Source organism: Silene latifolia, chromosome 7 (genome assembly GCF_048544455.1).
Source record: "Silene latifolia isolate original U9 population chromosome 7, ASM4854445v1, whole genome shotgun sequence".
Taxonomy (NCBI): domain Eukaryota; kingdom Viridiplantae; phylum Streptophyta; class Magnoliopsida; order Caryophyllales; family Caryophyllaceae; genus Silene; species Silene latifolia.
In genome coordinates, this window is record NC_133532.1 from 121,034,102 (window position 1) to 121,106,190 (window position 72,089).

The 72,089-nt window shown below is 34.8% G+C and overlaps 5 protein-coding genes and 1 long non-coding RNA gene across 25 annotated transcripts in view; 4 read left to right on the forward strand and 2 right to left on the reverse strand.

Moving 5' to 3' along the window:
- The first annotated feature begins 4,357 nt into the window (after positions 1-4,357).
- On the forward strand, positions 4,358-24,209 carry LOC141592822 (GDSL esterase/lipase At1g29660-like). The gene is made up of 5 exons (XM_074413665.1): positions 4,358-4,618; positions 5,350-5,474; positions 5,571-5,810; positions 6,338-6,578; positions 23,872-24,209. Exons 1-5 carry the CDS (start codon positions 4,369-4,371, stop codon positions 24,069-24,071), a joined length of 1,056 nt encoding a protein of 351 aa, XP_074269766.1. The 5' UTR covers positions 4,358-4,368; the 3' UTR covers positions 24,072-24,209.
- Positions 24,210-25,990: 1,781 nt separating this feature from the next.
- LOC141592824 (uncharacterized) lies at positions 25,991-27,564 on the forward strand. The gene is made up of 2 exons (XM_074413667.1): positions 25,991-27,168; positions 27,259-27,564. The coding sequence occupies exons 1-2, from the start codon at positions 26,904-26,906 to the stop codon at positions 27,465-27,467; spliced, it is 474 nt and encodes a 157-aa protein (XP_074269768.1). The 5' UTR covers positions 25,991-26,903; the 3' UTR covers positions 27,468-27,564.
- A 3,244-nt stretch (positions 27,565-30,808) lies between these two features.
- LOC141592827 (uncharacterized) lies at positions 30,809-31,710 on the forward strand. Its single transcript, XR_012521224.1, has 3 exons — positions 30,809-30,930; positions 31,162-31,401; positions 31,480-31,710. It is a non-coding gene; the product is annotated as an uncharacterized LOC141592827 (long non-coding RNA).
- A 19,474-nt stretch (positions 31,711-51,184) lies between these two features.
- LOC141592826 (GDSL esterase/lipase At5g45670-like) lies at positions 51,185-56,635 on the forward strand. Of its 2 annotated transcripts, XM_074413668.1 has the most exons (5): positions 51,185-51,580; positions 52,491-52,615; positions 53,196-53,438; positions 54,387-54,627; positions 56,323-56,635. In XM_074413668.1, the coding sequence occupies exons 1-5, from the start codon at positions 51,346-51,348 to the stop codon at positions 56,532-56,534; spliced, it is 1,056 nt and encodes a 351-aa protein (XP_074269769.1). In that variant the 5' UTR covers positions 51,185-51,345; the 3' UTR covers positions 56,535-56,635. The 2 variants fall into 2 exon arrangements, with proteins under 2 accessions (XP_074269769.1, XP_074269770.1); XM_074413669.1 differs by lacking the exon at positions 54,387-54,627.
- A 4,002-nt stretch (positions 56,636-60,637) lies between these two features.
- LOC141590654 (uncharacterized) lies at positions 60,638-61,429 on the reverse strand. The gene has a single exon (XM_074411225.1). It carries the CDS (start codon positions 61,427-61,429, stop codon positions 60,638-60,640), a length of 792 nt encoding a protein of 263 aa, XP_074267326.1.
- An 8,799-nt stretch (positions 61,430-70,228) lies between these two features.
- The window catches only part of LOC141592828 (floral homeotic protein AGAMOUS), an 8,825-nt gene continuing 6,964 nt past the window's right edge, over positions 70,229-72,089 (reverse strand). For 6 of the 19 annotated variants that reach the window (XM_074413681.1, XM_074413676.1, XM_074413674.1 and 3 more), the window contains exons 5-9: positions 71,920-72,031; positions 71,760-71,801; positions 71,104-71,145; positions 70,809-70,989; positions 70,229-70,450 (exon numbers count right to left, since the gene is read on the reverse strand). In XM_074413681.1, the coding sequence (XP_074269782.1) occupies positions 70,810-70,989; positions 71,104-71,145; positions 71,760-71,801; positions 71,920-72,031 (376 nt within the window). In that variant the 3' untranslated portion in view covers positions 70,229-70,450; position 70,809. Of the gene's footprint in view, positions 70,451-70,808; positions 70,993-71,103; positions 71,146-71,759; positions 71,802-71,919; positions 72,032-72,089 lie in introns of all 19 variants that reach the window. The other 13 variants (XM_074413673.1, XM_074413670.1, XM_074413677.1 and 10 more) reach the window with 3 other exon arrangements.

A 72,089-nucleotide genomic window follows, 5' to 3' on the forward strand; every position in this document is an offset into this window, starting at 1 on the left:
CTTAATATTCGTGTTTATTTATATATATGAAAAAATCGATATGAGTTTAATACTGTAATTATCTAAACATCATATTTTAAATATTATATCAATAACTTAATAATAGTTTCAAGTCTTTGTAATTAATGCAAGTGACTTAATTTTGTTTATTACAAACTACTCTCGAGAATGCAAATGAATTCCATAGAAATTCTATCATTCTAAAAAAAATGTTAAATGACCTGATTGATTCCTATGACAAGCTGAAATTGATCATTATACGATCCATCATTGTGTATTTTATGATTATGAGAGCAAGCATCCCATTTTATTTCATCATAATAATTTCTCGACCCTCGCTGAAATTTTCTATAATTGCGTATTTGCCTATATCATTCCAACATCTAGATGTGCACAAATTTCTTGAGATGTCCAACCTCTACTAACCGCGTAGTAATATACTCTATATTACACAACAATTTTTCTAAGGAAGTTTGCTTCAAAGGTACACGATAACTTAGCTTAGAAAAAAAAAGTTTGACATTTCTCACATCCCATCATTTCTTTATCCTTTTAATTTCTATGAAGAATATATTAATCAAATGTAAAAAAAAATGATTGGGACGGAGATAGACCTGGCAAACGGGCTAATCGGGTTAATTAGGTTCGGCTCGAGACAATTCAGGTTTTCAAGAATTTGGTTCGAAATGGATTGAGTTGGGTATTTGGTGGAGTTAGGGGGCTAGCAGGGGCGAGGGCGGTCGGGAATTTCATTGTTTTAGTTAAAATTTTCCAACTTTTTTCGAGTTTACCTTAAACCATTACCCGTTCGCCCTCTACTGAGATTTTTCGCCCCCGCTGGGGTTAATATCGTGCTCCGCCACTGGGTCAAGTAGTTTCAGGTTCAAGTCATTTTCGGATAGGTAGGTTATTATCACACTATTTATGGATAGCAGTTAGTTCCAACAATAAACATTATAACCCCGTTTTTTCCTCATATTAGTCACCATGTTTATATTGACCTAATAATAAAAATTAAGTTATTTTACTAAATATTTTATTACTAAATGATTAATATGTAGATAAAAAAACATTTGAAAGAAAGAGTGCACGCACATAAAAAAATTATTTGGCAAAAGATCGGTGTCGCTAATGGAAATAGAATGATTTTCAACTCTAAAATCAAATTCACACAAAGATAACATAGCGATACGTAATATATATAATAGAAAACATAATCAATCAAAAAAATTCAGTTAAACCAATATTATTTATTAGTAAGATTTGCACAAATAGTTACACAATACAAGTAAAGTACTATGTATCTTATCGGTAGTATAGTTTAGGAAAATAATATCATAGGCCATATATATCATATATCTCATATTAGTTCATCTTCGACTCTTCTACGTAATAAAGACATGAAACAAAGAAAAAATAACGTAAATAGATACAGAATATAATGCTTTTGATGGGATCTCTCAAAATAATCATATAGTATGAAAAAGAATAAATAAAAGTAAGACAAATATAGGTTAATAATCATCTTTATGATCTTTATTACCCTAAAAAAACCAAATGAGGTCTTTACCTTTAGTTGTTGCCTTTTTATTATTGTGAATTGATTTCTTCTGATTTGACAAAATTTCATTAGGCTTCGATTCAAATTGGGCCTTCATGACCACTTGGGCGGATTTTTCTCTCCCCGTTAGTGGATAAATGTTTTCTTAATTACGTTTCTTTATATGTTGACATGTGTTTATGTGTTCAAACTGTAAAGCCAATTGGATTTTTTTTCTCGGTTTGATCGGATAGAAAAACATCTTAAAAATATTATCAAACGACATTTTAATGGAAATTTTAACATAAATAATTTCAAATTTACATTACCTTTTCATAAATATTCCAAGTTTTAACAACCCACGCGATTGCACGGGGGATAAGGTCAACTTGAATGACAAGTAATACACTTAAAAGGGGCATCTAAATGAACTCGGGCAATCCAATCAATACACACCAAAAGAGCAGACGGCTACATTCATTTTGTGCCATGGGGAATCAGGGGGGCGTAATAGAATGGGTTAACAAGTGTTTGAGGTCAGGTTTTAAGAGTGTTGGCAATAGACCAAGAAGAGCAAAAAAAACGAATAGAACAAAGTCACTGCAGGTGCAAGGGGTTTAACACTGAGTTAACCAAAAACCACCGAAAGATTAAGAAGAAAAGATCAGAGTAAATTAAAACGAGTTGAATTGATTAAGGTTTTAAAAGAGTCTAACATGAAGGTCAAATTAAAGGAGTAGAAGGTAAGCGGGAGCTGGCAAAACGAGGGACAGACCCACACAATGTGAATGATGCTCTTAAAATGATGGTGACACATGCTAAAGAAGGCGAAACAGGCAAACCTCGAGAGGAGAGACTAACGTTATGTGGGAGTATACCCCCCACCAAGCAAGCTACAAGAAAAGAAAATTACGATGCTTGGTACATGTGGAATATAATCATTTAAGGTTGGCCATGAAAAGAAGGGTAAGATGAGGGTTAAAAAGAAATTGAGTAACAAGAATATTTTGATGATGAAAAAAGAGCACATTAAACTCATTGTCATAAATGTTTCAAGAGACATTGACAATAATAAAGATATGAACACATGGTTGAGGTAAGGGAGGATAGGTCCAAAAATAAGGGATCTAAGAGGTTTAAGGGTATAATGGATGACTGCATCTATATTAGTTGTTTATCATACTTTAAATTCAAAGATCAAAAGATAGGAGGCGTGTACATGCATGTTGTATGTAACACATGCAACGTTAAACGAATTAAAGTACAAATGAATTGTCATCTTTTGTTTTGTTTTACCAATTAAACCTCTCCAAACTACTATCTAAGGGAAAAAATGTGTTATTCAATAAGTGTCAATTAGTTTAGCATTAACTACTATCTAAGCAATATTCATTGTTAATCAAATATGTTAGTATTAAAGTTGATTTATAGTCCCATTTACACAATAAAGGCTAAAACATCCTTATGTATTTTACATTTATTTAGACAATTATTTTAGAATCCGTGCAACGCACGGGCATCACACTAGTTATTTAATATTATAGAATAAAGGGGTAAAAAATGGAAAATAAGTCCTTTCAGGTACCTGATTTCTCAAATGCTACCTGAGGTAGCATTTCATTTCAGGTACCTTATTTGACCAAATAAGCTACTTACCAAACAATTGCAAAAAAATCAGGTAGCTGAAATTTTGGTCAAATAAACTACTTTGGTCAAATAAGCTACCTGAAGTGTCGTGCCAAACGGAGCCTAACGGAACCTGCAATCTGATCTCTACTTATAGGTCTAGACCGAAACGTACTAACTATAGACGTTGTTTATTTCTTAGCCAGCCTGGTGGGCATTCAAGGATTAATTTTACCGTTTAGCACCGCATCTGGTTTAGAGTTACAGAAAGGCGTTAATTATGCATCCGGTGGTGCTGGAATTCTCTCCGAATCAGGGTTCCACTTGGTAATGTTCGAACGTCTAAAATCCTGGCTCCGCCACTGCATGAAACTCATTATATTCATCGAATACAACTCTCTTACAACAAATTAATTGTTCGATAATGAAAATTACGGTTATAGCTTTTGTATTACTCATTTCAGATAGTATATTATTTGACCCGACTTAACTTTTAGATGGAGATCATATCCATGAGGATTTACCTAAAAATTGCCTACTAACAGAAGAGACGTTCTTATAGAGTCAGTGCATGTTGTTTAACCAAATGCTTTAGGTATATATCAGCACTCGCTGAACTGGCAAAAGACACGAGAGTTGGCCTCATGATTAATTTGTCACTGCAGTTTACACCTAACAAACTAAATGGTCCAAATGAAATCTCCCACATTTGACCAGACAAATTCCCTTGTAATAGTCAATAAGGTGATTGGGTGTTAATAATCCATTAATCCGTCACAAGAGAGACTTACAGATTCATAAAGAGATGTTTTATATATGAGTGTCCAATGTCAACGAATTATGCGAGAATTGACCAATTTAATTATAAACCAAAGAGCTACTTCTCCCATCTGATTAATGGGTTAACAAAAAATGAAGAAAATTTATCGATTGATCGAGAAAAAATGAGAAAGACAAGGAATCAAGTTCCTCCGTAACAATAAAATGTGTCAGTTAAGCTAACTGACATCTGCATATGTAAACGTAATTACGATGACATATTTGCATATAGGCAAGTAGTTAGAGAGCATGCATGCATGCCCATGAAACATTGCAAGATGGTAAGATAATGTAGTTAAGCAAATAGACGTGGAACGAACAAAGTGCTATAGTATATAAATAGCTACTAATAATTAAATAATTGTTTTAAGTGTTGTAAAATTATGAGAAAACATATACAAGAAATGTGGAAATTCATATGCGTTTATGTTCTACTAATAACATGTAGTTTTGTTAATTGTGATCCAAATGTACCATGTTATTTCATCTTCGGAGACTCGTTGTCGGATGCAGGCAATAACAATGACCTAGTTACAAATGCTAAAGCAAATTATGCTCCTTATGGAGTTGATTTCCCTGGCGGTCTTGCAACCGGAAGATTTACCAATGGCCTTACCTCGGTTGATATACTTAGTAAGTATTCTGTAATACTTTTGTTACCATTTTTAGATGAAAAATCGCTTCATTTGATCTTAATTCAATTTAAATCAAATCATGTTACAGAAGTGGCGTTAATGAGACGAGACAGCTCGCGAGCTACTCGAGTTTGGCTCGGTCAAAGCTTGGCTCGTGCGAGCTCGGCTCGGGCTCGGGAACGACTCAAGAGCTTAACGAGTCAAGCCGAGCAAAGCCCAACTCGACTCGAAAAGCTCGCAAACGGCTCGAATTTGTGTGATTACAAAAGATATTACTCATATTTTATAAAAATATTTTATCATGATTATATTTTTTATCACACATATCAAATGTGTTGCTGATTTGACAAATATTTTTTAAAAAAACCTTCGAACCCTGTTATCGAAATATCGAAAGAAAAAAAATTAAAAAACAAACAGTTTTATATAGGATGGATTTGGGCTCAACCTCATGTTAAAGCTCGCAACCTTTATAACGAGCACATTTTTTTCGAGATCGGGTAAGCTTGAGATCGACTCGAACTCGAGTTTTGGTTCTTGAGCACAAGCCGAGCAAGGCCAAGCTCGGGCTCGGCTCGGCTCGGCTCATTAACACTCCTACGGAACCTACAATCCGGTCTCGACTTATAGGTCTAGACCGAAATGTACGAGCTATATAGGATCGATGCCTACTTTGTTACGATCAAAAGTCGTTTATTGATAACTAAGTTCGGTTTGTTTATATCTTAGCCGGCCTGGTGGGCATTCAGGGATTAATTTCACCGTTTAGCACGGCATATGGATCAGAGATACGGAAAGGCGTCAATTATGCATCTGGTAGTGTTGGAATACTCTCCAAAACTGGGTTTCACTTGGTAATGTTCGAACGTCTATCATCAGTATCATACATTTAATATAGAATCGTCTTATACAAGAATGCGTGATATTAAAGTCGGCTTTTCATATTGTAGGGTGATCGGATATGGTTGTCTAGGCAAGTGAAAAATCATGGAATAACAATTTCGAAGCTCCAATCCATGGTTGACGGACCGGTTAACAAGTACTTGAACAAGTGCTTGTACACAATCAATATCGGCAACAACGATTATATCAATAATTACTTCATGCCGAAATTATATTCATCAAAGAACGATTTCAATCCTGATCAATTTGCCACGCTTCTTGTTACCGAATATGAACAATTACTTCAGGTAAACACCCGCGACTTAAATAAAATGGGACCGTCTCATTCCCTATATACTCCAAAGTTTTTATTTCAAAACGCATCAAGCTAAATAAGGAAACAAAAATACTTTTTTATTTAAATTATTATCATTACGTCAAAATATAATCTTTTAATCAAATAATAATATTTTTTTTAAAATCTAAGTTATAATATTTCAATTAAAATAAGATAAATTCATTATAATTTTTTAAACTAAATTTCTGATTAGAGAATGACCTGACACATTTTGTATTAAAGAAAACATTAAACTGATATTATTAGATTCGTCAAAAAAAAAAATTCTTACCATACTTTGAGAAAAGTTATTATTTGTAATTATTAGTTTTACGTTAAAAAAAATAATTACATATTTTATAACTTTACTAAATTCTCTTGATTAGTTCATATACACTTCGTAGTTCATTTTTTTTTCTCATATCTAAATACAATGAGGTATATGACAAATTAATGACGTATCAAATAACTATCAATTTGGGTTTGTTGTTTTGGTAGACATTATACGAGTTTGGAGCAAGAAGGACAGCAATATTTGGGCTAGGGTTGATAGGATGCATTCCTGCCCAAATGCGGATGAACAATGTAACTTTTTGTGTTAAAGAGATCAATGATGCCGTCGATATCATGAATCAAAAGCTTGTGAAGCTTGTTGATTCTTTGAATGTAAAACTTGTCGGCGCAAAGTTTACGTTCATAGACATCACGGCCGTGCAGAAGGCATCCCCTCTTTCTTTTGGTTAGTTAACTCTATTCAAGTACCCTCCTATGCCTCTTAGGTTAATCTATTTTATTTGGGTGTTTTCCTTGCATAATGCCCAATAAAAAGTTTATTCCCTCCATATAGCTACATTAGAAATAATTCCCTTCATATAGTTTGATTAGGTTTGGATTCTACATACCTCAAATTAGTTAAAACCTAACCAAGAAAAATATATAGCCTTTAGAATTACGTATTGCAAAGTAGTAAAATTAGTGGGTAATGATTTTTATAAAATGCATAAGCCATCATTTTATGCTCATTTAGTGAATGTCAACTTATATTTTGACAAATTATGAGTATTGGAGCCTGAATCATCGAAGGTCTTTATCCTTAAGGCATGATACATGGAGATGTGAGTGAAATTGGCTTATATGCATGTACTTTTGTTAGAACTTACTGTCAAATCTCAACTATACTGCTATAAAATTACGTGTGAGCTTGGTATACGAAGTAACAATCAATAACACACCGCACTGTGTATGTCACTTAAATTAATAAACTAAATGTGTCTGTAAACAAATTTCATAGTTCTTCCAAATGTTAAACCAAATGTTAAACCATAACAAAATCATGCTTTAAAAATAAAAATAACAATATCAGCTTCTCTTGACATGTCATAGTTCTTCCAAATAAATCGTCGAACGTCAAGGCAGACGAGTCCCAGAAGTATTGCTTGTGTCACTATGCCTGGATGTAAAAAAAAAATGAATTAAACAAAGAACAAATTATGTTATGAATTATCATAAAATTGTACAAGTAATAAATATCATCAAGCTATCAAAATATGGCAAAGTAATTTTTGAAACAATTACCTGACTGTGGTTGTATCATTTCTAGATGAACATGTTTTCTTATTATGGCCTTTTTTTGCGACAAATGCTACAAGGATTCTTACCACGAGCACCATCATCCATCTCGTTACGCAATCTGGTAGAACGTGGACGCCCTTTACCTCGTTTCAAGCTCTCATTAGCAATGCTTTTGTGCCAGTTGTAAGGTGGCCAATAAGCTACATCCTTGATCGGCCTGAAGCTCTTGATATAAGACAATCTATACTCCATCGAAGTAAAGAATGGATCAATAAATTTTGCATATGATAATCCTCAGAAATGACAAACGGCAAGTATGTGTGAGCATGGTAACTTATAGATTTTTGTCTTCTCACAAGTGCAAGTCTTCCTGTGAACATTTATTGTGTGAACTTTTCCTCCCTTCCCTGGTAGTCTAGTGCCTCGACCTGTTTTTACCTGGTATAAACCCCTCTCATAATCAAACGTGATCACTTCATGGTAAGCTGCCTTTTGCATGTTTGTATCAATCACTATGCAAGCTTTTTCACTATAGTCATGCCCTTCTTCAACCATTTTCTTACCCCAGCCTCGCCTTTGAACAAAGTAAGAATTTGTTCGATAAAATGTCATTTGTACAAGAGCAGTGATAGGTAAACAACAGGCACCTTTCATTACACTGTTAAAAGCTTCGGCCATGTTAGTAGTTTTGATCTCATACCTAAATCCTCCATCATGGTGTAAAGACCATTGCCATAAAGGAATTTCACCAAGATATCGACGAGCTTGTACATTTAACTCTCCAATTTTATTGAAGTAGCCATCAAACTTTTTCTTCTGGTGTTGATCAGCTGCTCTACCAAATAAATTTTTCAAGTGTGTATTTTTGAAACGAGTATTGAGATTGGAAGCTAGATGCCGCAAACAAAATCTATGGTGTGATAATGGCTCCTCCCATCCGCTTCCAATTTCATTCATGGCTTTCAAGATACCTGCATGCCGATCGAAAATAACACAAATGTCGGGCCTTTGAGTAACAGATTGTCTTATGCAAGCAAGAAACCAAGGCCAACTATCTCCATTCTCACTTTCAACAATAGCAAACGCAAGAGGAAATAATTGGCTATTCGCATCAATTCCCATGGCAATAAGTAATGTCCCCTTATATTTACCATATAGATGAGTGCCGTCAATACTTATAACTGGACGACAGTGATTAAAACCTTCAGTAGAAGGCCGAAATGCCCAAAAAACTCTCTGAAATATATGCACAGAAGGGTCCGAAGTTGGAATTAAGCACCAGTGAACCACACTTCCGGGATTAGATTCCTTGAGAGCTTGCATGAATTTTGGGAGTTCTTCGTATGAATTTTCCCATCCGCCAAAAATATTGGCAATCGCCTTTTGCTTTGCAAACCATGCTCTCTTGTATGTAATGGTGTAGTGAAATTTATCTTTCATAAGTTCAATAATAGAAAGCACTTTAAAAGCAGGATCTACTCTTATCAATTGTTGAATGTTGGTGCTCACAAAATCAGAACTAAGGAGAGGATGATCATGTGAACTTATGTCAACAACACAATTTCTTGAATGTGGACTATTATATTTGACAATTCGGAAAACGGGAAGATCATTCATCCTCGTAGCTCGCAGTCTCCAGAAGCAATTGCATTCTTGTTTTTTCACGCATTCAACCACATACTTTGATGAGTCAACCTCTTTAACACGGAATGACTTATTTCTGGTTATGGAATACAACTTGACAACATTTTTCAATTGATGTTGTGTATCAAATTCTTGACCAATGCAAAATTCGGCATCCACCACGAATGAACTATTCCTCGACCAACTTCTCCATGAATTAAAAAGGTCATTATCAAGTTCCGTCACTTTATTAAATTCTGGACATGGAGCACTTTGTCTTAAGATGTTATCATTAACCTCTCTAGTTGTTTCATCTTCATCCTCGTCACTATCATTACCGATGTTCTCATAGCCAAAAGCATCAGCATTATTATTGTCTAGAGAGTTGTATATCTCACAACCATAGGCACCATCATTACTATGATATGGAATTTCAAAGGCGCTAATAAATGTCGGAGAAACAAAATCCGAACTATGATCTTCTATATATTGATCGTCAGTCAACATTCTTGTAAACGAGCCCATTGAGAAAACCTTGTGAATACCATATTATAAAAATAAAGTTTCAAATACAAACAAATGTGTACTGACATAACTCTTAGTACCAAACTAATGAAGCACAATATAAACAATAGCATATTCACCATCAAAACTCATTGTACATTTAAACTTAAATATCAGAATTGCCAACAAATTTGAATTTTACTAACTTTAACCCTACCCCAAAGGCTTAAGTTTCTTCTATTACTGGGTTTAGCATATATAAAGCAAACATAATTCATCAATTAATGCTAATATAGGAACTCATATAGTAGTGGTTTCCATTATAAGACGTCTTTAACTAATGTCAAAGTGTATGTATTAAATTAACATATACAAAATAGCATTACAAATTAAAGAGCTTTACAAGACCAATTTGTGAATGGAGATTAAATACATGCTAATAGTGGAGATAGTGGAGATTACCTTGCAATGGAATTATACTCCTGAAGGGCTGATCAATAAAAATATGAAATATGCTATCGCTTATCAGTCATCAGAGAAGACGGTTTTCTTTTCTTGGGGTTTAGACTAGGATGAGAATTTTGTTTTACGTTGATGGTGTTTTTTTTTGCTTAGTGTTTCCCTAGTCTTAGATATGTGTTATCCAAACCCATATCAACTATATTGTGGGAATAATTTTTAATATAGCTATATGGTGGGAATATTTTTTTATGTTAACATTATGGGAGGAAAACACCCATTTTATTTTAAAGTAAACAGTCCGTCTTGCTTCAAACCGTAAGTTCCGTCTGAAACAATAAGACTTCTCACAAGTGTAAAGCACATGGGTGGTGGGACACCCCCATGTGCTTTCCCACTCACTCTCCAAATGAGTTTTTTGTGAGAGGAAATGGTATCCGTCTTACATTTCAGACGGATCTTGCGGTCTGAAATAAGATTTTGTGTAAAGCAAAATATTACTCCATAAATGTTATATATCAATTATATTATTTTCCCTTTAATTATAATAACAAGTATAAAAACAGATCGCGCGAAGCACGAGATATTACCTAGTATATTATATTTCTGCGTTACGGTACGGTTTACATTAAATGTTGTTTCAAATTGAGGAATAATAATCTTACTAGTTTTAAACCCGTGAAATTCACGGGCTGTTTTATACTCTGTAGTTAGATGATTACCTTGAAGCTAATACTCCATATATTGTTAATAAACTTAAAGTCATACGAAAGTCGATATTACACAAATGTAGAATACAGTAAATTAGAGTTGGTTATCTGTACAATTCGTAACCATATTATTATTTTAACTAAATGATAAGTTATGAGTTTAAGATATGAGTAAGATATAAGCCTGTCAAATTTCGACCCAACCCGACCTCATCCATTTTTACAAGGGTTAAAACCCGAAAATCTCGAGCAGTAACCCGTTCGATATGAAACCCGAAATGACCCGTTAATTTAAATGAAACCCGACACGAACACGTCGATCTGTTGAGTCAAAGATAAACTAAAATAATTTTTATAAAAATATTAATATTTACTGTATTTTATAATATATTTGAAAAAATAATTAAAAAACTAAACATTGAATATGATTAAAATATTAATATTAAATATACTAAAGTTTTTAAAAAATATTTTTCCGATCTATAAAAGGCGTTAGATATTAATTGTTGACCCGCACTTTGCCCCTAATAACCTGACCCATAACCCGTATTTGAACCCACCGTACCCGACCTGTATGTTCCAAGTCTTCCAACCCGCCCAATCCGTTTGAGATATATAGACAACATAAAGGATATTTAACCCCACTTAAATGGTGTAAAAAATTATCGGGAAAATAATATCAAATGAAGCCCGCCCTTCTACCCTCGTATACACATTAAAAAGTCATCGAAAAAAAATAATAATAATGCTTGTAAAATGTATTCATAAATTATAGGTTAAGACAACCCCAACTATGAAACAATCTTTTTATTTAATGAGTTAAAAATTATAAAATAAGAGGGTCTCATACCATGAGACGGTCTATGTTTATAAAAAAAATTCATTTAATGCTAACAAATAAATTGTCTTTCCACATTATAGAACAGTCTCACAGTATAAGACAGTCTTAATTTAATAATTAATGACAACCACAATAGCTGATGGAGTATTTTTTTTTGCCATTACTGTAGTTTGTAGATTTAACATGGTGGTTAGAAGTATGTTTGTTTTTGGGAAGAGTACCATCAATATAGAAAATTAAAATATATTCCTTAATTTCGGTTATAAATTAGTTTTAGAATCATATATTCCGTAATTTTGCTTATATAAATATATTTCGTAATTTTGCTTGAAAGAATATCATATAGCTATAGACCTATAGTAAATTAATTTATAATCTTTTTTTGCTTAGATATTATATTTATATTTATTATTTACTTTTTATGTTTTTATAATACGCAAAGATTATATGGTTTTTAAGATATATTGTGTAAGAATTTATATGTTTTTTAATTTTTAATTTTAAAGATATATTGTGTAAGGAGAGAATTTCAAAATATATATGAAATATACACCAAAATATATATAGAAATTATTTTATATGTTTTTTAAAGATATTTTATATGTTTTTTTAAAGATATATTGTGTAAGAATGAGAGAGATATTCAAAATATATATATAATTTATGAATATAGGAAATATACACCGAAATATATATAAGAAATATACTATCATATTCTTACCATATTTGTCTATATCATATTTGCCAGGGTATCATATGTTAGTTTTACCATAAGCTGACACGTCATCTTTGCTAAATTATTATGCTGCCATGTCAGAAACTTAGAGGATCTTATCTTTATAAATACAGAAACATTTAGTGCAATTCTATGCGTCCACCTCATTTACATTCTGTTTTTTTTAAATCATTAAATGCGGAACCCACTGAAAAGATTAAGGATTTAATTAACGAATAACCGTCGATATTTATGTTTTCTACGTAAACTATTACGTTTATGATTTTTACGCAAATATTAAAAATTTAACGATGGTTTGTACGTAACTATTTATATACGTAATAAAAACCACCATCCTTCAAATTATTTTAATTAATAAATTTTCTAGAAATTTTCGCATCTTTGTTTTTCTAATAAAAAAAAGGCCAGATTAAATAAAAAATTAGAACATTTTCTCAATCAATATTATTCTGGACAGATCTGCCGCATAAAATTTAAAAAAGTGATAACCGTAAATTTTTAATTTGTTAAAAATAGTACATAAATATTAAATCATATACCTAAGTATTTATTCATGGAATAAGCTGTATAATTAATAACAAAATTTATACCAGAATATTTTTAACACATGTAAGAGACAGATCTTACTATAATTGATGATAGAAACTGTAACACCCCCATACTCCAAGTGCCTTACCAGGACCACTCAGGTATAAGGATACTACTATCTCGGTTACCCGAGGCAATGATAATCACAAGACAATAACGAAACAACATTTAAATAGAAATACTTTAGCGAAAGGTTACAATCTCAAAACCAAATACCAAAATACGAATACATGTTCTCAAAACCAACTGTATACTGAGCTAACTGAAATGTTTAACAAACTACTAAAGCTACAGCGGAAGACTTCTATCATCAGACGGTGGCACATCCCAGCTATCCCAGTAACTCAACTCATACCTGCTCAATATCTGCTCACCATCCCCGAATGGATCACCGCAGGTTTTAAAACATTAAACCGGGGTCAGTACTAATCACACAATTTATATAACCAACAGTACAGTAATCAACACAGCTCAAGCAGTCACGCACAAACACACCCACTCCAATCAATCTCCGTCACCGACTGTCCACTGGACCAGCCCTGCCAGTGGGGGACCGCAACCGTTCCCACCTAAGCCCCGCTCATCATACCGAGCGATAACCCTGTCCCATTAATGTGCACATCCCCTTCCGTGGCGGGTTCTACGAAGGGCGAAACTAGGGCGTGAAGCCACTCCCGCAAGTGACTCCACTCAGCCGAGAACGCATCTCGAGAACCAGAGACAAACAATCATAATCAACAACCGTCACATTACAATTACGATATTATTCAACAATCACAACACATCAACATCTCATTATGGGACTATTACTGAGTAGGGAAACCCTACCTGGAAAGCACAACACAATCAGACGGTCTCACAGCTGATATCAAAATGCCTCTTCTACAAATCCTCCTCCTAACACACAAAGATATAATCACTACCAACACAAAATACAACAAAACCCTCAAATCCCAATATTAGGGTTTAACCAACTTTAAAGAAATACTATAAAAACGGTATATAGGTCTTACCCTCGACGCAAGGATCACAACGGTATAAAGAAAGATGAAATCCGACCTTCCAAACTCCGGGATTTGTCAACAATGCGATTAAAGCAAAGAACGTACTTTGTTTTCTCTCTTGACAGTAATTAGGTTTTAAAAAGTGTTTAAAGAACAATGACGGAAGTAATATATACTTTAATCGCATTATTAACAAAACCCGAGAAATCAACCCCCGTAAACCGGCTACTCGATCGAGTAGCTAAGGTACTCGATCGAGTGCCCCCTTACTCGATCGAGTACCTACGTTACTCGATCGAGTACCCAACAGGTCAGAAACTATTATAAACTGCAACTCACCCTTACTCGACAGAGTAAGGCCTACTCGATAGAGTACCCAGAGACTCATAAAACCGTAGTATTACAGTCTTCCTTCCTTAAAAAGAACTTCGTCCCCGAAGTTCAAACCACAACAAAAAAAAGACTCACATTACAACACTCCCGACTCAACAACCAAAAACAAACTCAACATAAAGCATGTTACTAACCCAAACTCAACCCGACAAACATACCGACACAACATATAAAAGGGTATAAAACTCTTAAAACTCTTTGCGATCATCTCCTACCCCCCTAAAAGAAACAAGGTTACGTCCCCGTAACCATACATACCTGATCAAAAAGGAAAGGGTAACGCTCTCTCATGGCCTCCTCTGCCTCCCATGTAGCTTCCTCAGTCTCGTGGTTAGACCAAAGGATCTTAAGCAAAACTGTCTCACCGTTCCTAGTCTTCCTAACTTTTCGGTCAAGAATCTGCTTAGGTACCTCAAGATATAATAAGGACTCATCTAGCTCTAAACTCTATGCCTCTAACACATGTGACGGGTCACTCACATACTTCCGCAGCTGAGATACATGAAACACATTATGCACTCTCTCTAACGCAGCTGGTAAAGCCAGACGATATGCAACCTCACCAACCCGCTCTAAGATCTCATAAGGCCCGATGAACTTCTGACTCAGCTTGCCTTTCTTCCCAAATCTCATAACCCCACGCATAGGAGACACTTTCAGAAGAACCTTATCCCCAACCTGAAACTCTATATCCCGGCGATGTAAATCTGCATAACTCTTTTGCCTATCCTGAGCTGCTCTCATCCGTTCCCTGATCATCTTAATCTGTTCAACCATCTCATGTACCATCTCTGGTCCTAGAACCACTACCTCAGCACTATCATCCCAACAAATCGGACTTCTACATCTCCTCCCATATAAAGCCTCAAACGGTGCCATACCAATACTAGTGTGATAGCTGTTGTTGTAAGAAAACTCTATCAAATCCAACCTCTGTTCCCAGCTACCACCAAAGTCCATCACACAAGCTCGTAACATATCCTCAAGAGTCTTGATCGTCCTCTCAGTCTGACCGTCTGTCGCAGGATGAAATGCTGTACTCATTTTCAAAGTTGTTCCCAAAGATTCCTGCAACTCTTTCCAAAACCTTGATATAAATCTCGCATATCTGTCAGACACTATGTCTTTAGGGACTCCATGTAACTTAAGCACATTCTTTCGATAAGCCCTAGCTAATTGTGCTTTAGTCCATGTATCTTTCATTGGCACAAAGTGAGCTGACTTGGTCAGTCGATCCACTATTACTCATATCATGTTGTTACCCTGTTGACTCTTTGGCAAACCCACGATAAAATCCATAGAAATGGATTCCCACTTCCACTCAGGTACCTCTAAAGACTGAATCTTACCTTGTGGTCGTCGCTGTTCCCCTTTAACTCTATGGCATGTCAAACAACGGGCCACAAACTCAGTTGTTTCTTTCTTCATCCCAGACCACCAAAACGTGTTCTTTAAATCCTTGTACAACTAGTCACCACCTGGATGCACTGAATACGGTGTACTATGTGCCTCTGTCATGATAGTCTTTTTTAGCTCCTCATCATTCGGGACACACCACCTACCGTCAAACCTCAAACTACCATATGTATGAATAGAGAATCGAGACACTGTCCCTTTCTCTACTCCAGCTCTCCACTCAAATATCTTGGGATCCAACTCCTGTTTACCTCGAATATCATCATAAAGATCAGGCTGCACTGTCAAATCTCCCATGGCATCCCCCTTCTGCATCATATGTATCCCAAACCTCGCTACCTCATCTCTCAACCTCATCAAAGATAGAGCTGTACACAAAGAATGTACACTCTTCCTACTCAAAGCATCTGCAACAACATTGGCTTTCCATTCATGGTAGATAATTTCCATGTCATAATCGCCAATCAGCTCCATCCCTCTCCTCTGTCTCATGTTCAACTCCTTTTGAGTGAAGATGTACTTGAGACTCTTGTGATCCGAAAATACCTTAAAGATTGCTCCATAAAGGTAATGTCTCCATATCTTGAGAGCAAACACCACTGCACCCAACTCCAGATCATGTGTAGGGTAGTTCTCCTCATACGGCTTCAATTGCCTAGAAGCATAGGCAATCACCTTACCGTTCTGCATTAACACACATCCCAACCCATTCTTTGAAGCATCTGTATAAACCTCAAAGTTTTCGATCCCTTCAGGCAATGCTAAGATAGGAGCTGTGTTCAAACGCTCCTTTAATGTTTGGAACGTCGTCTCACAACTCTCATCCCAACGAAACCTGTTCTCTTTCCTCATCAAAGCTGTCATAGGTCTAGCTATCTTGGAGAAATCTTTAACGAACCGTCTGTAGTATCCAGCTAAACCCAAGAAACTCTTAATCTCAGCAACATTCTTTGGTGCTTCCCACTTTGTCACTGCCTCAATCTTTGCCGGATCCACAGCTACTCCCTCCTTAGAGATCACATGCCCCAGAAAAGCAACTTTCTCTAACCAGAACTCACACTTGGACATCTTAGCATATAACTCATGCTCCCTCAAAGTCTGCAACACCATCCTCAGATGCTCCTCATGCTCCTCCTTAGTCTTGGAGTAGACTAAGATGTCATCGATAAACACCACCAGAAACTTGTCCAAAAACTGTCTGAAGATTATGTTCATCAAATCCATAAACACGACCGGTGCATTAGATAACCCAAACGGCATCACCACATACTCATAATGGCCATACCTCGACGTGAAAGCTGTCTTTGGTATGTCCACCTCTCTAATCTTCACCTGATGGTACCCCGACCTCAAATTAATCTTCGGAAAGACTGATGCACCACTCAACTGATCAAACAGGTCATCTATCCTTGGCAAAGGATACTTGTTCTTCACCGTCACTCGGTTCCACTCTCTGTAGTCTATGCACAACCTCAAACTCCCATCTTTATTCTTTACAAAAAGAACTGGTGCTCCCCACGGCGATACACTAGGTCTAATGTATCCCTTATCTATCAGATCATCTAACTGTTTCCTGAGCTCCTCCATCTCTTTAGGACCCATCCGGTACGGTGCCTTAGAGATTGGCCTCGTCCCCGGTTTCAACTCAACTGTGAAATCTATCTCCCTCCTCGGTGGCAACCCCGGAATCTCCTCTGGAAAAACAACTGCAAACTCTCCCACCACTGGTATCTGATCAACTGTCGGACTCTCTATCCGGTCATCTCTCACATGGCACAAGATCAAAGGACATCCCTTCCTCAGGTAAGACTTCAAAGTAACCGCTGCAATCAACTTAACTTTGGGTTTGACCAGAAACCCACGATAAGATACACTAACTGTTGGAATATGTGTCCTCCGACAATAATGCGATCACGACTGTTGATCATGATGATCACATGTTTAAGTCTCATTAAAATGAATACAATTGGGAAGTAATATTGTTACTGTCAACTGGTCAACATATATCGGTAATGATTGGCTGACTAGAGTTTGACATTACTGTCGTATGACGGTGGTGATCAGTTGACCCCCTAGGTCATACCTAAAGGGCGACACTCTTAATTGATTATTTAATTAATCGTATAACGTTGCGAGTTAATTAAATTACTTGAAAATTGACGGACGATTTTGGAAATATAATTTACGTATCAAATTGAAATGTGATTAAATGAGATACGGTCTGAGTAATCAAATTGTATAATTACTCGGATGAAATAAATTGTTTAATGTAACAATTAAATTTGAATGAATTATTATAAATACAATCCGTTGTGATTTATAAATGGTAAAATATTTTGGCACAAGTAATTATGAAATTACTAAGTCGATTTTGTATGTGACGTATTTTAATTAATACGTTGATTTTTAATATGTTAAAAATACATAACAAATTTATGTCACATATGACATGTGACATATTGACAATTGACAAAAATAATATGGATTCCATATTATCATTTGTACCGAAATTATGGGGTATTAGGTTAATATTGTGTTGATTAATTTATTAAGTAAACATAATCATTGCCTAATTGTCTAGCCATGCATACCTATGAACTTTGTTAAGAGCAACAACTTCATGCATTGGCTCCCCAAAAACCCCTCCTCTTACCCGGTTTTGAGAAGGCAAAAGCCATCATGGTTTTTGTTTTATTTTTACCTAATAATATACATAATGTTGATTATTATTATTCATTCTTATCCATCATCAAAAATAGAGTTTTCTAGTGAGATAAAAAAGCTCTCTTCTCCTCCCTCACTAAACCGAAAATATTCAAAGTGTTAACAATATTTTTGGTTCAATTTTCTACCTTGATTAATATTATACTAGTATTTGTAATATTAATTAAATTAAGAGAAGCCTTGGGTATAAAGCTTAGGGAGAGATCTTATACTTAGATCTTTGTTCTTCCATAAGGAAAAGCTCAAGAACAAGAGAGAAAGGTGATCTCTCTTGTGCCCTCTAAACCGAAATCATCAAAGTAAGGACATGATTTCTCCTCTATATTATTATTGTTTGCATGCATAAAATCCGTAATTAATTTTTATGACAAATTATTTCGACATATAAGAGTATGTTAGTATGTATATGAATCTACATTTCCTTCACTAACACCCTTAGGCCCTCTCAAAGACACTTTCTTTTGATGACAGTCTATCTTAGCTTTATTTATACTTTCCCAACCAATCCATCCCGACTATCATCTCAAAACCGTTAAAAGGAAACTCTAGCAAGTCTACAGGTAGATCAACTTGTCCAACTATCATAGGTACATCCCTATACAACCTCCCACAAGATACAGACTCACCCTAAGGTATAAAAACTTTATCGCTTACAGACTCATATACCCTCAAACCCAACCTTTTAACATGACTCGAAGATACAAACGACTGTGACGCCCCCGAATCAAACAAAACAAAGGTATGAATACCGTTAACAAGAAAAGTACTAGTGATAACATGTGCATCATCCTCAGCTGCTTTCTTGTCCATCATGAATAGCTTTCCACTGGTCTTCTGTCCACCTCCCTGGACAGTACTAGCTGATGTGGTCGGCTTAGCACCCGACCCCTGATTGTTGTTGTTGTTCGTAGCCGGTTTCTGATAAGAATTACCGCCATTGCGGTTACCTCCACCCTGATAGCTCTGACTTCCCCGGTTAGACCACGACCCAGACGGTCTATTGTTCGCATAACTCTGTGTAGGTCCCTGAGAATAGCTCCCCCGAGCCGATCCCTGAAAAGCTCCTGGTGCACTTGTGCACTCATGTCTCTTGTGGCCTACACCGCCACAGCCAAAGCAAGTCATTCCCCAACTACCAGTGCTACTCCCATGGCCACGCCCAAAGGAAGCCCCAGCACTGAACCCTGACCCAGAAGAAAACCCTCTAGCCTGAGTCTGGTTGCATTTCTGATGACTAGATTGGCCACCACCCTCACTCTCAGCCTTTCTTTTCTCAACACCCACTCTCTCCTGAGCCATCTCCACCAACCTCTCAGCTCTCCCGGCCCTCTCATAAGCTTCCTTAACGTCAGTAAGGACTCCCACGGGTAGCTTATCCATGATCTTAGGGGTCAACCCCCTCTCAAATCTCAGCGCCAGGTTCTCCTTACTCAAACCCATATCCTCAGCATACCTAGACTTCTCATTAAACTGCTTGTAGTACTCGGCCACAGACATGTCAGATGTCATCTTAAACCCATCAAACTCCTCTCTCAGCTTACTCCTCACATGCTCCGGTACAAACTCTTTCCTCAAAGCCCTACGAAACTCTTCCCAAGGTATAGCAGGTAAGCCCTGGTTAGCATACAACTCTCTAGCACTCACCTTCACCTTATCCCACCACTCACCAGCTGCTTCCCTCAGGTAGAACGCTGCTTGTTCTACTCTCATCTCATTAGGACAGTGAACCAGGTCTAGTATATTCTCCATCTCACGATGCCAGTTGTCAATAAGGTTTGGTTCCCCGGTTCCCATGTACTCTTTTGGGTTAAACCTCGCTATATAAAGGCTGATCTTAGAGTGGTCAACCTCCTTATCCTTTCCCACTTTCTTTAAGGCCTCGGTAAGAGCATCCTGGTGCTCCAACATCTTAACGATATCATCTATGTTTATGCTCTCAGCTCTCGCATACAAAGCGTTTCTCTTGGGCGGCATCTTGAAACTATATAAGAAAGGGCAGATATAAACATACGCACTAAAACCTCAAAACACGAAAACAGGCTGCCCAGAACATACTCGGTCGAGTGCCTAAACCTACTCGATCGAGTAGCGGCTACTCGATCGAGTAGCGGCTACTCGATCGAGTGCCCACCATACTCGATCGAGTGCCCCGACATCAGACCCCAAACAGACCTTCTGATCTCTAACATACTCGACCGAGTAGCCCAGCTACTCGATCGAGTGACCCCCTACTCGATCGAGTGCCCAAGGTACTCGATCGAGTGCCCAAAAACACGATTCTGGTTGCAAAATCGTCATATACCCACTCGATCGAGTCAGACCCACTCGATCGAGTCATGCTAACTCGAATATGTTACCCGCATGCTATATCATATCCCAACATACTATACAACTTTATAATCCCAACATTATACTATAGTTAAGCATGCAATTCTACCAAGCTTTTCATACGATCAACAAAACGATTATATCATGTTATCAAACGCCACATAGTAAACATCCAACATGCTTCTTATTCAAACAACAGTTCTATATACTTCACCAACCTTTCATTCACAATCTCAACCTTCTACTCCCAAACATCCAACAATTACAACATACTTCATCACATCTACACACAAGCTAACAAACAACACATACTTGACATACACCCCCATGTGACCGGTTCAAAATTGTAGGGCGAGTTCGCGACTTTAGGACGTCTCCCAAGCCTTTGAATTAGCTTCTACAACCTTTACCTCAGGTTCATTTTAATTGACTCCCTATGTTCATTAGATTCATTGGTTACAGGTTTCAGGATCGTCGCTCTGATACCATTTGTAACACCCCCATACTCCAAGTGCCTTACCAGGACCACTCAGGTATAAGGATACTACCATCTCGGTTACCCGAGGCAATGATAATCACAAGACAATAACGAAACAACATTTAAATAGAAATACTTTAGCGAAAGGTTACAATCTCAAAACCAAATACCAAAATACGAATACATGTTCTCAAAACCAACTGTATACTGAGCTAACTGGAATGTTTAACAAATTACTAAAGCTACAGCGGAAGACTTCTATCATCAGACGGTGGCACATCCCAGCTATCCCAGTAACTCAACTCATACCTGCTCAATATCTGCTCACCATCCCCGAATGGATCACCGCATGTTTTAAAACATTAAACCGGGGTCAGTACTAATCACACAATTTATATAACCAACTGTACAGTAATCAACACATCTCAAACAGTCACGCACAAACACACCTACTCCAATCAATCTCCGTCACCGACTGTCCACTGGACTAGCCCTGCCAGTGGGGGACCGCAACCGTTCCCACCTAAGCCCCGCTCATCATACCGAGCGATAACCCTGTCCCATTAATGTGCACATCCCCTTCCGTGGCGGGTTCCACGAAGGGCGAAACTAGGGCGTGAAGCCACTCCCGCAAGTGACTCCACTCAGCCGAGAACGCATCTCGAGAACCAGAGACAAACAATCATAATCAACAACCGTCACAATACAATTACGATATTATTCAACAATCACAACACATCAACATCTCATTATGGGACTAATACTGAGTAGGGAAACCCTACCTGGAAAGCACAACACTATCAGACGGTCTCACAGCTGATATCAAAATGCCTCTTCTACAAATCCTCCTCCTAACACACAAACATATAATCACTACCAACACAAAATACAACAAAACCCCCAAATCCCAATATTAGGGTTTAACCAACTTTAAATAAATACTATAAAAACGGTATATAGGTCTTACCCTCGACGCAAGGATCACAACGGTATAAAGAAAGATGAAATCCGACCTTCCAAACTCCGGGATTTGTCAACAATGCGATTAAAGCGAAGAACGTACTTTGTTTTCTCTCTTGACAGTAATTAGGTTTTAAAAAGTGTTTAAAGAACAATGACGGAAGTAATATATACTTTAATCGCATTATTAACAAAACCCGAGAAATCAACCCCCGTAAACCGGCTACTCGATCGAGTAGCTAAGGTACTCGATCGAGTGCCCCCTTACTCGATCGAGTACCTACGTTACTCGATCGAGTACCCAACAGGTCAGAAACTATTATAAACTGCAACTCACCCTTACTCGATAGAGTAAGGCCTACTCGATAGAGTACCCAGAGACTCATAAAACCGTAGTATTACAGAAACCTATTTATACGATGAAAATAGGACCTTATTTTAATGATGTTATGTCGGGATAAAAACATATAAACGAAAATGATATGAAATATATTTAAATAAATTATTTAAAAACTCAAAAATGATAATGTATATTTAAGTAAATTGTTATCTTAAAATGATATGAAAATGAAAATTGAAGATATCAATAATCGACAATAATTACTTAAATCTGATTATTTTAATGTAACAATCACCGTCAAAATTTTAAAAATAGCAAAAAAATCCGACAAAATCACTTTGCATGCTAATAAAAACAAGGTGAATATATGATTGTACTGTCGTTTTCATCTCCATTTTCTTGCACATCTCATTTCTTCATCTTCGTTTATTTCATTGCTTTAGTATTTGAAATAAGATGATATATTTTTATGTGAAAATGGATCAACATGCATGTATTTGATGAACAAAAAGATGAGGTAGGCGGATATTGAGAGGGGGAGGATGAGGATGAGCGTTTGTAATGACGATGGTGGTTTGTATTGAGTGAGACGGATCGGAATGACGGATTGACTGAGTGAGTGTTTAGGTGTGAGGAGAAGGGAGAAGGGAGTGTTATATATAATTATATAACTCATTTGGCGTCATTTTGATATATGAGAGTCAATTCGTACCACTTCAAGTCGAGTCATTTTCGGGTGGGGTCATATCATGTCACGTTATAGTCACACCTTTTGTGTCATTTTCGAGTCTCGGATCGGCCTAATCAGGCACGTTAAGTTTTTCAAATCCGTCTAAAAGTAACAGTTGAAACCGACGACTATTGTGGTATTCTTGATGAATAGTATTCCCATGAGTCTACCCGACAACTATTATGTGGTATACTAAATTAATAGTCTAAAATGCAATTTGGTGCAACCAACCAAGTTACTCTGAGTTTGTAAGCCGATTGTCTATTCCCATGTTTTTGTAATGTCAAAATTACTCGAATATATTGACTCCTTCACGTAGTGAGAAGCCGTAAAATTTGCAATCTCATTGGATTAATTCTCATTATACGTGGTGACTTTTTTGTTGGATGGATTGAAATTTTTATATTATAGTAATGTGCATAACTTATACTAATTGATTGGTGTTCTTATAAATATAAATATGCATTTGAATTCCAAAAGTTAATTATTCATTTTTTCCATACATTTTCAATGATAACAATGCTTTAAAAGCAATATGTGCAATTTTGCCCGGGCTAAAACTAGTTAATATATAAATAGATTGATAGATTATTAAAAAGTTTGTTTTCTTACCGGTGTTTTCGCAGATGTTACGTGTTGCGAACTAAGAAGCGATTATCAATGTGAGGCGAATGTACCACCATGTGATTTCAGGGACGTGTATGCATTCATGGACGGATTTCATCCAACAGAAATTCTGCATAAACTAATTGTTGAATTGTCGTTTAATTCCCCTTTAGATTTGTTTGTTCATCCTGTAAACATTAAAACTCTTATCAGCTCTTAGCTCTTCTGAATTCTCTCACGTACGTGTAACTTGTATGTGCTATTATTCCTTAGACATAATATTGGTTATGTGCATGATACTAATCACAAATTCACAAGGAATACTACCGTCGGATAATTTGCGGCCTTACGGTTTTAACTCGTCTTGCAAAAAGCGGAATTGAATGCGAAGTTGTGAAAGAAGAGTTACCGGTAGACCTGGGAAAAGGGTCAACTAGGTGGAGTTCCGGTTGGATCAGTTTGGACTAGGTCGGTTCGGGTTTGTAAGAATTTGGGTTTGGTCGGGTGGCCTCAGTTCGGGTACGGGTCATTTTCAGGACTGTTATTTTTAAGTCATTTAGTGATATTAGTCAATTTTGCTACAATAATTATGTCGGGTCATATATAGTCGAGTCAATTCAGGTCCGAGTGTCAGGTTGGGTTGGATTATTCAGATCGGGTTAATTTTGCCATATTTAGTTACCGATACTCAGTAGAAAATTAAATGGTATCGCAACTGGAATAATGTCTTACGAGTTACGAATCTTACCTAGGCTAGTGTTTGGGGGTCGGGGAGGCCCGTGCAAGTGGCCAGCTCTAATTATAACTGTTGGTTGAATACAAAGCAAATTGATTCGGTTGCAAATTAATGAGAAAAGAAAAAAAATTAATGAGAATAAGAGTTAGCTCAAGTGGTAAGAGCTCTCTTACCCCAACCATAAAGTTCGGTATTCGATTATCACCCGTAATCGGCATAATGTAGCGCGCTTATTTGAACCAGAAAAAAATATTAATGAGAAAGACTTAGTTAAAGTCTTAGAGAGACATCCCATGAAAAGAGAGTGTCGCAGACACTACTACATGCCTACACCGAAACAACCACCACCCCAAGTCAAAACCAAGAATAACATTTGGCGACTCGAAAGTAAAATGTACTTCATTTTTGGCGACTCTTTATGTCGTATGGGTAATAATAATGCCCTAATTAAAAGAGTAGCTAAAGCAAATTGCCCAATCACCTTACGGGGTTGATTTTCCTAGAGGTCTAATAATTTCGACCGAATTATTAAATGAACACCCTTACATAACTACATCTACTTTCAAACGATATATATAAAACCGTCACAATCTCTTGTAGAAACGGTGGTATTACTTTTCGTAGTTATGTAGACGTAAAATTGAGTGGGCATCATTCACGTACGAGACTATAAAATGCCGTAAATTATTGAAGAATTCATATACACATTTTCACATATATTTAAATTGCACGTTTTTATTCAACCCATTTTCTAATATTGGTCTATATTTTGTGTCTTCGTGAAACTAATTAATGAGAGATAAATTTGTTAAATAAATTGTTAGTTGTTACAATATTAAAAAAATAAAATAAAGGGTTAATACTAGCTCAATGTTTCATGGTCAACATTATTAAAGATATACAAATAGTTGTTTTCATTTCAAAATTAAAAAAAATTGATGTACATTAAGTAAACTATTACTCCTTTCGTCTCGGTTATTTATTTACTTTTGTTTTTGACACAAAAATCGAGGAGAGAAGAGGAAACCATTTGTGATTGTGGTCAATGTATGATACATGGATAATACTGCAATTGAATAATCAAATTACTCATAAAAAACTTCCATAATATTAAAAAGTAAACAAATGAATGAGACACCTTATAACTTTTTTTTGTATACCATCTAATTTAGTCCGAATTCGAGCCAGATAGGACCACTAGAGCGGTAAATCTCTCCATCTTGAATTTTGATAGTGCTACATTCTGAGGGCTCAAACTCGAGATGGTTAAATTAGAACAACGCCCTATTATAAAATAGATAAATAAATAATCAGAATAGAGGGAGACGTATATAACTATTTCATATCGGAGTACACCGTAAGCACTATAAATAATCGAGTCATCAATTGTGAAACAATGTTGTTAGAATCGCGATCCGGATCGTAGGATCGTACGATCCTACGATCCAATTTATGCCCAACGTTCCGGATCGTGTGTAGGATCGGTCTTCCATAGGATCGTACTGGGATCGGTGCATAATCGTTAGGATCGGTGGGATCGAGATTTTATTGCGATCCTAACGATTATGCTATAATTGCTAGGATTTGCTACAAACCAGTGAGGATAGTCCAAGTTTAAGGCCTTATGACATTTTGGTAAGGGCCCATCATAAATATCAATAAAGAAGAAGCCCAAAATGAAATAAAACACTAAAGAAACATCCAGATTAAAAACATTTCCTATTGCACACTACAAGAAACCTTCGTAAAACCCTAAATTCCCAAAATTTAGGGATTCTTCTACTGGAATCCAATCATCAAGTTGGGTGAAGGTGCCTTTTAGCTCTAAAATTCAAGATTCAAGCCTTAAGGTACGTGATAAAGTCTAATTATCAAATTTAAACTTGATTTTTCTTCTTTTTTTATGTGAAATTTGTTTAATTTGATTTTCTTTTTGTTACACTTTTGCTTGTAGTTTTTAGGCGGTTTCACTTTGTAGTTTTAATGTGTTAGTGTGTTTCAATATTCAAACTTCAGTGACCTTGATACCATTTTGTTTATTGTATACAGACTATGCACTATGTGTTATTGTGTTAGTGTGCGTGTGCTTAAATTGATGTTTTTGTGCATGTGTCTCTATGTATAGATGAGTATACACTATGTCAAGTACAAGGTCTAGTAAAAGAAAAAATGCACTTGGTAATAGAAGTGATCCTGGATGGGAGCATGGGATAGAGGTGGATAGTGGTTCTCGAAAGGTTAGATGTAAATATTGCCAGGTTGTTCGGGCTGGTGGTATTTTTAGGTTGAAACATCACCTTTCTGGCACTCATTTCAATGTTGAGCCTTGTTTACAAGTTCCTGATGAAGTATAATCTTAAACTGAAGCGTAGACGACAGAAGAAAGCTGTAATTCAAGAATCAATTACATTAGAGGATTTACCTTCAGATGATGAGTGGATTACAGAGAGGGAGGAACCTGTTCTTCCTTCTAGTGAAACATGGTTAAATGTTATTGATAGAGCAGCAAGAAGATATGCACGAGAAGCATCGTCACACACTGAGAATGAGAACATAGATGAAGATATGAATGAAGATCAATGTACGTATGCCTCTATTTGTGCTTAAATTCATTGTTAGTTGTCTCATAGAAACATCTGATTTTGTTTTTATCAATCTTCCTTTATGCAAGATAACGAAGTTGAATATCTTGAAATAAGCGATGACGAAGTTGGAGCGACCATTGTTGGCTCAAATGAAACAAGTCATGTGCATGATGCTGGTGATCATGAGTTCGATGCTGATGATGAAGACGAAAATATCGAAACTGGCACAGGTATTAGTGTCAATGGTCCGGGAAATGAAGACGTGCAAGATGGCAGCTTTGGATATGTTGACTAATGACTAGAATTTTATGATTTTAGTGGTATTGTAATCTAATAGGAGCCTAATACACAACTTTGGCTGTTGAAATTTAAAAGCCCTTTTGTTTTTGGTACCACTGTACTTATATAACCCATGTGTTGCACGATTGACTGTTTTATATGATAACTATTGGATTTTAGGCCTTTTTTGGTGTTACTTTGAAAAATATTTGACTTAAATTCAAGAGATTTGGCCTAAGTTCACTTAATTGTGCATTAATTGTAGGATCTTACGATCCTACGATCCGATCCCACGATTCGATCCTGAGTCCCTCGATCGATCCAAAGTAGGATCTCGATCCTGACAACATTGTGTGAAATTATACAAACCAATTATAAGGTTGTAAGCAAACACAAGAAATGTGGAAAACTATATCAACTTATGTCCTACTACTAGTTATAACTTGTAGGTTTGTTAATGGTGATCCAAAAGTACCATGTTTCTTCATTTTTGGCGATTCATTAGTCGACGCTGGTAATAATAATAATCTAAACACCACAGCTAAAGGAAATTACCCACCATACGGCGTTGATTTTCCGGGAGGTCTTGCAACGGGAAGATTTACCAATGGTCTTAGGCCCTGTTCTTTCTGGCTTTTTAGAGCTGAATCAATCAACTGAATCCCAGATCGAATGGAGCCGAATGGCAATCCAATCGAGCCCCAAACCAATCAACTGAATGGCCCAGATGAAATCAATCAATCAATCTGAATGGAGTGAGCTGATGAATCAATCGAATAAGTGAGCTGAATTTAATCAATCAATAAAGCGAATAAAGTGAATTGAATTGAATCGAATCGAAATAATCATATTAATATTATTAATAATAATAATATTTAATATTATTGTTATTATCAACTATAATAATAATAATATTCATAGTATAATACTATTTATATTAAAATTATTATTTTTAAGAAAAAAATTATAATATTATACTCCCTCTGTCCCGGTAATTTGTTGTCCTATTCCATTTTGGAGTGTCTCATTCAATTATTGTCCTTTCTATTTTAAGAATGAACTTGATGAACAATTTGATCATTCACACTCAATTTGGTCCGCTTGTCATTTTATAATTGGCCACTCCTCTTTCCTTGGTCTTTGTGCCAAAATCAAAAGACAACAATTGGCCAGGGATAGAGGGAGGAGTATATGAATAATCATAAATTATAATAATGAAAAAATAGTAATTTTTTACTAATAATATTCTTAATAACAATAATAAATAATAATGTCAATATTAATAATGATATTAGTAAAAATAATTGTTTCGAATAAAAACACTCAAGTAAGCGTTGCTCGAATCCGGGTCGGGTCAACGCGCTCTTCTCAGACGATGACACCTCGAACCTATGCTTGCTCTCTCCGGATGGATCTTTCACGCGTAACAAATAGGGCCTCAGAGGGTTCGCAATAGGTCCTTCTCTGATGCCTTACGGTAATGTTGGATAGTTGGGACCTTGCTTGAAGCTAAGGTTTCCGTGCCCTCTCATAGTAGCTCGAGTAGTCTTACTTCTAGAGAGAGGAAGTTGTTGGTGAGAAGTATTTTACCATTGATGGGTGAATAATGAGGTATTTATAGATTTCTATGTGTACCTTAAATGATGGCTGACAAGCATAGTTACCATATTCGCTATGAATACGCCTTATCGATTCGCGATTCGCTTATAGAAAATGTGTTATATGTATTTTCATGTCGATTGATAGAATTCGCTTTTAACAATTCGTGATTCGTAGAGTATCAAGCGAATCCGTAACCATGTTGGCAAGCGTGTTGACTTGTATGACCCGTATTGCTCTCTTTTGGGTCAAGTCGGTTGGGCGTGCCCCATCAATAATATTAATAATAAATGTTATTAATTTTAATAATAATAATACCAATAATTATAACAACAACAACAACAACAACAATACTACTACTACTAATAATAATAACAATAATAATAATAAATAATATTATTATTAACATTAATAACATTATTATTCATTTTAACAACAACAACAACAATATTATTCATTTTAATAATAATATTCATAATAATAATAATAATAAATAAATTATTAATAACATTATTATTAACACTATAATAATAATAATAATAATAATAATAATAATAATAATAATAATAATAATAATAATAATAATAATAATAATAATAATAATAATAATAATAATAATAAAGAATAATATTAAAAAAAATAGTATTATTGATAACAAAATTAATAATAACTATTAAATTTAAGATGAGTAAAAATTTAAAATGAAATTTGAACTTAATGGAGCCGAATCAAATGAATCCAATGGAGTAGTAGTTTAGTGGCGAATGAATGGAGTGAATCGAATCGAATCAATCGAATGGAGCCGAATCGAATCAACTGAATCGAAAATAATCGAATCGAAAGTGATCGAATCGAAATAAGGTGAAAATAAGCCGAAAAAAACAGGGGCCTTACTCGGTGATATTATTAGTAAGTACACTACTACGTTTTTTGTGTAAAACGGTATTATTCATGTTAAACTTAAAACGGGTTAAGTATAATAGCTGAGACAAAAGAAGCTCAACAAGGGATTAACAAGTATATACAAACAGGTTAAGTATGGTAAATAAATACTTTAAGATGAACTTGGAACAAATTTATGGTTACGCTGGCTCTGATACCATGATAGATGAATCATCTTAACCAAAACCTTAAGGTAATGGTTGAAGCCCAATTATTATAATTATTCCTATTAGATTTGAATGCCGATTGGGTTTGAAGAGTGGATAATGCGGAGTTAGGCTCTGAAAAGGTACCTGAAACCTGATAAGGTGACTGAAATTAAAAAGGTACCTGAAAAGTTAGCTAAAAATTAGAAACTGATAAGGTAGCTGATTAATTGTAAAGTGTTTGGTAAAACTTACTGAAAAGGTAACTAATTTTTTTGTAAAATGACATAAAAGAATATTAATAATTATAATAAATTAATTTAAATAAAGGGTAAATATGTAAAGTAGAACGTTTCAGCTACCTGAAACTTTAAAAAGCTACCTGAAGTAGTAGTTTTTCATTTCAGGTACCTGAAAAGTCATTTCAGGTACCTGAAATGACTTTACCAAACAGCACTAGGTAAAACAAATACCTGAAATATTAGTCAAATCAGATTGCTTGGTTAAATCAGGTACCTGAAATGTCTTGCCAAACATAGCCTTAGTATCCTTTTGGTCACGCTAGTAGCTCTGATAACATATGCGAAGACCATATTAAGTCGAACTTTAAAGTGATGATGTTTAAGGCTTAATCAAATGAAAATCAGTCGTTTAATTTCTTTCTCAGCCAGACTGTTGGGATTTGAAGGATTAATACCACCTTTTAGCATTGCGTCTGGTATCGAACTATTAAAAAGTGTCAATTATGCATCTGCTGGTGCTGGAATTCTTCCGGAAACTGATTTATCCCAGGTATATATTTTAACTATTTACCTTGTTTTAGTTTATGTGATTTGTAGTACTCTAGTGTTTTATGTTGCAGCTTATAGGTATGGTTTAGTAAGCCGTACCACTATAATGTAAAACTCTTTCTTCACAGCTGCCAAAAAAAAAAAAAAAATATTTTAACTATTTACATCATCTCACGCACTAGTACCATACTTCTAAATGTATGTCTCGAATGTTTTTAATTTATTGTCTAAGGGTGACCGGATATGGTTGGCTAAACAAGTGCAAAACCATGAAATAACAATATCGGAGCTTGAATCATTTGTTAAAGGACCAGTGAGTAACTACTTGAACAAATGCTTGTACACTGTGACTATAGGCAGCAACGATTACGTCAATAATTACTTTCTGCCTCAATCCGTATCGCCGGAGAAGGTTTTGAACCCTGATCAATTTGCCACTGCTCTTGTAGCCGAATACGAACCACTACTCAAGGTGCTTTCTATATTCCTCTTGCTCTCGAATCGACAAGACTAAATAAATTACGGATTTATATTTTGTTAATTTTGGCAGAAACTATATAATTATGGAGCAAGGAAGACAGCAATATTTGGACTATCTAATATAGGTTGCACTCCTGCGGCAATCATAAGGAAACATAAAATTACATGCGTAGAAGAAATTAATCAAGCGGTCCAAATTTTCAATAAGAGGCTATTATCTCTCGTTATTTCTTTGAATTTACAACTTGTTGATGCAAAGTTTACGTTCATTGACGTTATGGCCATGCCTTCCTCTCTAGGTGAGTTTTCGATTACTCCGTGTTTATTTACCTTTTTATATTTTTTTTATATCATAAATATTTTAATTAAAGTTAAACAAATGATTGACATTGATAAAATATTGTTTATTTTTATTATATTTATGTTGAGTTATTTACATTTTCAGAATTCTAGTTTAACTAATACTCCTTATTCAGTATTCACCATTTTCTTCCCTATTTCCTTAAACAGATTATTCAGGTTTTCTTCCCCTTTCTTTTTTTTGGAAACTTTTACTCTTATTTTATTCATTCTTCTCTCCTATCACCAAACCCCACCCAACTCACAATTCCTTATTTATTCATTTCTCTCCCCTATCACCAAACCCCACCTAACTTACAATTTCTTATTTAATTCCTAATTATTCATTTCTCTCTCATATCACCAAACCCCACCCAACTCACAATTCATATTTTATTCCCCTCCTAAAACATTGTGCCCACAACAAAGGGGAACAAAATGGAGAATAGGAGGGAGTATAATTACAATAAATTAAATAAAATAGGTTTAAGCACAAATTGGATATTCAATCATAAGACTAGTTATAAGACTTATAACCTTTTTCTTTTGGCCTTAAGTTATGTTCTTTTCGCTTGAAAAGAGCTGAACTGAAATTAATGGAGCTGAATTGAACTGAAATAACAGTTAATTTGTGAAAAGAAGAGCAAAACTGAACTGAACTAAATGAAGCTGAATGGAACCGAACTGAATATAGCTGAACAGAACAGAAATGAACTGAAATCAAGTCTATACAACTTACTTTAGCTTAGTTCAAAAAAAATTCAATTTCAAAAGTTAGTCTAAAATAGAAAAAAGATAAAAATTGACGCATACAAGTATCCAACTATTTTATTTTATTTTTCGATTTTTAGTTTATTAGCGAGCATGGACGTACGGTACACCTCCCTCCCTACCCTTAGCTAAGAGATGTTATTTTTTGATCAATAATTGAGGAATTAGTCTCGTTTTCAAAATAAGTTAATTTTATTTGTTTTGATCAATAATATACTTTGCAGATTTCATAACGGATGCTATTTGTTGCAAACTGAAAAGTAATTATGCATGTCAACCATCAATAGGTCTTGGTATAGACGGGTGGGGCGAACAGACGGGTAAAGACCTCTAATAAAATGGGTAGGGGGGACAAGGTGGGGCACCCCCCATGTGCTTCCCACTTTATGGCAAATGGGTATTTTGTGAGAGGAAATGGTATCCGTCTATACGTATAGACGGATAATGTCCGTCTATAATGAGAATTTGTGGTCAACCATTTACACCACCATGCCCAGATAGAAATCTATATGCATACATGGATGGATTTCATCCAATTCAAGTTGTTAATCAACACATTGCTACATTTTCATTTAATTCCCCGTCTAATATGTTTGTTCATCCAGTAGATATCAATACTCTAGTGAGCTCATAATTGTGATTTTATGTTATTTAAAATTGTAATTTGTGTGAGATTTACATATATACACTTCCTATTGTAATTGAAATGCTAAAATAAGTAATAATGTATCAAAGCAAATTTTCATTCGATATTAAGAAATACGGTATATTCCGATATATTGTAAAAAAATCCATTGTGTTCTAGGTGGGTTTATGTTAAACATATGAGAGTAATTTGATATGTAATGAATGTAATACGAATTTGTATTTCTGTAAAAATAAATTACAATCTATCTAACGGGTGCTTTGCCCCCTCATTCGTACCAAAAAAAAAAAAAAAAAAAAAAAAAAAAAAATAATAATAATAATAATAATAAACGCTCACAGTACCAGTACAAGAAACAGCGTGGTCCCCAAAAACATCATCAGCAAAAACATCGGCATAACCTCGTCCGTGACACCTTTTCGACATCTGTTATAGATCTGGTATTTCTGCGGGAAAGGAGGTTGATATCGGTTTGGTTGACGGGCATGGGGGTTCTCTTCGTCTGCAGTTCTTTGCTTTATTCTTGGGACGGGCGTGATGTGTGCGTCGACTTGACGGTCTTCTCCTTTGACTCGTTTGGATGACGGATTTTGTGCGTGGCGGGTTGTTGTTGATGCTGCTCAGCGTAAGTGTGCTAAGTACGGGGATTTGTGCGCGGCAGCGGGTTATGGTTTTCTTCCCTTCTCTTTCTCATCACTTGGAGAGCTGGGTTCGGATGCTGTTGCCTTGCTCAAGCGTATCCAGAAATTCTCGGTATCTCAGGATGCGGATTTTATTTAATTTTATATCCTAATATAAATAGATTAAATATATTAAATCACACACATATATATAGAGTTTAGTGAGTATAAATTTATAAGTAGTAGATTTCTAAAAACAATTTAATAAAATTATCCTAATAAAAGTAGATTTCTTAAGAACAAAACAAATTTAATTTAATTTTATCCTAATATAAGTAGATTAAATTTATTAAATCACACGCAAATGTATAGAGTTTAGCGAGTATAAGTTTATAAGTAATTGTAACTTTAATTTCTCATTCTATCTTAAGTTGAAAATGAACTAAAATGTTATAGATATTTCATAACAGATGGGAGGCAGTTTAGTACTTTATATTCCATGAGTATTTGTGATATTGACATAGTGTTTTTTGAGTGAATTTCTTTTGTAAGAGACAGTAATATGTGGGGATAAATTGTATGATTAATAATATTGACACCACCTTTAAATTTTGAGTTTCTAAAACGTTTGTTTGACTAATACTACCACTTCACCAAATTTATGTAAGCTAATGACTAATTCATGATCTTGAATTAGGTTATAGCTCTTCAATGATAGTTATCTAGGTATGACAATCTGATTAAGATTTTTATGTTCCACATCAAATCATGCTAGAAGCGTACATGTTAAATGTACAAAGTTGAATTTATTAGTGTTTATGGCGTAGGCCGATACAACCAAAAATTCTACCGTCCTCCCAAAGGACAGTACTCCTCACACACAAACACAATCCACCCAAGTGGAATAGTATAATGGCTTGTGTGTGAGGAGTACCGTCCTCCGGCAGAACGGTAGAATTACTCTGATACAACAGGCCATACCAATAATCAAATATTAATATTGCTATTATAGAATATATTATTAAGATCAACTCAAATACAATAACAACAATATTTTTAAGATAAGGTCTACTTATACCCACCCACCATTTATAAAACATAGAACACTACCAGAATTTATGCTATGTTATTTATGAGTGAATTTTATCCCACCATTTTTAAAACATTGTGATTTAATTGAATAATATTAATTTCCTCCCTTTATAAAACTTTTGGTGTCCTACTTTCTATTTTCGGAAGGTTTAAGAGATAAATGTAATAGTGAATTAACAATACAAAAAGGGAAGTATCGCAAAAGGAGGCGGCTACAATGATCTTGTGCCACGGAGAATTAGGAGGGCCTTAATAAATTCGATTGACATGTGTCTTAGGGCGGGTTTCAAGAGTATTAGCAAGAGACCATGAAGAGCAATGAAAATGAGTAATAAAGCTACTCCAAGTCAAAAGGGTGTAACACTAAGTTAACCGAAGCAACTAAAGGAATAACGAGAAAATATGAAAGTAAATTAAGACGAGTTGAAGTGATTGGGGTTTTCAAAGTTACAAAATCTCCAAGTATCAGTTCGCTTCACTGTTGCATAAAGAAAGAGTGTGTTCAAAGATTCTCGTGTTGAAGTACTAGGAGGAATTGTTAGGTCAAGTCTGTGACAAAAAAAACTTATGTTGAAGTACTCCAAATAATGGCTTTCTTATTAAATTTGTTATTTGAAGATTGGACCTCACATGTTTAGTGACCAAAAAACCTTCTTGTTGCTTATCCCTAACAAATTAAAGTGACAATCAATGTTTAAGTTTTTTGTCCTTCGATGAAAACGGAATTTTAAATTATGTGTTCTGCTGCTTTATTATCATAGAACAAATGAATTGGCTTTGGTACATTGATCGTTATCATATGTAATAACAATATTAATGCGGCAGTAGTGAAATAACAATAATTACTAATAAGTAATAACGAATGAATGTAATAAAAGTAACAATACTAACAACAAAAGAAAGTATATATATGAACAATTAACTAACCAATCGATTTAACTAAAATATTAATAACAAGAGTAGTGAATTTGTCTAATAATTTATTTCATCGTAATTTTAAGATATGTCATAGCAAAATATATTAATGATAAATTTATGAGTTATGTAACTTTGAAATAGTTTTATTTAATTAATTAAAAATAAGTTTTAATGCTAAATAAATTTATAAAGATAGCACGATTAGCGGGACCGGGCACCTATTTTAGTTGACACAAAGAAAATTTCCGAATATTTTTTTTGTGATCCAGTTTTGGGCCAATGCTCCCGTGGAATAAACCAGGAATAGGATCGGAAAGTACAAACAAACTAATATTCGTAAAAGATACTAGTATAGAAACCCGTGCTACAGCACGGCAATTTTATAGGGGTAATTCTAGAGATTTGGAGTATTTATATTAATTTTATAAATTGAATATAGGTTTAATTTAATGTACATGTACTTTTATATAAAAATTAATATTATATGAAGGCAATTACAGCCATTGTAAAGCAGCTTAATTACCATTGCCAACATCCATCGAGGCAAAAGCCCAAAACACGAAGGCCATTTAGCATTATCTGCACTTTTACTAAATAGAACCGGTGTAGCAGCACGATTACTGAATATTGTAATGCATATAGAATCATGTGTTATATTCTAAACTTAGATATAAGGTAAGGCAAAAGTTCCAGATAAAAGAGTATGAATTATTGTTACAGAAAACTGATAAGAGGCAGAATAACAATTAACCAATCACAATTGGTTTGGTGCAGGAAGATGTAATTCGTAATTCGGACTTCAATCTCTGTACAATATCATTTGCAAATCTCAGTGCAATATCATTTGCAATTTGAGAGATAATCTCATTACAATATTGTGTATTGGGTATATAAATTGCGGAATAATGGTGGTAGAATATTTTTAAATATTGTATAGTGTTTATAAACTGCCATTTTATTTTATTGTTCTTCATTTTTGTGATTTTCTTTGTATATATTTATTATTGTTCAAAATAGATTGAAGATTGATAGCAATTATTTGACATCAATATTATTGTATAGGATTTCTATTATTGTATAGGATTTCGTAGAAGGAAAATTCCATATATGGGGTATAGTGATTGATGGCTATATTATTGTTTAGAATATTCTAGAAGAAATATCCCATATATGGAGATATTGATTGCCGTAAATAATACGGAGTATTATTGATCATTGATTGTGTAGAGTAATTTGGGTTGACTAAAATATTTTGATTATAATATATTATAAGGGGATATTCTAGAATAGATTATATTCTAGAATAGATTATATTCTAGAATAGAATATTCTGTATGAGGCAAAAGGTGAGCGGGAAAGTTGGGAAAAGGCTACTCATACACGAGGTGTATGAAATTCTCATACACGACGAATAAAATTGTGCCATGTGGCAAACTAGAGTGAATCATATAGAGTTAATTAAGGGTTATATTAGTAATTACACCTATCTAGTTAACTTGTTAACCACATGTAGTTAGCTATATTTTGGGTAATTTTTAATTTTCTTTGTTTTACAATTGTGATTTATTATTATTATTGTTTTTATTTTATTTTGAATTATTAATATTAACAAGTGTTATTGTTAATTATTTTTGACATCTGAAATTGTATTCTTTATCAATCAAAATCGTATGAACCCTAATTTCATTGGATTGATGAACCCTAACTCATTTGATCATATCAATTTTTATTGATGAAGATGTAATCCTAATCAATGTAAATCGAATTACCCTAGCATTATTAATCAAATTGTAATTCTATTAATCTAATTAGCCTTATTCTTAATCATTTAAATTCGAATTAGGGGAAAATATTATGAACCCTAATCAAATTGAAGAACCGTAATTCAGTTTATCAAAATCAGTTTTTATCAATCAAATTGTAATCCTAATCATTAAAATTCATATTAACCCTAGCATTGGAGTAATTAAAATCTAATTCAATACTATTAATCGAATTAGCCTTATTCTTAATCAGTTAAAATCGAATTAGGGGGAAAAGAGGACAAATTTTGACGAACCCTAATTTAATTAATGAAAATCGGTCAATTATTTGATCAACCCTAATTCAATTTGTCAAAATCAAATAACCTTAATTTTGTTCGTTTAATTTTTTGATGAACCGAATTTTTTTGATGAACCCTAATCCATTAATTGAATAACTCTAATTAAGGCATAAAAGGGCAAAAAAAAAAAGTTGTTGTGAAGAATCGAACACGGGTTGGCATTAGTAGCAATTAGATTTTTGTAAAGAGACTAGTAACCAACTAAGCTAGGGGTATCAGCACATACATTCACTGATTACAATTCATTATATTATGAATATATTTCTTTAATTCATTAAACCTTAATGAACTCTAATTCGAATAATTGCCTTATTTAAAATTCCGTTTTTAAACTCTTAATACTTTCCTTATTTTTAAAATATTCGTAGCTTGATTTTAGGCAATAAATTTCTTAAATTATAAAATTGCCTTATTTAAACAATTTTTGTTTCATTTGATAAAATATCTTTATTTTTTAAATATTGTTAAGCTTGATTTTAGGCAATAAATTTCTTAAATATATAAATTGCCTTTTTTAAAGATTTTCGGTTTCATTTGATATTTTATCTTTTCGTTTTAAAATATTCTTAGCTTGATTTTAGGCAATGAATTTCCTAAATTTAAAAATTGCCTTATTTATAAAATTTCGTTTTTATTTCATAAAATATCTTTTGTTTATTAAAAAAATATTGTTAACTTGATCTTAGAAATATTATTGTTTTTTGAGAGATTTTGGGATTATTTATTTTTTAGGATTAGATTTAGGCTAAGTCAAGAATACCCGTGTTCGAATCCGTATAGCCACAAATTTTTTTGCTTTTTTTTTCGGTTTCTCAAGTTAGGGTTACTTCATTTCGATTTTGATTTTTTTTTTTTTCATTTTTTTCGATTAATCATTTCATAAACATTTTCATTTTGATTTTGATTAAGGCAAAATATTTATCTACAATTTCATTACGGAATCGATTAATCAATTTGGGTTTATTGCATTAGGGTTCACCAATTATATGAATTGGAAATTTTCAATTAAGTTGATTAATTGAATTTTGACGATTACAATTAGGGTTCATCAATTATATGAAATCGAAATTTACAATTAGGGTTTTCAACAATTTGATAAATGAAATCGAAAATTGGAATTCGATTTGATTATTGAAATCGAAATTGGGAATTAGGGTATTCATCAGTTTGATTAATAAATTAAATTAGGGTTTGATTAATTGAATTCAATTTGGGTTTATTGCATTAGGGTTCATCAATTATATGAATTGGAAATTTTCAATTACAGTTGATTAATTGAATTTTGACGATTACAATTAGGGTTCATCAATTATATGAAATCGAAATTTACAATTAGGGTTTTCATCAATTTGATAAATGAAATCGAAAATTTGAATTCAATTTGATTATTGAATACAAAATTGGGAATTAGGGTTTTCATCAATTTGATTACTAAATTAAATTAGGTTTGATTAATTGAATTCAATTTTTATCTATTTTATTTTATTGTTTTTAAAAAACCGATTTTCATAATTATAAAAGCTAAATAACAAAAAAATATAAATAATAACATAAATTTAAGTAATTAAAAGAAATTAAAGAAAGTCAAAACAAATTTAAAAACTTCCATAAAAACGGTTAACTACTATAGTTAACTTATTAACCCAATATGTTAAATTACTAATCTAACCTTATTCTAACCTCTACAAGTTAACTCTAGTTTGCCAATGTGGCGCATTTTCATTGGTCGTGTATGAAAAAACTCATACACCTCGTGTATGAGTATCATCTTTCGGAAAGTTGAGCGGGAATAACACAGTCTTTTAGTCTATAGGGGATTTACCAAAACTCTATCTCAAATACTTGGAGTGCACGGCAATCGCAAAGAGAAAACGCGTAAAAGAAACAGATCCAAAACAAGGAAACCGAGTTATATAAGTCGGTTTAATTGTCCTATAAATACGTTCACAAATTAGTAACCCTAACAAAAACAACAAATCAATCAAACTTGAAAACCCTACAACAATGTCAACAATGAGAAATCAAATAGTTGTTCCAAGGAAAGAGCAAAGACCCGCTCCGAAGCCGAAGAATTCACCATTGCCGCAAGAGGAAGAGCAACATTATAATTATAATGAGAGTTATTATGGACGATCTAGCAGCCCGCTTCGTGTAATCCCATCATACCGTCCTTGGCGTAAAGTATCGACTGCTAAAGACGATAAGGGTGATACTCATGACCAGAATGATGACGATGTTGATGCGCCACCTCGACTTGATGGGAAGACTAAGAGTTTGATCAAGAGGTTGAACAAGTCTCCTAATTCCGCCTTTAGTAAGGGACGGACTATTGATAGGAATAGATCTCGCCAACGTCAACATGCTCATCAGATGGGCGCATTTATTTAACCATGTTTGTGTTTAATTTCATAGATAGGCAAGTTGTTGTATGAGACGGTTTTATGTTAATGTGTGTTAATTTGTAAGATCGTTTTGTTACAAATTTGCTGGATTTAGTATGGGCGTACATTTTATGTTATTTTCATGAATTATGTTATCGATTGTTATTGTGTTACTATATTATTCATATAAGATATGTTTTTGGGGGTTAATCTTGAATTCTTAATGAACATAAGCAAGAACATCAACCAAGAAATACAATCGTAGTAAATTACAACGAAGGGTTATATGCACCATAACCCCAAAAAAGTGAGTTTAGGTTTTATATTGTGTTTAAGCAAGAATTTGTGTCAAAACATGGACTTGCAGATTGTAAAGGTTTGATAGGGTTTGAGGCAGGGGCGGATTCGGGATTTGAGTAAACGGGTGGCACACTAAGAAAAAAAATTGCGGACAACATTTATATATATTAAAATTCAAATATCGCCAATCTTATCTTTATTAATTCAGAAGACAATGTTGAATGCAGGATGCGCCACCTCATTCGTACAATTTTTTTTTTTTTGGAAATTCAGGTTATGGTGGGACCCGTTGGTGTGCAAAAAATTAATTTCTTCAAAAAGTCCGCCAATACAAACATGCGACAATTTTCGTCTTAGCAAAAATACTATGAAATAATTTTACATTCAGAATAAATGAAATTAATTTAGACCAACTAGATAATTACAATAGAAATGCAAAAAAAAAAAATGCATTCAAAAACATTAATACCGGACCAAATACATACCCGTGCAATTTAATCGATGATTTAGACCAACTAGATAATTACAATAAAATGCAAAAAAAAAAAAAAAATTGCATTCAAAAACATTAATACCGGCCCAAATACATACCCGTGCAATTTTGCACGGGTTTAAAACTAGTACATAGTAAATTACAAAGGAAAAATCTAAGAAAAATTTAAAGCCATCGGACAAGGTTTCTTAAAAACAAAATAAATTTTATTTAATTTTATATCCTAATATAAATAGATTAAATTTATTAAATCACACACATATATAATAAAATTATCCTAATAAAAGTAGATTTCTTAAGAACAAAACAAATTTAATTTAATTTTATCCTAATATAAGTAGATTAAATTTATTAAATCACACGCATATGTATAGAGTTTAGTGAGTAATTTATAAGTAATTGTAACTTTAATTTCTCATTCTATCTTAAGTTGAAAATGAACTAAAATGTTATAGATTTTTCATAACAGATGGGAGGCAGTTTAGTACTTTATATTCCATGAGTATTTGTGATATTGACATAGTGTTTTTCGAGTGAATTTCTTTTGTAAGAGACAATAATATGTGGGGAGAAATTGTATGATTAATAATATTGACACCACCTTTAAATTTTGAGTTTCTAAAACGTTTGTTTGACTAATACTACCACTTCACCAAATTTATGTAAGCTATTGGCTAATTCATGATCTTGAATTAGGTTATAGCTCTTCAATGATAGTTATCTAGGTATGACAATCTGATTAAGATTTTTATGTTCCACATCAAATCATGCTAGAAGCGTACATGTTAAATGTACAAAGTTGAATTTATTAGTGTTTAAGGCGTAGGCCGATACAACCAAAAATTCTACCGTCCTCCCAGAGGACAGTACTCCTCACACACAAACACAATCCACCCAAGTGGAATAGTATAATGGCTTGTGTGTGAGGAGGACGGTAGAATTACTCTGATACAACAGGCCATACCAATCATCAATACCAATAATCAAATATTAATATTACTATTATAGAATATATTATTAAGATCAACTCAAATACAATAACAACAATATTTTTAAGAGTAAATTAATAATTACTCCCTTTTATAAAACACTTTTCTAAAATAACTCCCTTATAAAAACTTTTTAATAATTTACTTCCATAAAATATTTTCACGTCAAAAATTGCACCCAAATGGACTTTCAGGTGAAAAGTTTGATTTTATGACCGTTATGCCCCTATGTTATTATTAACCCAACATTCACCCTTTTGACTTCTCTCGTCCATCTCTCTCTCTCTCTCTCATTTTCATCCCCTTAAAAGTCTGCATTTGACATCAAACATAGATTTTTGGAAAGCAAAAAGATTTGGGTAGCGACGAGTTATTTTATAATTATTAAAAAATAAGGCTAGATGGTTTCAAGAAAAAAAATAAGGCTAGCTCACCTTGCTTTTGCATCCTTCTCGTGACAATGAAGCAAGACATTGTTCACAGTTTTCTTCCCCAACTAACTCATGTTTATGGTATTAATTTGTTTGTTTTAAACTTTAATTTCTGGGTTTAATTTCGAATCAATTTATTTGTTCATAGCCATATTTTGTGTGTTGTGAACCCTAATTTCTGGGTTTAATTTGACAATTTTTTTGTTCATTCCCTAATTGATGTGGTTTTAATTCAAATTTCTTGGTTTCTAACCCTAATATATGTGTTTTTAAGTACAATTCCTGGGTTTGAAACCCAAATTTGTGTGTTTAAAAATTAAAACCCAAATTTTGGCGTTTGAACCCCCCAATTCTGGGTTAAAAACTCTAATTTCTGTCATTTAAACGCCCAACCCTAAATTCTTTGTCTTAAACACTGGTTTATTGGTTCACAACCCTAATTGTTGTGATAACATTGTAGGAAGAAGATGAACATACCTTGATTGGGGGGGGGGGGGGGGAATGGGGAAATTTTAAGAAGGGGGTGAATGAATGAGGTGAGATGAAGAGTATAAAGGGAGAGAGAAGAGTATATATAAGAGTATATAAGAGAGTAGAAGGGCAATTTGGTCATAAAAATAGACTTGAAATCAGAAAATTCAAAAATTGACGGAATCTGTCGCCGGAGTGTCAATTTGGGTGCAATTTTTGACCTGAGAACATATTATGGGAGTAAATTATTAAAAAGTTTTCATAAGGGAGTTATTTTAGAAAATTGGTTTATAAAAGGGAGTAATTATTAATTTACTCTATTTTTAAGATAAGGTCTACTTATACCCACCCACCATTTATAAAACATAGAACACTATCAGAATTTATGCTATGTTATTTATGAGTGAATTTTATCCCACCATTTTTAAAACATTGTGATTTAATTGAATAATATTAATTTCCTCCATTTCACTTTTGGTGTCCTACTTTCTATTTTCGGAAGGTTTAAGAGATAAATGTAATAGTGAATTAACAATTTCTCCATTTTAGATAGAGGTGGCAAATAATGACACGACACGAAAACACGACACGAACCCGACACGGAATTAACGGGTTTGGGTTGAGACTTAATGACCCATTTATGTAAGTGGGTCGACACGAACACGACACGATATTTAATTGGGTTGGGTTAGGGTTGACCTCTCTAAACACGAACCCGACACGAATGACCTGTTTACTAAATTAATCCTAATTTTTTTTTATCCTCCATCACATAAATATACTTAAACTTTCAAAATATGGTCGTGACACGAAAACACGACACGAACCCGACACGAAATTAACGGGTTAGGGTTGAGGCCTTATGACCCATTTATGTAAGTGGGTCGACACGAACACAACACGAGATTTAATTGGGTCGGGTTTGGGTTGGAGGGATTGTGACCCGTTTACATGTGACACGAACACGAACCCGACACGACCCGATCTGTTTGCCAGGTCTAATTTTAGATACCACTTTTTTTTTTAAAAAAAAAAAATACCTTTTATAATTTTTTTTTTTAAAATTACTCCCCTAAAATTTGCTTAGGTCAAAATTTGCACCCATTTTCACTTTCAGGTCACATATTGCGTCAAAATTCAAATTTTCAGTTTAAAAGCTTAATTTATGACGAAACTGCCCTTATTACTCATTTCAACTATCCCCTCTTCTTATATTTTTCCCCAGTTAAGGTAAAATTGTTCATCTTATTTTCAATAATTAGGGTTTATAACCCAGAAATTAGAGTTTCTGAACCTAAAAACGTGGGTTTCCCAACCCAGAAATGTAGATTATATAGTTAAAAATTAGGGTTACAAACTCATTTTTTTTATAACCATTAATCAATACATCGAAAACCTCGAAACTACTCGAATAACACCTACTATATTCCCTAACAATTATTATTACAAAGCAAAACTTCTAAAATCGAGAAAGAAATCAAATTGTGACGAATACCCAATTGAGAATGGAATTGAAGAAACCTAATAGCCGAATTGGATCAAAGAATTGATTTGATGAAGAACAGATTTGGATTATATCAGGGTTTCGCTTCATTTTTGGGATTAAAGTAGGGGAAAATTTTTGGGATTCAATGTTAAATGTCGGTAGAATAGAATAGAATGACAAGTGACATGGAAGGATGTCTAAATATTGACCCAAGGGCAATTTCGTCAGATTTAATAACTTTTCGCCTGAAAGTGAAAATGAACGCAAATTTTGACCTGTGCAAATGTTAGGGAGTAATTTTAAAAAAAAGTTTATAAAATGGAGCTTTTTTTTGGAAAAGTGGTATCTAAAAAGGGAGTAATTGTTAATTCACTCTAAATGTAAAACTACTACTCTATCCCTTTAGTTGGGAAGAAGGGGTACAATGTCATTTTGATGGAGGGACTGATAGTTAAAAGATTAGGGATAATAGTGGTAGTCCGCCATTTTAGCATACCAAATTTAGAAAGGGAATAATTAATTTGGAATAAATTTTACAAAAAAAAGTACAAGAAAAGTTGAATGGAGGAAGTAGAAAAAAAGACATACTGAGCTGAAAATGAAACAACCCATGCAATTGCACAAGAAAGAAGACCAGCCTGAATGGCAAGTAGTTCGCTCCAAAGGGGTACATGGAGTACACTTGAAAGTTCATCCTTCTAGTCACTGCCCTAAATTAAATTATCACAAGCAACCTAACCAATACACACAAAAAGGGAAGTATCGCAAAAGGAGGCGGCTACAATGATCTTGTGCCACGGAAAATTAGGAGGGCCTTAATAAATTTGATTGACATGTGTCTTAGGGCGGGTTTCAAGAGTATTAGCAAGAGACCATGAAGAGCAATGAAAATGAGTAATAAAGCCACTCCAAGTCAAAAGGGTGTAACACACTAACACTAAGTTAACCAAAGCAACTAAATGAATAACGAGAAAATATGAAAGTAAATTAAGACGAGTTGGAGTGATTGGGGTTTTCAAAGTTACAAAATCTCCAAGTATCAGTTCGCTACACTATTGCATAAAGAAAGAGTGTGTTCAAATATTCTCGTGTTTAGGTCTTAATTGTAATTTCCATGTTCTTAAGTGAACCACTGAGACTCTGACTCTTTAAACTGTTGAGATAGAACTTAAGTCTTGAAGCGGAGTAACTTTGAGCAAAAGAAAGTCTTGAAGCGGAGTAGCTCAAGCAAATGCAATCGGGGTTGGTTAACGAGTTATTTTCATTGTAATGGTTTAGTTAAGTTTGAGTAAATTTCTAAAAAACCAATAAAATGACGGTTGGACGTAGGCTCCGAATACGTAGGAGCTGGACCAATTTTTTAAACATCGTCTTAACAACAGGGGAACCAAAATAACAAATTACAAGGGTATTATAGGAAATTTACGAATATTTTTCCGGTCTTCAATCCGGTCCACTTTTAGACCAATGCTCAATAGGAAAGTACAAATCCCCTATTTACTAAATGAATAGGCGAAACTCCAACTTTTCCCGCTTAAAACATATTTCCTAGAATATTGTTTGGTATTTTTAGTATATACTATAGATGTGGACATGATAAGTTATAAATGTATATAATCTTTTGTATTTAAATATTTATAAAATTTAATATTTCACATTATACACAAATTTATCTCCGATCTTTTTAGGATAAGGAAATTCGTTTTTTAAAGAACCTATTGATAAAAATTTATTAACTTTTTATGATAAGAAGTTGCCGCTAAAAAATATGGTATTAGTAAATATTTGATAAAATTCATTGACTTTTAATTTTATGATAAAAATTTGCAGCTAAAAAATGTTACTAGTAAATATTTGTAAATTAACATCATTAATTTCTAGGTAAAAAAAAAAAACAAAAAAAATTCAAAAAAATACTCATATTATTACTTCTTACGATTTAAATTTTTATTTATTTTTTTAATCAAAATACATTAAGGAGAAATATGAAAAATAAGTGAATTGCACGGGATATATATTAGTAACCCTATAAATATCGCGCATTCATTGCGCGAGATCTAAACTAGTAAACTAATACGGAGTATTCGTAAAAGACATTTACCAAAACTCTCTCGCAAATATGGTAAATCGTAATATGCAATTTAAGATATTTACCAAACTAATATGCTGCAATTTAAGATACTCCGTAATCACTACAAATACTTGGAGTGCACGGCAATCGCAAAATAGAAACAACCAAAAACAAAAAAACGCGTAAAAGAAACAAATCCAAAACAAGGAAACCGAGTTATATAATAAGGCGGTGTAATTGTCCTATAAATACTTTGACAAATTACTAACCCTAACAAAAAAACAAATCAAACAAACTTGAAAACCCTACAACAATGTCGACAATGAGAAATCAAATAGTTGTTCCAAGGAAAGAGCAAAGACCCGCTCCGAAGCCGAAGAATACTCCAATGCCGCAAGAGGAAGAGCAACATTATAATTATAATGAGAGTTATTATGGACGGTCTAGCAGCCCGCTTCGTATAGTCCCATCATACCGTCCTTGGCGTAAAGTATCGACCGCTAAAGACGATAAGAGTGATACTCATGACCAGAACGATGGCGATGTTGATGCGCCACCTCGACTTGATGGCAAGACTAAGAGTTTGATCAAGAGGTTGAATAAGTCTCCTAATTCCGTGTTTAGTAAGGGACGGACTATTGATAGGAACAGGTCTCGCCAACGTCAACAAGCTCATCAAATGGGCGCATTTATTTAACTATGTTTTGTGTTTATTTTCTTACGCAAGTTTTTGTATGAGACGGTTTTATGTTAGAGATTTGCTGGATTTTGTATGGGCGTACATGTTAATTTTGTTTTTGTTATTTTCGTGAATTATGTTATGGATTGTTATTGTGTTATTATATTATTCATATAAATAAAGTATTTTTGTTTGGGGTTAATCTTGCACTAGTGTAGGTCCCGTGCAAATGCACGGTATTTTAGATAATATATTACAGAATTTGACAATTAATTAAATTAATGCAGTTTACCTCCATTTTGAAAAGGGTAGAAAATTTGCATATGTAATTCCAAGACGATATTTTATTAGCCTTATTTATGTAAAAGTTAAAAATGATTGATGTTATGAAAATAAATTAAGAGATAAATATTGTTTGGTAAATATTGATAGTGAACACAAATTAATTAGGAAATCGGTAGAATATTAACTAGGCGGGAAATTTAAACATGAGGATTTAGAGATCTATTAATCTTTTAGTATATAGGAGATTTTGATCCACAATTTCTTATCTCATAGAAAATCAATGAATTTTTTATCATAAAAATTGTGGGGGGAAATCTTTTGCATATCGAATTTGTGCATATTCTGAGCATTTCAGTTTTTATGAATATATCCAATTAAAAGATTATATCCATTTATAGTTCAAGATATACCTATAGAATAGATTATAATAATAAGCTCAATTCTAGATGCTAAAATTTTAGGCGGAAAAATTTGGAGATCCACTTATTCTTTTAGTAAATAGGGGATTCTTAATGAACATGAAGCAAGAAATATACTAGGTTCGGGGCAAATCCATTCGTGTTTAGAATAATCGGACAATGATCTGATTGATTTTGCACTAAATGGCGCATCAAGCCCTTTTCGAATAAAATCCTCCTCCAAGGTGAATTACATATGGCCCTATCAAGGCGACCCCACTTTCTTGTAGTTGTCGAGTTACCCCTAGACCAAGTATAATCCGGCCCCGAGTATTCTAAATCAATCTAATTGTTGCCTTTTTCAATTGTAACTACATAGTGTACGTACCTCCATTATTATGGAGGAAGCAAATTGTAGATATTTGCTGCGATTAAAAATTATAATTATTTTAATTAGATTTCGGTATCACTTGATGACGTCCTGGTCTTGGCATTGTCGATATGCAGCAGGGAATTACAAATAACGAGGCGGGATCCTAGATTTGAACCTGCGACTTATAGTATTCATTATACTCTATCGTAATCACTAAATTAAGACATATCTGGTGGAACATCTTATAAATGAAATAAGATGTGGAAGAGACATAAGAGTAGGGGTGAGCAAAAATATACGAAACGGTTTTAATATACGGATACGATACGGTATACGGTTTCAATTAAACGAATTTCCGTATATACGATACGCATTTCCGTATATACGAAACGGTTTTCAAAAAACCGTATCGTATCCGTGTCGGGCAAAAACAAAACCGGGTATACGGTTTCTGATACGGTTTTTGAAAAAAATAAAAAAAACCAAAAATATATTACAAAAACTAAATAATTTATAACCAAAATCACTTTAACTTGTCCACTTTCTTTTTCCCTAATGCATTGTATAATGAATATTGAAATTTTGATTATTTTAATATGTAACCTTTTATTAAATTTAAGTTACGGTGTGCCGGTTTTATCGCGTTTGCAATAAATTGAACAACAAACAACTGAAATCCGTATCCGGGTATACGAAAACCGGATATACGGTTAAACCGGGTCGGATCCGTATCGAAAAAATTGTGAATTTAAAAACCGTATACCCGATACGGTTTTCAAAACCGTATCGGGTATACGGTTCAAAATCGTATCGGGTATACGGTTTTGCTCGGCCCTACATAAGAGTACATGCATACCTAATAAAACGGTGGTATAATTTATCATTTATGTAGACGGAAAATTAAGAAGGTGGTTAGATAATAAAAATGAGAATTATTCATGTACGAAACAATAAAATGCCGTTAATTGGAAGTAATTGAGAATTCATAAAGAGCTAGGGTACGTAGTTGACTTAATCGAAACAAATGTAGTCTACATTTTGCTGAAACTTGAAAAAGTAGTTCAAAACTGAAAAGCTAATTAAAACCTAAAAAGGAAAACGATAAGGTAGCTGAAATTAGGAGCGAATAAGATAACTAATTATATAAAAAATTGTTTAGTAAACTAACTGAAAGGTAACTGATTTTGGTGGAATGACGTAAAAGGATGTGCTTAATCATGTACTTAAAATCTCAAATGCTACTCTAGGTAGCATTTTATTTCAGGTAGCTTATTTGGTTAAATAAGCTACTTGTCAAACGCTTACAAAAAATTAAGGTATCTAAAATTTTGGTCAACTAAGCTAATTTGACCAAATAAAGTATCTGAAATAATACATTGCCAATAAGTGATTACTTTGTTTAATAAATTGTTACAGCTTCAATCATTAGAAAAGAAAGTTAAAAATATATAAAAGGTTGTTTTAATTTATGAATAAAATTGATATACATTAAGTAAAACTATTTCATATCGGTGGCTACCATGAGATACCAATTTATTTTGTCAATCGTAAAATATTTTTACTACAACAAGCTCATAGCCTCATTAGCCGGTATATGAGCCACGTGGTTTAGAGATTTAGGAATAAAACTAAAATTAATACGTAGTATATTGAAAAGAAGATAAGTGCAAGACTAAGTTTAACCGAATACGAAGATGAGTACCAGCAACAGTAAAAAGCAAATTCTCAACTAAAAGCAGGGATAAAGACAATTATACTTTAGAAAAATCTGAGGGTGGGTCTTGAATTTCCAAGACTCGCCTTAAGACCCGTAAATAATATTTTGTGTGGGTAAAAGTGGGTCCTATTTATTGTTGTTGAGATTTCTAATGAGTTTGAGGGATAAAGTTGAAGAAATAAAAGAGTCTGAGTTGAGTCTTTAGGATAAAATAATACTCCCTCCAATCCAATCCAAACTACCCATTCATTTTTTAAAGTCAACTTTGTCAAATATTGACCTCAATTATATAAAGCTAAATTTTAATTTTTTTTACCTAAAATTTGCATATTCACGGTTGTTATAAAAAGGGGTTTCGGAAAATTATAATTTCGACCAAAAAACGTAATATATAAATGAAGAAAAACGTTGTCAAAGTGTCGTCTCGTTGACCGTGAAAAGTCAAATGGGTAGTTTGGATTGGATTGGAGATGGTAATATTTTACTCTTATTAAGATTTATATTAAAAGTCTGTGGATAAATATAGCCTAATATCCTCGAAGATAGCACTTGTTAGGTCATGTGGTTTCTCGATTCCTCCAATTTAAAGGAGGAGTTGAAGACAATTAGAAAAAAAGATGAGTATGATAATATCCTTTCTATGATGGCCTTAGCCAGCGATTAACGACCTTCTAGGGGTTTTGCCTTGGAGGGTGAATTCAGCCCAAATACCAATTGAATAACACAAATTCTTGTTTCAGACCGACACTTTTGGTCTTATTTGTCAGACGGATAAAATGTTGTCATTTTTTAAGAAAATGTAACCAATTAATTCACAAAATGTTATGATTAGAGGTGTCATTTTTTACCCTGAAAATGATGTGAACAATAATGGTAACATGTTATCAAAAAATAACAACATTTTATTGTAAAATGATGACATGTTACCCGCCTTATTTCAGACCAAAAGCAATGGTCTTAAGAAAAACGGACTGAATAACACAAAGGATGTATGTATAAAAATGGTGAAAGATAGACAGTGGAATGATAGACCTTCTAGGGTAATTCTAAGTTTCAGTACTACTCTTTCACATACTTTATATCAACCCTATACAATGAAGAAAGAATTACGTAAAACCCACCATATATATACATGAAAATTGACATTGAACTCGTAATTATCACTATAAATAATACAACCATCACATGTGAAGTTGTACCAATAACCAACCAATATAATGATATATATATGCACCATAAATAATATAACCATCAATTATAAAGTTGTACCAACCAATATAATGATATAATATATGCACTATAAATAATATAGCCATCAATTGTGAAGTTGTACTAACCAATACTATATATGGTTTAACAGAAAACACAAGAAATGTGGAATATTATATCATCGACTTATGTACTACTATTGATAAGTTTTGGGTTCGTTAATAGTGATCCAAAAGTACCATGTTTCTTCATTTTTGGCGATTCTTATTCCGATGCCGGAAATAATAATGATCTAATTACCGTAGCTAAAGCAAACTACCCACCTTATGGTGTTGATTTTCCCGGAGGTCTTGCAACTGGAAGATTTACCAACGGTCTTACTATAATTGATATTATCAGTAAGTATTACAGTAGTACTTCCTCCGTCTCAATCATTTGTTTATATATTCCGTATTTCATATTCTTTGTGATGCATGGTTTTAAATTTTTAATAGAGTGATAGTTGTGTGAAATGGGATGATGCAGGGAGTAAATTTGCATGCTTCCTATGCTTGAGAAAATGAATAAAATTAATGGGTCGGGTTCTAGTGTATTTTTACTGAGATTTAAAGCCCGTCATGGATTCAGGCCCATATAATTCCTACCCATTCTCGGCTTATTCGGTCCAAATTAATTAAGTTCTTGGTCCTAATTAGCTAACTCGAGTTACCTTAATTGTGCCCATAAACTTTAAAAATATGGCTTCCAAACTTCACTAAAAAGTGCAAAGTATGTAATTATTGTATCTTAATCATTTGTTTACTTTTAATTAAAATAGCTTGCATAAAGAATAAAAAAGGTAAATTAAAAAATGGGATAGAGAATAGTCATTAAACTGGTGACGCACAATCTGAGCTTTATAATAAACTTTTCGAGTTTTGATTTAAAGAATCTAAGCTATATTATATAGTTTCTGAATTTACTCACTTAAACATAAAAAAAATACTCCCTCCGTTCCGGTCATTTGTTGTCCTTTGGTTTTGCCACAAAGACCAAGGAAAGGGGGAAGGGGCCAATTACTAAATGACAAGTGGAATAAATTGTGTGTAAATGATCAAATTACTCATCAAGTTCATTCTTAAAATAGAAAGGATAACAATTGACTGAAACACCCCAAAATGGAAAAGAAAAACAAATCACCGGGACAGAGGGAGTAACTTTAAGAAAGCTCAGTTAGATATAAGTTGATTGTACGATAATATTGTACTACTAGGTATAATGTTATTTATACGTTATACGTATTGAAAATCATCATTTTTGTTTTGGCAGCTGGACTATTGGGAATTAAAGAATTAATACCGCCTTTTAACAAGGCATCTGGTGCCGACATATTAAAAGGCGTCAATTATGCATCTGGTAGTGCTGGAATTCTTCCTGAAACTAGTTCATATGTGGTATTTTACCTTCATTTGTCTAGTGTCATTATTCTTATCTCTCTGAGTATATTTTGAGTTGTTTTTTAGTAACACATTAAAATATTTAAATTATCTTAATTTCTACTCTGGCAAATTACTTATTATTCACTTTATATATACACTACGTGTCAATCCCGCGCGAATGCGCGGTTTTTAGATAGGAATATTAAAGAAAATAACAATTATACAACTGTTATTTAACTCAATTTTAAATTTTAAATGTAAAATTTATTATTATTAATATTTTGTATTAATCGGTGAAAAATGAAAAGTTTAGTATATTCCAGTTGTAAAAATAATATAATGAAAGCTCGATTACAGATGTGATATAATAAAAACCCAATTACAATATGATATAATGAAAGCCAATTATAGCCAAATTCATTTAGGCGAGAAAATTTGGGAGATTTCTTATTCTTTTAGTATAAGAGGGATGCCTATCATATCATCACTCACCCGTGAAAACTGAGAATTTGTACATCATGAGATCAGGGGTTTAATCTCTCTTTGTGAACATCGATATGTGTGTTCTAACATGGGATTTCGACTTATTGTCTAGGGTGATCGGATATGGTTGGCTAGACAAGTGCAAAACCATGAAACAACTATTTTGGAGCTCCAATCTTTTGTAAAGGGACCAGTTAGTAATTACTTGAACAAGTGCTTATACAGTGTGAATATAGGCACCAACGATTACGTTAATAATTACTTTTTACCTCAATTATCCATCTCGCCGGAGAAGGTTTTGAACCCTGACGAATTTGCCACAACTCTTGTTGCCAAATATGAACAACTACTTAAGGTACTTGACTTTTTAACTTTCTTGATATCTTGTTCTTCAATCAAACCTTATTAGGGTTGTTTGGTTCGTTGTAAAAATTACAATGCTAATTAATCTTGTTTTAATTTACATGATTTGTACAGTAGCTATTTATGGATAGAAAAGAAAATGTTAAGAGTATATAAAATAGAATCTATAAAGGAATTCATAGTTACTTAAGGAGACGGGTAAACAATTTCATTTGTTTCGGAAGAGTTTAGAATTTCTAAGTGATTTATAATTAATTATGTTGTGTGGAAGCGTGAATACTTTGTATTGCGCTTCTGCTGCGTCAGTGTCCACTATCCATAATATCACGATATTGTCCTCTTTGGGGCAAGACCTCACGGATTTATGTTGTGATTTATATTAATTGTGTTGCACGGAAGCGTGAATACCTTGTGTTGCGCCTCTGTTGTGTTAGTGTCCACTATCCATAATAGTACGATATTGTCCGCTTTGGGACAAGCTCTCACGGACTTACTCTTAACTACTTCTCAAAAGGCCTCGTACTATTATATTTAATGACACTTATAAAAATAATCTTCCATCCTTATTCTACCGATGTGGGACATGAGTTTGCACTAAACCTCGCAAAAATGACACAACCAACATTGACCTGAACATGACATGATCCAAAATTGACTAATAAATTGTTAACCTGAAAATGACCCATCCAAAGTGATCAGACCCAAACCCGGCTCGAATGAACAATTTACCAAGTCTACTAGCTAGATATGTACAACATTATACTACCCCCCTTATTCTATACAAAATTGTTTTATTATCTTGGATTTATTACGTGAGTTGTTATTTAATTATGTATTTATTTAGTTAGGCACGGTGGTCGTGGCCTCGGGGACTCATCGCACATTGCTTGTTGTAATCTTGGAATAATAATACTCCTTGTTAATTTATTAATTTTGGCAGAAACTATATAATTATGGAGCAAGAAAGACAGTAATATTTGGACTAGCTAATATAGGTTGCCTTCCAGCTCCAGCAATAAGGGAACATAAAATTCCATGCGTAGAAGAAATCAATCAAGCGGTCCAACTTTTTAATGAGAAGCTATTATCTCTTGTTAATTCTTTGAATTTACAACTTGATGGTGCAAAGTTTACGTTCATTGATACCATGGCCATGCATCCCCCTACTCGTTTTTTGCTAGGTGGGCTAAACACAACTTTCTTTGTCTTATTCTGTTACTCCCTCCGTTCCAGTTATTTATTTGTCTTTTGTTTTGGCATAAATACAAATTACATAACCCAAATACTAGATCTAAGCAAAAAATTGATATCCAATCTGAGTATTTATTTCGAATTAAATATCTACTATTATATTTACCACCCTGTATTCCAATTTAATAAGAATTGGGGTTTACTCCAGTTCAATTCACTTTTGTATACTTTATTTATTTTAATTTAGGATATTTCAATCTAAAAAAAGGTTAAAATAAAATAAAAATAATTAATTAATTAAAAATAATAAGAAAAAGCAATCAAATTTTAACGCAACAAGGTATTTAATCTAGGGTAATGATAAATACAACCCACTGGGTTGTATTTAAGAAACCAAAAGAGGAAATAAATTCTTGATATATGCATTAAATGTATTGGTTAATGTGTAATTTAATTCTTAATTCCTAAGTTAATACCCAAATTAGAAGGTATTTAATGCTTAAATACAACTCAATGGGTTGTATTTAGCATTACCCTTTAATCTATTTTCAATTTTAAGTCTATTAGCGGATTTGGACACCTCCCTACCCAACTATCCTTAGTAGTTAGTTTTGAAATTTTGATCAATTTATCCATTTACTAAATGAAGATTAATTGAAACAATAATTTTCCAGACTAAAACAAGAATTGGGCTTCATTTTTATATTGTATTCCATTAGGTACGTTGGGTTAGAATCGGCATAATTTTTATAGTCTATTCTTAAGGTATGTTGGGCTATAATTGACATGGGCCCATCTTTTGGAAATGTATCCTCTCCATTTCCTTTCTCTCCATTTCCTCTCACAATCTCCTTAAATAATAATTTCTTCTTTCACCCTCATTTTCCTTTATTTTTATGCGTAAATTTAGAACCGTTAGATGTTGTCAATATGCGATCTGAACTATTAATAGGTACTTGCCTCTCCATTTCTTTTGACGAAATGGAGAGAAAATGGGTTCCCATCTTTTATATGAAAATTTAGAAGGTCACTCACAATGCACAATTTTGCTGGATTTATCATTTTTTTTTTTTTTTCATTTAGCTAAATTTATAAAAGGGTCTTTTTAATAACTTAGACCTTGAATAATTCACTTTTTCAAATTTATACTAAATAAAAATTTTAAAATCTTATACCTAAAATAAAATTTTCTTCCAAACTTGATACCAAATCTAAAATAAAAGCCTTGAATTGACGATCTTGCCCTTGCTAATTAAACATCATTATTTTTTCCCCACCTATTAACCCATACATCCATGATTACCGCCACTAAAAACCCATCAAATTAGTAAGGGCAAAATCGTTAATTTAGGGCTTTTTTAAGATTTTGATATCAAGGTTGGAAAAAAATGTTATTTTAGGTATAAGATTTTAAACAAAGTTATCCTAAGTATAAGTTTTAAGAAAGTGAGTTATTGAAGGTATAAGTTATAAAAAAAACCCTTTCTAAAAGGATATCATTGGCTTCGCCATGTAAAACAAAACAAAAATTACATAGCCACACAAAGATGACAAACGGGAAAAACTACGGAGTTGTCAATTTAAAACAGTGTATAAGGTCTATACTAATAATAGAGTTGTCATTTTGTTTATTTTGAAGATTGAACAAAAAACGAAGAAAAATCTATTTTTCTTTTTTTTTGCAGATTACACTACGGATGCTACTTGTTGCAAGATAAACATCGGCTATTTATGTAAACCATTTTCAACACCATGCCCAGATAGAAACCTCTATGCATACATGGATGGATTTCATGCAACTGAAGCTTTTTATCAACACATTGCTATATCTTCATTTAATTCCCCATCTAATATGTTTGTTCATCCTGTAGATATCAATACTCTAGTCAGCTCATAATATTGTGATTTTATGTTATTGTAATTTGTGTGTGAGATTTACATACACTTCCAATTGTAATTGAAATAATGCTAATATAAGTAAAAATGTATCAAAACAAATTTTCATTCGATATTAAGAAATACGGTATATTCCAATATACTGTATTGTAAAAAATCTATTGTGTTCTAGGTGGCCGGGTTTATGTAAAACGTATAAGCGTAATTTGATATGTAATGAATGTAATACGACTTTGTATTTCTGTAAAAATAAATGACAATCAAATCTATATAAGAGCTAGTATATATAGTAGAGCCTCTTAATTAATTACCTCTAACTAACTTCTAGGCTTAACTAACCGTGCTAAGATTCTAAGAATATGTATTTAGGTAAAATCCAACTTATTTCTTCATTCATCAAAATAAAAGTATATTTATAGTACAATCGGAATTAACTTATTGCCCAAGGCAATAATATAATAATATAACATGAATATGGAATATTTCCAATCTACCGTAACTTAACCACCCCCCCCCCCTCCCCCCATGATGGAGCATACGGATTGAGAATGCCTAGCTTGCCAACCAAAGTCGAGAAACGAGGTGAGCCAAGAGCCTTAGTGAAAACATCGGCGAGCTGTATCGTAGTAGAAACATGAGACGGAGCAATAAGTCCATCAAGAATAGCATCACGAATGAAATGTAAATCAACTTCGATATGCTTAGTTCGCTCATGGAAGACGGGATTATTAGCAATATGTAAGGCAGACTTGTTATCGCAATACAAGGGGATAGCCGTGGAGGTAGTGACGCCCAAACACGACAAGAGGCTCGTGAGCCATTTTTATTCGCAAGTGACAGCAGTGAGGGACCAATATTCCGCTTCGGAGGAGGAAAGCGAAACCGTGGCCTGTTTTTTAGTCTTCCAGGAAACAGGAGATGTCCCCAGAAATATTATCCAGCCGGTGAGGGAACGACGAGTAAGAGGACACGCCGCGTAATCGGAATCACAGCAACCGGTAAGGGATAAAGAAGCATCGGAGCGCAAAAGAATGCCTTGGCCAGGCGTTCCTTTCAAATAGCGCATTGTACGAAGGGCCGCCTCCCAATGATCATCACGCGGTGCATGCATAAATTGAGAAAGAATGTGAATAGTATAAGCCAAATCATGCCGAGTCACAGCAAGATATACAAGGCGCCCGACAAGACAACGATAGCGCTCGGGATCAAAAAGCAAAGGACGGGTGGACCGACCAAGCTGGTGGTTTTGTTTAAGCGGTGTGAGGGATGGTTTACTGCCTAAAAAACCACATTCGGAAACAATATCAAGCGCATATTTCTGTTGACAGACAAAAATCCCGTCAGAGTTACGAGCAATCTCGAGGCCCAAGAAGTATTTCAAAACGCCCAAGTCCTTCATATGGAAACGGGAATGAAGATAATCCTTGAAAATAGTAATGGCAGCGGAATCATTAAAATAAATGAGCAAATCATCGACATACAAGAGCACGTGTAATTGGACCGTGCCCCGTGTATAAGTAAAGAGGGAGTAGTCTGCATGCCTGACTTATGTATAAAACCATAATCTTTGAGTGCGGAACCAAACTTGGCAAACCAACAACGAGGGGCCGGCTTGCTTGAGCCCATACAACGACTTTCTTAATCGACAAACCATACCAGGTTTATCGGAGTGGAAGGCAAAAGGCAACTTCATATAAACCTCCTCATTCAAGTCACCATGTAAAAAGGCATTATGCACATCCATTTGATGTAAAATCAATTTCTTAGCTGCAGCAACGGCAAGAAAAGTCCGAACAGTAGTCATCTTTGCTACGGGAGCAAAAGTTTCTTCGTAGTCGATCCCGTGAGTTTGATGATTGCCGAATATAACCAAACGTGCTTTCAAGCGTTCGATGGAACCATCGGATTTGTACTTTATTTGATATAACCACTTACTCCCCAAAGCACGCTTTCCGTCCGGAATCGGGACTAAATTCCATGTGCCATTGTCATGGAGGGCTTTCATCTCGTCATACATGGCCTTACGCCAACCTTCATCTTTTACTGCTTCTTTAAATGAACTCGGCTCTTTATGAGTCATAATAGCAGCTAAAAAATTGCGATGTTCTACAGTAAAATTATCACTACTAACATAATTAATAAGGGGGTATAAGGTACCTGAGGAGGATAACGGCACGGCAATGAAGGATGAGGAGGATGACGACACGACAATGAAGGATGTGTTGGATGGACTACTACCTTTCACGGTTTTTTCAAGAACGTAATCACGGAGCGTAGAATTTGGAAATTTTGGACGATGACCACGCCCCCATTTGAGGGTTCGCTTGGTCAGTAGCATGTTCCAATGAGTTTTGCTGCTCGGCATTAGTACTTTGTCCCGTAACAGGGACTTCAGAAGACGGAGGGATCTCGGTGGCGGAGTCGTGGGCAGGGGATACATCATGGGTCGCGGGGTGGACAAGACGTTGGGCAGTAGCATCACTAGCTGGATTGTCACTGTCAACCTGTGGTTCGTCAATAAGAGGAGACGACACCCCCCATGAGAAGTACCTGTAGCTTCCAAGTAAGGAAAGTGGGTTTGGTAGAAGACGCCATCACGAAAAACAAAATAATCCCCACGCTCCAAATCCTAGAGATACCATCCTTTTTGCCCGGATGGATATCCTAAAAAAATGCATTTCTGACTTTTGCTAAAAAACTTATCACCCTTTGCTCGTTGGTCGTGAGCGTAGCACAAAGACCCAAACACGCGCAAATGAGTAAATGGTGGAGGCTTACCAAATAAAACCTCATAGGGAGTAATGTCACCAAGAAAGACGGAAGGGGTCCAGTTAATAAGGTATGCTGCCCCAAGGGCACACTCGACCCAAAATTTAATCGGCAAGCCGGCCTGAAATCTTAACGCACGAGCAACGTTAAGAAGGTGTTGATGCTTGCGTTCAACCGTCCCATTTTGTTGTGGTGTTCCAACACATGAGCTTTGAAATAAGATGCCTTGAGATGCAAAATACGGTTGGAGAGGATGCAACTCAGTTCCGTTATCACTCCGTACAATTTTAATGGTTGATGAAAATTGTCGAGCAATCATACCAATGAAAATTAAGAATTTATCATGTACCTCCGTTTTAGATTGCATTAAATAGATCCACACCCCACGCGAATAATCATCAACAATGGTAAGAAAATAACGCGCACCATTAGTAGACGGAGACTCATAAGGTGCCCATAAATCACAATGCACAAGATGAAAAATTCCAGGACTTTTATTATCACTCTATGAAAAAGAGTTACGAATTTGTTTAACACGATGGCAGATATCACACGGGCTTATCAAAGTACTTTTATTACTAATAAAGGAAAGTAATTTAACTACTTTTTCAGACGTATGTCATATCCGTCGATGCCATAAATTAACGCCTTCACCAAGACCCACAGCACTCGTGACAACCCGCGGTTCCAGATGATCGAAGGTAGTATGATCCATCCAAACGATCACCCGTGCCAATCACCATCCTCGCAAGACAGACTTGAATAATACAATTAGTAGCATTAGTAATGAATTCACAACTTAAGGTATCACTTAATTGAGAAGCAGAAATTAAATTACAATGTAATTGAGGAACGTCAAGAACAGGATCAAGAAATATGGACGACGATAACTTCACGCTCCCAATTTGTGAAGCGTGTGCACATTAATGCCATCAGGGAGCCCCACAACTCGGCTTGGTATAACCCAAATATTATCCAAGGCCGTCAAGTCTCCAGTAACATGATGCGAACAACCCGTATCAATAAGCCACTTACCACAAAAATTATGTGACGGAGTGCCATAAACCGAAACAGCAGGTTGTGATGTTTCTGCCTCAGTACGAACCGCATTACTGCTTTTGGGCTTGGAAGAGGAAGCCGTGTCATTCTGTCTGGCCTGAGAACCGGAACGACCACTCCGCGGCCTTTGCTGGAAGATCCACCACTAGAGCTGTCCCTCGGATTTTTGATGCCTCGATATTCATACCACCAATCGGGTATTTCATCCATTAATTCAAAGCACATACTTCGATCATGGCCGGACTTATTACATTTACTGCATACTAATTTTTGTCTTTAAGACCGAGACAGTTGTGCGGAAGCTCGGGGAGCCGGGGAAGGGCGTGGACCAGACGGACAGACAGAGAAGGTAGAGAGCTCGGGCAAGGGAGCCGATTCTGCAGGTTTATAAATTCCTTTGACCCGTTCCTCCTGACTAACCATTTGAAACGCACGACTGACCGTTGGCAAGGGAGATTGTGCTAAAATAACATAACGTAAAGTTTCATAGGGCTTAATTAAGCCAAGTAAAAACTGATGCAAACGGTCACTCTCCCGTCGATCAATGTGCTTCTTTCCGACATCAGTGGAACAAGTACAAGTGATAATAGGTTCATAGGTATCTAGTTCGTTCCATAATTGATTTAAAGTATCGTAATAAACCGCGACAGACATGTTTTCTGTTTGCTTACAGTCATGAAGGTCACATTTAATATGTTGAATTTTGGAACCGTCAACAACATCAAAACGATCATGAAGATCATCCCACAAGCGTTTTGCATTATCATAATTAGAAAGCATACGTTTTACCTCGGGCTCAATGAGATTCATGAGCCAAGCAATCAACATAGCATGAAGAGTTTCCCAATCGTCCTTCGTACATGGAGATTGAGGCGCCGTAATCGACCCGTCGAGAAAGACAAATTTGCGACGAGCTTTGAGAGCATTCTGAACGTCGTTCTTCCGTTCCGCGAAATTATGCAGATTCAGGCGAGTCCCAGTGATATGATCGCCAGGCCGATCATGGTAACCTATGTAATACGGAGAGGTAGGTTCGACTTTAGGCGGCGGTGGGTCGTCACCGCTCATGACGGCAGAGGAGGGGTAGTTTTTGATGATTTTTATTTTGTAATTGTAGGTTTTCCTGATACCATGCTAAGAATATGTTTTTAGGTAAAATCCAACTTATTTCTTCATTCATCAAAATAGAAGTATTTATAGTACAATCGGAATTAACTTATTGCCCAAGGCAATAATATAATAATATAACATGAATATGGAATATTTCCAATCTACCGTAACTTAACAAACCGACTTATAACTAACCTTTTTAATGGACTTATAACAAGCAATAATTACATCAAGGCTTATAATAACAACATTCCCCTCTTAAGTTGAACTAGCAGTAATTGTTAGGCCAAGCTTGTGACAGGAAAATTTCTGTTGAATTACTCCAAATAATGGCGTTATCATTACATCTGTTATTTATTTGAAGGTTGGATTTGACATGTTTAGTGACCAAAAAATCTTCTTGTTGCTTATCCCTAACAAATTAAAGTGACAATCAGTGTTTAAGTTTTTTGTCCTCTCATGATGAAGGGGATTTTGAGATATGTGTTTTGCTGCTTTATTATCACAGATTAAATGAATTGACTTGGGTATATTAATTGATTCTCATATCTAGTAACAAGTCATCTAACCAAACTAATTCTAAAACTGTGTAGGACACTATTATATTTTAGTTACTCTATAGTGCTCTTTTTACTCACGGCCTTTTCCTTCTTTGTTTTCCAAAACACAAAGGGATTGACCTAAGAACACACAATATCCACTTAATATAAGGATTTACAAATTAAATATAGGCACATTGTCCCCAATCAACATTTATGTATGTTGATAGGGTAAGATCAGAAGCAACACAGTAGAAAAGGTTAGTATTATTATTGGAACCTTGCAAATACTTGATAACATGTAATACTGCCTGAAAGTGAGGCACTCTTGATTAACCTTAGATCTGGCTCAAGTGCTGAACAACATATGAGATATCGAGTTAAATTTGGATAAATTTAATTATAACGTCCTTTCAACCAGTCTTCTATATTGCTCAGGCTGCTCCCTTCTTCAACTGGAAGTTTTAGACCTCGTTACATTGGAAAATCTGTAAGACTGCAATTCTCCATGCATCTTTAAATGAGCTAAAATATGTAAAATGTATTTCCTTTGATTAAACCATGATGCATGTTTTATTTCTTATGACTTCTAAACTCACGACATTAATCATGATATGTTTAGGCATAAATGCATTTACTATGACACCTCCTTAACCTTTGATTAAAAAGGTATTTTATGCTCCAATACAAAACTAAGGGGTATTTTATGCAATCTCTTATTTTTTACAATAATTTGTTTCGGAATCAAAATTTCCCACCAAGAATAGCCATCCATTGATCATGCCATGTTACTTTACTTAACGTCCATTATCCAGTGAGGACACGCTAGCCATAAAAGGTAAACGACATTAAGGGAACCATTGATACATTCTTAAAAACAGGGGGATATGAACAAAATAACAAACTAGAGGGGTACCATAGAAAATTTAAAAATATTTTTTCGATTTTCGATCCGATCTAGTTTTGCACCAATGCTCACCCCTAAGTAGACCTAGCAAAAGCAACCCAACCCGATTAACCCGATTCGAAAAGGCTGACTCGAGACTCGAAATTGACCCGAATTGCATCATCCGAATGTGACCCAAAATCCTAATTGGTCCGACCCGACCCGAATATGACCGAGCTTTCTTGACCCGTAACTGACCCGACCCGAAACCACCCAACCCGTAAATGACCCGACAAAACATAACGCTAATTGAACCAAAAAGACTTGAAATGACTTTTACTCTCTTATTCATTGACCAGAAAATGACCCGACCCGAAATAACTTATAACCACACCCGTCTGGCCCAAAAAAACCCGAAACGACCCGACCCGGCCGAATTAACCCGAAATCAATTTAAACCCCAAAATGACCCAGCCCAAACTGACCCGGCCCAAACCCAAACCAGTTGATCCATTTATCAGGTCTACCCCTAAGTAGGGACATCCACAATAGATAAACCTCTAAAGAGGTTTGTCTATTGACACATCACCAAATCAACAAACCTCTCCAATAACAAACCTATACATAATAATAGATAAACCTTTTCAAAGTTCATGTTATAAGACCCACTTCAAATTATCCATTTTTCCCTCTCTTATGTTGGGTACATTTTAGGAACCACCACTTGCCAAACCTGTATACCAATATGTAACCATTCTCATCGATGAACCTCAACCTCATCCCCCAACAACAGAGAGGTTTGTCAACAAACCTCTAAAAAGTACACAAACCTTTGTTGACAAACCTCTATTGTGGTATGTGGATGCACTAAGGAATCAACCAGGAATAGGAAACTACAATCAAACTAATATTCCTAAAAGAGTCCGTAATCACTCCAAATACTTGGAGTGCACGGCAATCGCAAAGAGAAACAAGGAAAACCGAGTTATATAAGTCGGTGTAATTGTCCTATAAATACTTTGACAAATTACTAACCTTAACAAAAAAAACAAATCAAACAAAGTTGAAAACCCTACAACAATGTCGACAATGAGAAGTCAAATAATTGTTCCAAAGAAAGAGCAAAGACCCGCTCCGAAGCCGAAGAATACTCCAATGCCGCAAGAGGAAGAGCAACAACATTATAATGAGAGTTATTATGGACGGTCTAGCAGCCCGCTTCGTGTAATCCCATCATACCGTCCTTGGCGTAAAGTATCGACCACCAAAGACGATAAGGGTGATACTCATGACCAGAATGATGGCGATGTTGATGCGCCACCTCGACTTGATGGGAAGACTAAGAGTTTGATCAAGAGGTTGAATAAGTCTCCTAATTCCGTGTTTAGTAAGGGACGGACTATTGATAGGAACAGGTCTCTGTTGGAGATTGATACTTTCAATAATTAGTTAGAAAGTTAGTTAGACTAGAGCTGTAAAATTAGTTAGCTTTCTGTTAGAGTTTGTTACAGTTGTCCTATCCTAAGTCGGTTAACAAGCCTATATAAGGCATTGTATTTCACACATTGTATTCACATGATTTCATAATACAAAGATAATTTTCTCTCTCTCAATCATAAGCTCACAGTTTCTGTTAATCATCTTCTTCCTCTTTCTCACTAAATCATCATCACATCATTATAATCACTTTATCAATCATGATCCATGTTGATTTCCAACATGGTATCAGAGCAGGTTCTGATATTTGAACCTGTTTCTGCCATTTATCTTCCTTGCTTCCGCTGATTCTCTTTTCTTACTCCAATTAGCGTTATTTTTTGTTCTTTTCTTTATTGTCTTTTTGTTCTTAATCAAGAAAACACATAATCATCAGAAAAAAAAAAATGGATGATCAAGAAGTTAGTTCCACAACTATTGGTATGGATGATCCTTTGTACATTCATCACTCTGATATTCCAGGAGTTAAACTCGTGGGTACAGTGTTTGAAGGTTCTGGTTATGGAGGATGGAAAAGGGCCATGCTAATTGCACTATCCGCAAAGAATAAAATTGGGTTCATAGATGGTTCCATTCCCAAGCCTGTTGCAACTGCATCAACAGCAAAGAACTGGCAACGCTGCAACGACATTGTTTTCAGTTGGATTCTGAATTCAGTGTCTCCTGATATTGCAAAGTCCATCTTGTACAGTTCTACTGCTGAGATTGCTTGGACAGAGTTGGAGGAAAGGTTTGGTCAGTCCAACGGTGCACAGTTATATGGTGTTCACAAGAAACTTAACGACTTCAGTCAAGGAAATGATAGCATTGCTGTGTATTTTACCAAAATGAAAGCAATATGGGATGAGATTGATGGAATGAACATGAATCCTATGTGTTCCTGCAGATGCTCTTGTGGTGCACGAGAAAAACAAGTCAAATTTCAAGAAGATCAAAGAATTGTGCAATTTTTGATGGGATTAAATGACTCCTATGGAGTAGTTAGAGGCACTATTCTTATGCAAAACCCTCTGCCTAAGATTTCTTTTATCTACAATAATTTGTTACAAGAAGAAGGTCAAAGAGACATCCATAGCAATGGACAAATTCAGTTTGATTCTGCTGCATTATATGCCAAGAACAATGTTTACAAGAACAATTATAATGGAAATTTTCAGAAAACAAACAATTACAAGCCTGGTGGAAATTTTCTGAACAATAGAAATCAAGGGAACAACTATAGGCCTGGCAACTTTGGAAATCAAAATTCTGGGAATTTCAATCACACCACTGTAAATGGGAATTATAAAGGCAAGGTTGCTGTGAATGAAGATTCATCAGTGCATCAATTTGTGCAGCAACCAGCCCAACAACAAGTTTGGTTTTGCAACTACTGTAAAAAGCCAGGGCATAAGATAGAGAACTGTCGTCATCTGATAAACAGAAACAGGAGATTTGCTGCCAATGCTTTTAACGGTCATGGGAATGTTCCTGCAGACTTTCTTCAAGGAGATGGTATGACTGATAACACTGGTAATCCTGGTCAAGATTTTTCTAATGCTTCAATGCAGTCTGGTGCTACTACTTCTTCTGCAAACTTTGCAGGTACAACTTATCTTTCCCCCTTTAATTCATGTTCTAGTGTTTGGATCTTAGATACAGGAGCAAGTGACCATATGAGCCCCAATAAAGACCTTTTTGCTGTGTTTAGAAAGCTATCTGTGTGTCATTCAGTTTCTTTGCCTAATGGAAATATTGTGAAAATTGATGTTGTTGGTGATGTGCAAGTAACACCTGACATATGCTTAAAAGATGTGCTTTATGTGCCATGCTTTCAATACAATCTTTTGTCCATAAGCAAACTAAGTAAGCACCTAGGATCCACAGTAACTTTTACCCCTACCATTTGTTATTTGCAGGATTGTTCCAAGAGGCCCTTGATCCTTGGTAGGAATTACCATGATCTCTATCTGCTAAACTCTGCCATTGCTGCTAATAAAACTCAGACTGAGAACAATGCTCATTTGAATAAAAATTTACATTTGAATTCTACTAGCAACTCCAATTATGTACATAGTAATGTTTCTTTTCAGGTTTGGCATCAAAGATTAGGTCATCTCCCATTGTATAAAATGAAACAACTCCAAATTTGTAATGTCAATTCTAATAATGAGAAAGAGTTGCTTTCTTGTTCCACTTGTGCCAAAGCTAGACAACATAGACTGTCATTTGTATCTAGTTCATCTTCTTCCCTAAGTGCTTTTGAATTGCTTCATATTGATCTTTGGGGTCCCTATCATACTGCTACATACAATGGTTATAAGTATTTTCTTACTATTGTAGATGATTTTACAAGGTGTACTTGGACTCATTTGCTAAGTTGCAAGAGTAATGCTTTTGATTTTATTAAAACTTTCATTAAAATGGTTGATACACAATTTGGTAAGAAAGTTAAAATTTTGAGATCAGATAATGCTTTTGAATTGGGCACTAGTCATTCTACATCACAGTTTCTTACTGATAATGGTATAATTCATCAAAAATCATGTTTTCATACCCCACAACAGAATGGTACAGTGGAGAGAAAACACAAGCATCTCTTGGAAACTGCAAGAGCTCTAAAATTTCAGGCTAACTTACCTACTAAGTATTGGGGAGACTGTATCTTGACTGCAACTTACATCATAAATAGATTACCTTCTAGGGTTTTACAAAATTTATCCCCTTATCAGATTCTTTTTGGTAAATTGCCTGATCTTTCTCATATGAGACCTTTTGGATGTCTTGTGTATGCATCTACACCTAAGCCAGGGAGAGACAAATTTTCTCCTAGAGCTACCACTTGTGTTTTCTTAGGTTATCCTTTTGGGAAGAAAGCCTATAAATTGCTAAGTCTTGACAATCATGCTATAATAGAATCTAGGGATGTTATATTCCATGAAACTATTTTTCCTTATGTACAAGGTACTGCCATATCACATATTCCTGTACCTGTTACTGATAATGATGCTACTGTGGTTTCTGAACAATATACTGATCAAAATCATAATAATGTTCATAATGTTATGCCTGATACAGGTACTGTCCTAAATACTGGTATTCCTGATAGATCTAGAACCAATACTACTACTGTCTTGGAACCAAGACAGTCTACTAGACAAAGCAGGACCCCCTCATATTTAAAAGATTATGTTCATAAAACACACACTAGGCCCTGCAATTTTGCACACAGTGATTACTGTCCAAACACTTTGACTTCTTTATGCACCACCAATGATTGTGTAGAGTCAGTGTGTCTTTCTGCAAATTATGTTGAGGATTCTGCAGTTCTTATTCCTATACAAGAACCTAGAACTTATGAAGAGGCTTCTGTTTATCCAGAATGGCAGAATGCTATAGCAGCAGAATTTACTGCTTTAGAAGCCAATAAAACTTGGTCTCTTGTTCAGTTACCTAAAGGAAAGAAGTCTATCTCTTGTAAATGGGTTTTTAAAGTAAAACACAAGTCTGATGGGAGTATTGAAAGGTATAAAGCACGCTTAGTGGTTAAAGGTTATACACAAAAAGAAGGTATAGACTATACTGAGACTTTTTCTCCTGTAGTAAAGATGACTACAATCAGGACCTTATTGGCTGTTGCTGTTAAGAGAAGGTGGCACATGACCCAACTAGATGTAAACAACGCTTTCCTTCATGGTGACCTAGATGAGGAGGTCTACATGAAGGTTCCACCTGGTTTAAAAGTTTCTGGTACTAACATTGTTTGTAAGTTGCAGAAGTCATTATATGGCCTTAAGCAAGCTTCAAGGCAGTGGAATGCCAAGCTATGCCAGGCATTGAGATCCAGAGGTTATAAGCAGTCATTGAATGACTACTCTCTTTTTTCTAAGAAATCAGGTGATAAAGTTACTTTTATTGCTGTTTATGTTGATGATATACTCCTTATTGGAGATAATACTGAAGAGATAACCAGTCTAAAACAGTTTCTAGATCAAACTTTCAAAATCAAGGACTTAGGTCACATTAATTACTTTCTTGGCATGGAATTTGTTCGAACAAAAGATGGCTTAGCCATTACACAAAAGAAATATACACAAGAATTATTGAAAGAATTTAAAGTTGAACATTGTAGAACTGTCAATTCTCCTCTGGATCCTACTGTAAGGCTCACTACTGAAGTAGGTAACCTCTTTCATGATCCTGCTGAGTACAGGAAGCTAATTGGTAAACTGAACTTCTTAACCAATACTAGACCAGACATAGCTTTTTCTGTACAATTGTTAAGCCAGTTTATGTCATCTCCAAGAGAGCCCCACTGGCAAGCAGGTTTACATGTCCTCAGATATATTGCCAGAGATGTTTCCCAAGGTATACTCCTCAACAACAGCACAGATTACTCACTGCAAGGCTACTGTGATGCTGATTGGGCAGCTTGCATGCACACCAGAAGATCTGTCAGTGGTTTTCTAGTTTTCTTAGGCGGCTCCCTCATTTCCTGGAAATCAAAGAAGCAACAAACCGTGTCTTTGTCTTCTGCAGAAGCTGAGTATAGGTCTCTCAGACGTTTGACCTCTGAACTTGCCTGGTTAAGCAGGCTACTCTTTGAGCTAGAAGTGCCTGATATACTACCCATACCTGTCAAATGTGACAGCCAAGCAGCAATTCACATTGCAAGGAACCCAGTCTTCCATGAAAGAACAAAACACATCGATTTGGATTGCCATTTTGTTCGTGAAAAGCTGCAAGATGGTTTAATCAGTTTATCTTACATTCCAACTATACATCAGCCTGCAGACCTCTTCACCAAAGCATTATCAGGTCCTCAACATCAGTTGTTGCAATCCAAGTTGGGGTTGTTTCACACAACCTCCAACTTGAGGGGGGGTGTTGGAGATTGATACTTTCAATAATTAGTTAGAAAGTTAGTTAGACTAGAGCTGTAAAATTAGTTAGCTTTCTGTTAGAGTTTGTTACAGTTGTCCTATCCTAAGTCGGTTAACAAGCCTATATAAGGCATTGTATTTCACACATTGTATTCACATGATTTCATAATACAAAGATAATTTTCTCTCTCAGTTTCTGTTAATCATCTTCTTCCTCTTTCTCACTAAATCATCATCACATCATTATAATCACTTTATCAATCATGATCCATGTTGATTTCCAACAGTCTCGCCAACGTCAACATGCTCATCAGATGGAGCAATTTATTTAACCATGTTTGTGTTTATTTGTATGAGACGGTTTTATGTTAATGTGTTCTAATTTGTAACATCGTCTTGTTAGTGATTTGCTAGATTTAGTACATGTTAATGTTTGTTTATGTTATTTTCGCGAATTATGTTATCGATTGTTATTGTGTTCTAATATGTTTGTTCATTCTGTAGTCAGCCTATTGGGACTAAAATGTTAAATTAGTAAGGATGTATCAAAATAAATCCGTCTTTGATACAGAAGTTCGATCTTACTCCCCTTATGAGATGGCCTTATCGAATATGGTTAGCTTTGGTAGTCGGAATCATCCTCATTAATGATAATGATACGCCACCAAGGCCCCCAAGGCTATTTATGAAGTTTTGAGAGCCCTGTACGAGACCTTAAATTTGAGTTACTCGTATATATCAAGCATATATGTTTTCGTTAATATTTGACCAATTTCCCCTTGGAAAATTTTGAAATTTTTAGTGAAAATTTGAAATTTTGAAATTTTTTCGAGGTCTCCTTATAATTTTACCCTTTCGCCCCCCGCTGACTTAAAATCCTGACTCCGCTTATTTTCCGTCTTAATTAATCTAGTTTGTTTTATTTAATTAAGAAGTTGAATCCATCGCTTAGAATGAGAGCACAACCAACACATTAAAACTTTATGAATGCATTTGATGTCATGCAAAACACACACGCTCACAAGTACAGTCACACACTAAACATACATAATTAAAAACAGTTAACGAGTAATTATTCTTAATGCAAAATGCTGATGTCTGAGATTATAAAAAAAAGTAGTAGGGCATTAAATTGATAGGCTTAGGCTAATCTTCTTCTCTTCCAAACACAAAGATCAGCTCTCCTTCCAACATACTGCACACACATAAAAACGACAACATATATAAGTATAAATCTCACAAGATATGGGTAGAGCAGGCAAACGGGTCAAACTAAGCCGGTTCAATTTCGGGATTGCAAGAATCCAGGTCGGTTGGGCTAGTTTCGGGTTACTTATTATCAAATTATTTAAAATAATGACCAGTGTGCAAGAAAAACATTTGGGTCGGGTTAAATCAGGTTTGGGTCAAGTTAGGGTGACGGGTCAGGTCATTCAGGTCTAGTCAATTTTGCCAGATCTAGTAATAGTGCTACCTAGTGATACTCGATGCAGACGATATCTATGGTGGCGGAACTGAATAACACGTGGAAAATGAGGATGATTTATTTGTACCTTAGTTAAGCTGGAGAGTTGTCTGGTCTGGGCGAGAGTAGTGGGTATTATTGGGTTGAAGTGCATTGACTTGGAAGTAATTCCGGGAGTCGAATGACTGAGGTGGCGGTGCCAGCTCATACTCACTGCTTCCACCTGGCATCAAGCTCATACTTTGTTGTGCTCTCTCATTTTCTGCTATCTGCTATGTAATTCAACCATCATTTTGTTTATATCAACTAATTACTCCGTATGTCGCAACAAATAGCAGCAAACTACCGAAGATGGATCACCATAGAAAAAAAAGGAGACTAACCTTTGCTCTAAGAAACTGGTTGTTGTTGTGCAGTTCTACTTCCTGCAGGATCAACCCACATTATGTTATAATCGCAATTATTCATAGACCTGGCAAAATAGGTCAACGGGTCGGGTTCGGGTCGGGCCAATTCGGACCGGGTTTGCCACATTATCGGGTGGATTCTTTCGGGTTTCCGGGTTGTCTCGGGTATGTTTGTTGGGTCATTTTTGGGTCAAGCGGGTCGAGTTGTTTCAGGCCGGGTCATTTTCGGGTCAATGATTAAGAGCAAAAAAACGCATCTCAAGTCTTTTGGGGTCAATTAAAATTATGTTTTGTCGGGTCATTTTCGGGTTGATTGGGTGGTTTCAAATCGGTTCGGGTCTATGAAAGCTCGGGTCATTTTTGGGTCGGGTCGGGTCAATTCGGGCTTCGGATGTCATTCGGGTGCAGCAGTTCGGGTCGATTTCAAATCTCGGATCGGGTTGATTTTACCAGGTCAGTCGCAAATAAGACCGTTGTATAGAGTACAATGGTCTTATCCCATGATAGCAATAATATTTACTCCATAACTTAAAGCATCAACAAAACCGTCTTATGCAAGACCAACTGTAGTATATGGAGGCATGACGATTCCAACTTAAGATTGAATGCGATTAATGAAACAGGAGAGTTACCCTTTTCTGCATGAACTCGATCTCAGCAAACAGCAGCTCATTCTATCAGACAGAAATAAATTAAAAACATCGTCAACTTCATAATTATCGTGTTCTTAATCAAGTCGAGGATTACTGAACTGTAAGAGCGATTAAGGTTAATTAAATAAGTAGGGAGTACCTTTTTAGATCGGATTCGGCTAATTCCTCTTTCAAGTTTATTCTCAAGGCTCTTAAGATCCTTCATGTTTAGACTGCTTAGGCCTTCACCCATCAAATGCCTGGAAAGCAACCTTTTTTTGTGTCTCAGTAACTAAGTTAATATTTACTGCGTCTAATTGCTTACATTTT

Excerpts from the sequence above, each read along its gene's own strand:
- LOC141592822 (XM_074413665.1), top strand. The coding sequence starts at position 4,369 with ATGAGAAAACATATACAAGAAATGTGGAAATTCATATGCGTTTATGTT. Across the intron at positions 5,475-5,570 it reads CCAAAACTGGGTTTCACTTG|GGTGATCGGATATGGTTGTC; the intron begins GTAATGTTCGAA and ends TTCATATTGTAG. Across the intron at positions 6,579-23,871 it reads GGCATCCCCTCTTTCTTTTG|ATGTTACGTGTTGCGAACTA; the intron begins GTTAGTTAACTC and ends GTGTTTTCGCAG.
- LOC141592824 (XM_074413667.1), top strand. The coding sequence starts at position 26,904 with ATGTTGAGCCTTGTTTACAAGTTCCTGATGAAGTATAATCTTAAACTG. Across the intron at positions 27,169-27,258 it reads AGATATGAATGAAGATCAAT|ATAACGAAGTTGAATATCTT; the intron begins GTACGTATGCCT and ends CCTTTATGCAAG.
- LOC141592826 (XM_074413668.1), top strand. The coding sequence starts at position 51,346 with ATGTGGAATATTATATCATCGACTTATGTACTACTATTGATAAGTTTT. Across the intron at positions 51,581-52,490 it reads TACTATAATTGATATTATCA|CTGGACTATTGGGAATTAAA; the intron begins GTAAGTATTACA and ends TTGTTTTGGCAG. Across the intron at positions 53,439-54,386 it reads AATATGAACAACTACTTAAG|AAACTATATAATTATGGAGC; the intron begins GTACTTGACTTT and ends TAATTTTGGCAG.
- LOC141590654 (XM_074411225.1), bottom strand. The coding sequence starts at position 61,429 with ATGAGCGGTGACGACCCACCGCCGCCTAAAGTCGAACCTACCTCTCCG.